The sequence below is a fragment of the Zea mays genome, chromosome 4 (assembly GCF_902167145.1).
Source record: "Zea mays cultivar B73 chromosome 4, Zm-B73-REFERENCE-NAM-5.0, whole genome shotgun sequence".
In the NCBI taxonomy this organism is placed as follows: domain Eukaryota; kingdom Viridiplantae; phylum Streptophyta; class Magnoliopsida; order Poales; family Poaceae; genus Zea; species Zea mays.
Window position 1 is genome coordinate 199,654,777 of NC_050099.1, and position 72,089 is coordinate 199,726,865.

General features: G+C 46.7%; 2 protein-coding genes across 13 annotated transcripts; one reads left to right on the forward strand and one right to left on the reverse strand.

Moving 5' to 3' along the window:
* The first annotated feature begins 16,041 nt into the window (after positions 1–16,041).
* Positions 16,042–35,393, forward strand: LOC100216604 (putative RING zinc finger domain superfamily protein). Of its 12 annotated transcripts, none has more exons than XM_035966695.1 (7): positions 16,042–16,330; positions 17,595–17,758; positions 19,034–19,092; positions 21,133–21,155; positions 21,233–21,599; positions 34,296–34,498; positions 34,690–35,389. In XM_035966695.1, the coding sequence occupies exons 1-7, from the start codon at positions 16,171–16,173 to the stop codon at positions 34,710–34,712; spliced, it is 999 nt and encodes a 332-aa protein (XP_035822588.1). In that variant the 5' UTR covers positions 16,042–16,170; the 3' UTR covers positions 34,713–35,389. The 12 variants fall into 12 exon arrangements, with proteins under 12 accessions (XP_035822588.1, XP_035822587.1, XP_035822584.1 ...); XM_035966694.1 differs by adding an exon at positions 16,488–16,598 and having other exon boundaries at positions 16,080–16,400; positions 34,296–35,393; XM_035966691.1 differs by adding an exon at positions 16,488–16,673 and having other exon boundaries at positions 16,083–16,400; positions 34,296–35,393.
* On the reverse strand, positions 29,892–34,279 carry LOC103654416 (uncharacterized). Its single transcript, XM_008681250.3, has 2 exons — positions 30,352–34,279; positions 29,892–30,187 (listed from the first exon to the last, which is right to left on the reverse strand). The coding sequence occupies exons 1-2, from the start codon at positions 31,304–31,306 to the stop codon at positions 30,144–30,146; spliced, it is 999 nt and encodes a 332-aa protein (XP_008679472.1). The 5' UTR covers positions 31,307–34,279; the 3' UTR covers positions 29,892–30,143.
* Positions 35,394–72,089: the final 36,696 nt, after the last annotated feature.

Here is a 72,089-nt window from a genome sequence, read left to right on the forward strand (position 1 = left end):
AGAGCTTAGGATCTATTTGCATTATTTTTGCAAAAAAATTCTAATCGAGAGTTGAACTCAATACTGTATATATTGGTACATACCTCGTAATATAATTTTACATTTCCGTCTATGTGCGAATTGCTTTGCTGTGGACGAAACCCGTGTGTAACTTTTGAGCCGAAGGCGAAAAACAACTTCCCTTTTTTGTACACATCGAAGCATTTCCTTGCATAAAATGATTGTGTTCATGTTTGAAACGAAGCTTCTTCGTTTTCAACGAAGCACTTTGTCGCCGAAGCCGGACAATTTTTGTTCATATTATCATTCGTGCTTCATGTCATGATGATGATGATCCTATGAATGTCTAATGAATGTTTGTATGAATGCAAAAAATAATGCGATGTAATATGCAAATGTATGACCCAAACGCACACGAAGCCATACCCAGACTCCGCATCCCCTTAGGAACGACTTTAGAGTCTCTTCACCTTCTATTTCGATGGCATTTAAGCTCTGCATTCCCTTAGGAACGACTTTGGAGCTTCTTCACCTTTTATTTCGGTGGCATTTAAGCTCTGCATCCCCTTAGGAACGACTTTGGAGCTTCTTCACCTTCTATTTCGGTGGCATTTAAGCTCTGCATCCTCTTAGGAACGACTTTGGAGCTTCTTCACCTTCTATTTCGGTGGCATTTAAGCTCTGCATCCCCTTAGGAACAACTTTGGAGCTTCTTCACCTTCTATTTCGGTGGCATTTAAGCTCTGCATCCCCTTAGGAACGGCTTTGGAGCTTCTTCACCTTTTATTTCGGTGGTATTTGGCTCTGCATTCCCTTAGGAACGACTTTTGAGCTTCGGGACTTACTCTGAGCTCCCTTAGGAACGACTTTTGTAGCTTCAGAACTTACTCTGTGCTCCCTTAGGAACAACTTTTGCAGCTTCGTCACCCTCGGAGTGATTAAGGCTCTACATCTCCTTAGGGACGTCTTTTGAGCTTTTCCCTGTTCCCTTTGCACTCGATGGTGCGGATTCTGATATTACATGTTACATTTTTTGGGGATCTTGGCCCTTGTATTGCATAGGGCTAATCAGGAATGAAAATTACAAACTATGGCCCCATTAAAAACCTTTCTCCCCTCCTGAAAGGAAAAGGGTGCCATAGGAAAAATAAAAAGGTTACATCAATTATACGTAATATCGCCGAAGCTCATCCGCATTCCAAGATCTGGGTATGTCATTGCCATCCATATCCTTCAATCTGTAAGAACCGGGTCTTGACGAAGATACTACCAGAAAAGAACCTTCCCATTTCATCTGCAGCTTCCCCACTGTATCTGAGTTGGCTATCCTTCGAAGCACCAAATGGCCTGGCTTGATATTTTTCAATCGAACTTTCCTATCATGCCATTTTATCGTTTCGGCCTGATACTTATTGATGTGCTCTATGGCCTGAAGTCTGGTCCCTTCTATGGTGTCTTTTGTTATTTGAGAAAATCAGTTTCGTTCTCTGCTAAAGTTGTGGTTCTTATTGATTCCGTTCTTGCTTCTTCTGGTGTTATTGCTTCGTCACCGAACAGGAGCTTGAAAGGAGTAAAACCTGTTGACCTTGAGACAGTAGTGTTGTGGCTCCACACCACTTTGAAAAACTCATCTGGACACTTTCCTCTAGGCTGATTGAAGATTAACTTTATTATTCCTGTCATTATAATTCCATTTGCTCTCTCTACTAACCCATTTGATTCTGGATGCCTTACTGATGCAAAATGTATTCTTGTACCGATCCGATCACAAAAACCTTGAACATTTCAGCATCAAATTGAGTTTCGTTGTCGACTGTAATAGCTTTCGGCACACCGAAGCGACAGACAATATTTTGCTAGAAGAATTTCTGGACTGTGGTCGAAGTTATGGTAGCCAGGGGCTTAGCTTCGATCCACTTTGAGAAATATTCCACTGCTACCACAACATATTTTAAATTTCTTTGTGCTGGTGGGAGCGGTCCTAACAAATCTAGGCCCCATCTTTGCAATGGTCAAGTAGGTTGGATCAGTTGTGTCAGAGACGAAGGTTGTTTCTGGTCCCTAGCACACTTCTGACAGTTTTTGCATTTCTGGACCAAATCCACTGCTTCCTTCGGCCAATAAAACCCTTGCCTAAAAACCTTTCCCAGTAAAGGCCTGGACCCAATGTGAGCTCCACACAGTCCTGCATGTATCTCCTTCATTAATTCATGTCCTTCATTTCTGGACAGGCATTTGAGCAATGGGGAGCAAACTCCATGCTTGTATAGCTCCCCTTCAATTATTACATATGGTCTTGTTCTTGCTTCCATTCTCTTATTATAAGCTTAGTCATCTGAAAGATGGTTGCCCTGGAGAAAGGATATTATTTCGGTCCTCCAGTCTTCACTATGTACAGGTGAGATTGTGAGCACTGCCCTTTCCATGAGCTTGACTGAGGGTGCTTTTATTATTTCAAAAAATACTTCTGAAGGCAAAGGAAGCCCCTATGTCGCTGATTTAGCTAATAAATCTGCATGCTCATTCTCTCCCCTTGGGATATTTTTCACAGAAAAGCCTTCAAAAGAAGCTTCCAACCTTCGGGCTGCATCCAAATATTTTTCAAGCTTCGGATCTCTTGCCTTGCTGCTCTTATCTACATGGCCTGAAATAACTTGTTAATCAGTTTTAAGGATTGCCCTTCTTATTCACATTGCCTTTAGCTTCCGAAGCCCCAAAAGAAGAGCTTCATACTCGGCAATGTTATTTGTACAGCTGAAGTCTAACTTTGTTGCAAAACATGTTCTGACTTTAGATGGTGCTACTAGGACAGCAGCTGCCCCTGCACCGAAGGTTCCCCAGGAGCCATCACAAAATATCGTCCAATCTTCGGCATCACTTATTCTTTCTTCATTTTGAGCCCCTGGCGTCCAATCGACAATAAAGTCTACTAGAGCTTGAGATTGAATCGAAGACCTATGCACATAATCAATGATGAATTCATTGAGTTCTGCGGCCCATTTTCCGACCCTTCCTGTAGCTTCTCTATTCCTCATTATATCCTTGAGGGGTTGTGATGATGGTACTATTATGTGATAAGCTTGGAAGTAATGCCGAAGCTTTCTGAAGGCCATCAAGACAGCATAAAGTACCTTCTCCAATTCTGTGTAATTCTTATTTGATGGGCTGAGTACTTCGGAGACGAAGTATATTGGTACTTGCTTTTTTATCTGACCAACTTGTTTCTCCTCTACAAGTGCCGCACTAACTGTAGCATGGGAAGCAGCCACATATAGAAGTAATGGAGCTCCTGATGAAGGTGGGGTTAGAGTTATCAAATCTATCAAATACTGCTTCAAATCTTTGAAGGCTTTCTGTTGAGCCAGTCCCCACAGGAAGACTTCGACTGACTTCAGTATTTCAAAGAATGGTAAATTCCTCTCTACTGATCTTGGTATAAATCTATTCAATGATGCCAGCCTTCCTGCTAACTGTTGAGCCCCCTTCTTTGAATTTGGTGGCTCCATCCGAAGGATAGCTTCGATTTTTCTTGGATTAGCTTTGATGCCTTTTGTTGATACCAGGAAACAAGAAACTTGCCCTTCTTCACTCTGAAAACACATTTCTCTAAATTTAACTTGAGACCAGCTTGCTTGAAATTGGCAAATGTTTCTTGCAAATCGGCTACATGATTTTCTTGCTTCGTGCTCTTTACTATGATGTCATCGACATAAGTCAGTATATTCCTGCCAATTTGAGAGTGAAGAACCTTGGCAGTCATTCTGCTGAAGCTTCCTCCAGCATTCTTGAGCCCCTCAGGCATCCGAAGGTAGAATAGGTGCCACTAGGAGTTATGAAGCTTGTCTTTGGCTCATCCTCTTTTTTCATCCAAATCTGATGATAACCCGAATAGCAATCCAATAGACTCATGAGTTCTGAAGAAGCTGCCGCATCTACAAGGGAATCAATTCTTAGTGGAGGGAATTCATCCTTCGGACATGCCTTGTTGAGATCTGTGAAATCAATGCACATTCTCCATTTCCCATTGACTTTTTTCACCATGACAGTGTTAGCCAGCCACTCTGGATATGTTACTTCTCTAATAACACCGGCACTGAGAAGTCTCTTTACTTCGTTTTGTGCACCTTCGGCTTTATCATCAGACATCTTCCGAAGCCTCTACTTTATTGGTCTGAAGGACAGGTCCACATTGAGCGAGTGCTCAATAACATCTCTATTGACACCACAGAGATCATTGGCTGTCCAAGCAAAAACATCTTTGTTGTTAAACAAGAATCTTAACGAAGTTTTTTCCTGATCATCAGATAACTGGGATCCCAACAAAACTTTTTGCTCTGCTATGTCTTCACACAAAAGCATAGGCTTCGGCTAATCCGCTGAAGCAGCCTTTTCTCTTTTGTGTTTATACTGATGATAAGCTTCGACTTCATCTATGTTGTAAATAGCCTTCGAATCTGTCCAGCTCCCTTCGGATCTCCTGGCAGCTTCTTGACTTCTGTGTACCGCAATGGGCCCTTGTTCCGAAGGTATCTTCATGCATAGATATGTTAGATGGAGTATTGCTTCGAAGGCATTGAGCGTCCCTCGACTAATGATTACATTATATGGATACTCCATATCAACAATGTCAAAGGCAACCTGTTATGTTCTTGTGTTATGGACATAGCCGAAGGTAACTAACATTGTTGTCTTGCCAAGTGCCACAATCTGTCTTCCTCCAAAGCCACAAAGAGAGTGTGTTGCATCGTGTATCTTGTCCTTTGGCTCTTGCATTTGCCTGAAAGCCTTTGCAAAGATGATGTCCGCTACACTGCTTGTGTCAACCAGAACATTGTGAACCAGAAATCCTTTGATGACACAAGATATGACCATTGCGTCATTGTGAGGATAATCCTTGAGCTTAAGGTCTTCCTGAGAGAAGGTGATTGGAATATGAGACCACTTGGATTTGATGAAGGGTCCTTGCACCCCAACATGTTGTACCCTTCTTTGTGTTTCCTTCTTCTGCTTCTTGTTGGCTGGTTCAGAACTTGAGCCGCCTATGATTGGTAGCACCAGCTTCGTGGCCGAAGGTGCTACAACTTGGTTGTTGTGCGAAGCCATCGTCACAACTGTGGAAGTGAGTTTACCGGAGGTGGGCGCCAATGTTGGTCCTTGTTCTCAAATGCTATACATCAAGAACAAAGCAACACAAATGTTAATGATTAAAGACCTTCGTCCTTTGATACATTATCTCCTTTCGGGCATAATGAACCTTAGACGAAGTTCATGAAGGATGTACCTTCATCATTTCAGTAAGGAGTTATAAACGGAAGTACATGAAATACAAAGGAGTATAAATAATGATAATGAATCAATGAATCATCTATATTCTCATTCCATAAATATGAATAATTGCTCATAATATTTATATGACATTGATACCATCGATTAGTTAGAAGGTAGAAATGCGAGAGTGACGCAAGAGAGATTACAAGTCGGCGTGAATAATACAGGGGCACTGTTCATCTATTTATAGGCACGGGACGCAACCCGGACAAAATTACATATGTGTCCTTGATAATTAGTTATAATCATAATACAGACTATTAGGGACTATACAGTCTTTTCCTCTTTAAGTCGGTATCGTCATTCGTCTTTAGCATGACACCAAGTCGAAGCTCTTTCAATCGTGGCTTCGGCTTATATCTTCGTGTCATGACTGCTTTTATACTATCCTACCGAAGGTGTTTTTGCTTAGAGGACCTTTGGCGGAGAAGAAGGCCCCCAACACTACCAAAGTTATTCGCATTGATGGAACAACTCATAGCAAGAAGAACTCTCTTCCGCACTCCGATTTCGTTATTACTCATTTCTAATCCTAACCCCTGGGTGAAGTTCGTGTTCAAAGTTTATAATTTTTTAGGTTTCACCTATTCACCACCCCTCTAGGCAACTTTCATCGGCAAGGCTAGACAAGGTCGCTCGAGGTCAGGCGATCATACCATCGCCCCATACCTACCTCCATTGTTGTCCCACTTGGCACAACGTGACAAAGGCGGGACCCGCCTTTTCTCTTCAGTCAAGCCCCATGCTCCTCCAAATTTGGGACGATTATAGCACCAACCACCCTTGTACAAGGAACAAAGGGAAACCTAACGAATGGGCTACGAGGTACAAGGGTCGACGGAAGTAGGGGGTACGAATGAAACTTCCATAGCATCGACCCATCCTAGAAACTTACAGGTGACACTATGCTACAAACTCTAGGGTGACCTCTTGGTGAAGATAGGGTACCCTTTAGGGTACGAAGCCGTGTACTCACGTAAGCAACACATAGTATTTCAATCTAAAAGTACGACGACAAGTACAACAACAAGTATGATGGCAAGTATGAGTCACGGTATCAGCGCACTACAAGATCTCATCAACGAAAGACCCCTTCTTTTTACCTTTTTACACATTCCTTGTAAGAGACTACCTCCTTGAGCTATAAAAGGAAGGGTCGACCTCAACCACAGAAAGACACGATGAGAAGGAACAGAGAGTCACATGGAGCCTCGAGGCACTCAAACCTAGAGGGCTCTAGCTCACAACACACGATCCCAACCCACAAACACTTTGATAAGAGACTTGAGAGCTCTTTCCCTCTCTCGCTTGCTTGTAACACGCTACTACAAGCAATCTGTTGTTGGTAGCGCAAGCCACCAAAGACTGGAGTAGGGTCATTTGGTCTGAACTAGTATAACTCTTGTGTCCACCTCGCACACCATCCAGGCCTAAAACGCGCATCACAAATTTACTTGCCGATGCTTAGTCAAAACATCGACATAACTCATGTTGAATAGCAAACAAGTAAGTGAATTATATATATTTCATATTTTCTTTGGTTGTGTTGGCATCAATCTTCAAAATGGGGAGATCGAAAGGGAACTATGCTATACTCCATTTCTATATTGGTTTTAGTGTTTGATGATCAACACAACATCATGATCTAACTAGTTTGCTAAGTGTATGAATGCAGGTTCATAAGAATCAAGTTGAAGTATTCAATGTAGTGATTGGCTTAAATCAAGGCTTGGAAGGGTATATTTTGAATGAAATGAACTTCAAGGGGTTCATAAGTTTCGATAAGTTCTAAATGCCACTAGGAACCTATTTGAGCACCTTAGAGGGGTTAGAAGTTCAGATTTTGGAAAAAGGTGTATTTGGAGCTAAGTTTGAGCCAAAATAGGAATCCGAATTGGATAAAAGCAAAGAAGTGAAGAACTATGACTTAGACTACTTGGACAAACTCTAGACATGTTTGTCTAAGTCATAGGAATGCTCTCAAGGACAACCAAATCAAATTGAAGAAAAGCCAATTTTGACTTCATTCTAGTAGGTCTATAGTGCACTGGACCAGTTCAATGATGCATTGGACTGAGTACATGTGAAGGCATACTCTAGGTTTCTATGGCTTGGTGCACCAGACTAGTATGGTGGTGCATCAGACCACTTACGCAAAGAGGGCTTCTATAGGGCTTCAGTGGCCTGGTGCACCGGACCAATCCGGTGGAGCATCGGATCACTTACGCAGAACGATATGTTCTTGAAGAGATGAAGCATATGGCGCACCAGACTAGTTCGGTGTGCACCAGACCCGTTGAGTTCAATGGCTAGTTCATGCTCCAACGACTACATGACGTGGCAACTGATGTTGTAGGGTCCAGTGGTGCACCAGACTAGTCTGGTGCCACTTGACATGGCAGTTTTCCATTGATTATGCAGGGTGAAAGGAAGTCTGGTGGTACATTGGACAGAGGCATGTGCATATTTTGGGATCTCACCTAATGCCTAATTGAGGGGTTGGGGGCTATAAATACCCCCTGACCAGCAATTGTAAGACACAAGAGTTGTGCCTTCATTCCTAAACACTAGTGCAACACATTCAAGTGAGCCGAGCGCCACATTTGATAAGAAGTGCCATGAGATAGTCTTTCTAGAGTGAAAGAAAACTAGTGTGATTGTGTGATCTGCTTTGTGGTGTTGTGTTGTGCTCTTGGAGTTGTGATCTTGCTCTTGTGTTGGCGTTCCTCTACTGTAGAGGCTAGCAAGAGGCTCCGAGTTTGTGGAGTGCCTCGTGAAAATTCTGTCTCTCATCATGAAGACCTGAGGGGTTCAAGTTTGATCGTGGGAATCATTTGAGAGGGTTAAAAGAGACTCCATCCTTAGGGACACCCTAACAGAGACGCAGGTTCTTTGGAATCAAACTTTAGTAAATCAAATCATCGTGTCTTTGTATGTTTTGCATTTGCTTGCGATTTGTTCTTCCCTCTCTCCCTATCTAAGTTCTTTTGCTTGGATTTTGATTCAAATCATTAAGTGTTGCTCTCAAGTTAATTCCACAATCATTTAAGCACACTTTGCAAGAACTTCTCTCTCCCTACCCCGATTCGATTCTCTATCACTTTAACCACTGATTTGGAATCTAGTTTTGTTTCAAGTGTTTAAATTTTAGGTGTTGCTTATTCACCCCCTCTAAGCGACTATCAAAGGGCTTGTTCGTTTAGGAGTTGATCGAAGGAGCTTAAATCCCTCTCTAATCAAAATTGAAAAGAAAATGTTTTAATTCCTCTATATCCACTCAAATATCCATGCAAACAAATAAAGCTTGATAGGAAAATTCCTTGCGGGGAGTTAAGAATCGACTCCATATTGCCATCCCTACTATTAACGCATACTAAAACATAATACTCCCTCCATCTAAGGATGGAAATTTTCCTCATGGAGTCAGGTCCCCACGGGGAACCGACCCAAACGGGGTGGGGATGGGGGTAAAATTTCCCCTATGGGGATGGCGGGGCAGGGACTCGAAACTTAACAGTGTGGGGCAGAGATGAATTTGTCCCGTGGGAATCCGACGGGGACCCAAAACTCTTCCTCGTAGTGCATATTCAATATAACCATGTATAAAGATGCAAAATCCTTAGACAATAACTCAAACCCTCATTTTCTTCACTTAATTGACGCTCACCCACACCACATGACAAGTGTGATTTATAAATTTATATCATAATGTTTATACTCAACAATTAATCACCATGGGTCCCAGTGGGAACGTGGAATAAATTCTCCCCGTTATGCATTTCGGGGCCGAGGTGGGGAATGAGTTTCGGGGATCGGGGCAGGGACGGGGATCACTCCCCCGACCTCGACCCATTGCCATACCTATCTTCGCCTAAAAATATAGTTGTTTCTGGTCCTTTTTTGTCCATATTCATTATAACGATAATGAATATAGACGTACATACAACTACATTTCATAGGTTAATAAATGAATGTATTTTTAACCTAAAATGAAATTCTTTTTTATTTATCGCGGTTAGTTCAAAAATAAACTAGCCAACAATAAATATTCGAAAACAGACGTGGTGTATTTTGGGACGGAGGAAGTAATAGATAAGAGGCAATGATAGTTTGTAGTAGTGTCCGAACAACATGATGAGACCTGTCACGTTACACACGCAAACAAAACATGCCAAATCATCTTCAAGGTAAACCAACATAAATAGGGGCAATTTTCTATATACAATCCAAAAATATACACATTCTTTGTGTACCATTAACCCCACATATTATATATATATAATTTATCACCAAATCAGCCCTAAAATTGCCAATAACCACCGACCTTTTTTTAACGATCACTGGTATACCATTTTCCGTCTTTGAGCCTCATATGGACTATAGTCCTATCCAGTTCGGACGAGAAATTTGCCATTATGAAAGACCACCGGTGCGGCTTCGACGAATTGGAGGCTTAGGAGAGGGATTCGCCGTTATGAAAAACCAGGGGATAGCCCACACTCCAAAACGGACAAGACGACTCCATTACACGGTTCGAACAACGATTAGTGCCATTGATACCGTCGTCGTCCCAGCACCGTGAGTTCTCCATCGCTCTCCCGTCTAGTTGTCCCTTCTCTCTCTTCTCTCCTTCTCCTCGCATCAGAGACGCACCAGAGAGCTCTGCTCTCTCCTCGCACCAGAGACCTCCCTCCTCGCACCATTGATACCGGTGCTGTCCCAGTGCCGTGAGTTCTCCATCGCTCTCCCGTCTAGTTGTCCCTTCTCTCTCTTCTCTCCTCCTCGCATCAGAGACGCACCAGAGAGCTCTGCTCTCTCCTCGCACCAGAGACCTCCCTCCTCGCACCAGTAGACTCTCGCGCCAGAGATCTCCCTACTCGCACCAGAGGTTTCCCCCATGGATGCTGTCTCGGACCTGATTGAAGGGCACCGCCCGTGAGTTTGTCATTGCTGTTCTTCATTCATTGAACTTCTCTCCCCCATTTGTCTCCTCCCCCAACCAGATCTAGCTCGTTGTCTGTGTGCAGTGGATCCACCATGGATGATTTGGAGTTGTTCAATGACGCAGACATTGACATTTCTTCCCCCAAGGTAGTTATTCTTGGTCGGCCGTGCTATGATTCGTGTACATTTAACCATTGGTTTTGTAAATTATCGGTTGAATTATTAGCAGGTCCCATAATGTCTTCATCGCCTAGTTCAAGTTCCTTACCACTAGTTCCCTTAGGTGGTCAGACTGCTAATAAGGTATGTCTCCCTTCAATTTTGTACACTATAGTGAGGTTAGGATGGTATGTGAGTTCACTTAGTCATGCAGGACAATGATTAGGAATCTTTTGTACTAAGTGATTTTTGGGATGAGGAAGGGAGACGTGATGTTCCAAGTGAGATGCAGATGTATTCTCAACTAGGTCTGAATAAAGAGGACAAGGCAAAAGAAAATAAAAGAGATGAAACCACTTTAGGTGGTACAAGTAATTTGGATCAAACGGAGCCTATTAATTTTGGAGACAATAGTATAGACCAACCATGTGAGGACTTCCTACCAAATGAGAAGAGGGTTATGTATGATAAAATGAATCCGTCAATGCAACCTCGTAGTTTGTTTCCCAACATAAAGGAATTTCGAATTGCTATGAGGCAGTATGCCATAAAGCATGAGTTCGAGCTTGGAATCGATGTAACTTTGACTACCAGATACGTCGGATATTGTAAAGGTGGTGATTGTCATTGGAGGATTTATGCACGAGAGGAAAAGAAAGGATTACCGACCATTGTGGTATGTTAAATCATACATTTGTACCAAAACTATGTTGTGAATTTAAGGTTTGTTTGTGTGCAAAGTTGTGATTCGACTATTTTTGCAGGTTGCTCTATTGCATGATTCACATACTTGCACATCTAGTGGAAGGAGGAAGATGACTACACCAAGTTGTGGATGGGTAGCTTTTCACGCTTTACCACTACTTATGAAGAAACCACAGATGGGTGCCAAGGAATTGCAAGATACACTTCAAGGAGTTCACAATGTCACTATTGGTTACGACACAGTTTGGAAGGGGAAGGAGAAGGCATTAAAAGAGTTGTTTGGCAGTTGGGAGGAGAGTTTCAAGCTACTATTCTCTTGGGGGGACGCAGTACTTGCTAAGGAGCCTGACAGCATTGTAGAGATTGATGTGGTGTTAGAGGATGGGAAGTACTATTTCAACCGTTTCTTTTGTGCCCTAGGGTCGTGCATTTTAGGTTTTAGGGATGGTTGTAGACCATACATAATTGTTGACTCGACCACACTTAACGGTAGATGGAATGGCCAGCTTGCTTTAGCAACCGGTGTGGATGGACATAATTGGATGTATCCTTTAGCATTTGGGTTTTTCCAATCTGAGACAGTTGAAAGTTGGATTTGGTTCATGTCACAATTGAAGAAGGCTGTTGGAGGACTTGGAGTACTCGCTGTTTGTTCGGACGCTCAAAAAGGCTTAATGCATGCAGTGACACATTGTTTCCTTTATGCTAAGAAGAGAGAGTGCTTCCGACATCTCATGGGCAACTATGTCAAAAGCTACTCAGGTTCCGAACACATGTATCCAGCTGCCAGGGCATATAGGAGGGAAGTGTTTGAGCACCATGTCAGCCAAGTAAGAAGTGTTCCTAAGATAGCTGAATATTTGGATCAACATCACAAATTCCTTTGGTACAGGAGTGGTTTCGACCCATCTATTAAATGTGATTACATAACAAACAACATGGCTGAGGTCTTTAACAACTGGGTGAAGGATCACAAGGACCTAACAGTTTGTGACTTAGCTAATAAGATTAGAGAGATGACCATGGAGTTGTTTCATAGGAGGAGAAGGATATGGGAAAGACTCCAGGGTTTGATCTTGCCATTTGTTATGGCTACATTGAAAGCTCAGACTAGAGGATTGGGCCATTTGACAATTGTAAAAAGTGACAATTACTTGGCAGAGGTGAGGGATAGTACTAATTGTTTGACAAAACATGTGGTGAAGGCAAAGTCGAGACAATGTTCATGTAAAGAGTGGCAGCACACAGGGAAACCTTGTCAACATGGATTGGCAGTGATTATTGCCCAAGATGTAAGGAATGTTGGTATGGAGAACTTTGTCGATGATTATTATTCTGTTGACAAGTTTAGAAAAGCTTACATGCGAAGGATTCCACCTATTGGTGATCGTTTTTTTTTTGGCCGAAGGTGGATTTTTCAAAGGAAGTATGTGCACCAATGGCTAAAAGAACGGTTGGGCGACAAAGGAAAAACATAATGAAGAGTTGTCTAGAGGGTGGTAGTGGAAAAAAGGAAAGGTCATAGAAAATGCTCAAGGCACAACTAAGATAAAAAGACAGTACACTTGTCCAAACTGTGGTCAACTAGGTCATCGGAAAACCAGTTATAAGTGCCCTTTAAATGGAACAAAGAAAAGGTTATAACTCCATTTTTTAATTGACCAATTTTTGAAGGTTTATTGATTGTCTTCAGTAGTTATATTTTTTGGTTACTTTGTAGGAAGAGGAAGCCAATGAAGAATACTACGAAAAATTGGATCCCGAAAGAGTTGCGGACTTCTACATCACAACCTAGTGCTCCAAATGAAGATGTAGAAACATTTGGTGTTCCAAATGACTATACCGAAGATGCAGAAAACTGTAATTGACAATGGTGGCCATGAAGACATCACTACTGATGTAGCACTAGTGCGTGTGGAAACCCCTCCTAGTTCTCCACCTAGAAGTGTAAAGTGGCTTGTTAAGAAAATTACTCCGAGGAAGAAACTGAAGCGTGATGCGCAAAGCGAGTAGAACTACTGTTGCCAGTCATTGTTGCCAGTCAGTTTGTGAACAACATAAATTTCTGTCGTCAGTTTGTGAACAAAAATTCATCAGTTGTTGCCAGTCAGTACTGTGTGTGTATTAGGGAACAATGTATCAGTCGTTTGTGAACTCTGTTTGTATCAGTTTGTGACCTCTGTTTGTATCGGTTTGTGAACTCTGTTTGTATCAGTTTGTGAACTATGTTTATATATGTTTGTCCCAAAACCTTGTGTGCTTCAGAACTGTGCAATACGCATATGCATTAGTTCTTCTGCTCTTCTATTTTCTGAATCAGGTCTTCTGCTCGTGCTCTTGCAAAACAGAGGTCACAAACAGATTGGTCTAGATGGGTTCAGAAAAACAGATTGGTCTAGAAGGAAAAGTATCCAGCTCTTCTGCTCTTCTATTTTTTGAATTAGCAATCTTACAATATGTTTTCATTCTGTTTCCAGAAACACCAATTTTTCAGTTAATACAGTCAGACACACCACTTTTTCAGTTTGTTCAGAGTCTTTTTTCAGTGACAAACAAAGAATACAATCAGAAAAAAAATAAAATGCAGTCACAGAAACATAGAATGCAGTCACTGAAAACAGAGAATCGCTAGTGCAGTCTGTTTTCAGTCACTGGAAACAGAGAATCACTAAAAACAGAGAATTCAGTCTGTTTTGAGTCACAAACATAGAATGCAGTCACAGAAATCACTGATGTTCCCATTTAGTAGCAGATGGATAGTCTTACATGAAGACAACCACATCAAGATGTTACAAGTACATAGTCTTGACATCACAAAAGTCTGACTTACTGGTTACAAGTTCATCTCATGACCACAAAAGAAACAGACTATCTGCTTATAGGACCACATAAGAAACATACTAATACTGTTGACAACTCAAACAGTACGATCAAAAATCTCGTCGTAGTCGTAGCCCATAATACGACAATGCTCGGACAAAGAGACAACCACTTTATTCTCCTCCCACTTCATGTCTTCAAAAACCATTTCCCATAGCTCCGGATCTTCTGACACGTATCCATCCTCTTGGTCCTCAACATCAGAAAGGTTAGGGTGGTCTTCAACATCTGAAGGGGGATGATAAAGGTCCCAACTAGGACATTTGTTCTCTAGATCTTCTTCACACACAATTGAAGTCTTCTCGAGACTCTTGCACACTTCCTTCAAATGGCCAGCGAGCTTTCCAACCTTACCCCCTTCAACTTCTGGGATACTGCAACACATCCTATCAATGGTATGTAACAGTGAAGATTGCCTCCTCATCTCTTGAATGGCATATCAGAGTGAGTTCTTGATGCTAACGTGATACTTCAAATCAACATGTTCCTGTACAAATTAAACTAGTTGTTGAACAAGTGGATGACTAAGCAACCATGCTTGTGAAGAACTAACCCTAATTTGAATGAACAACAACAAAGTAAGGCTAGCTCCAGCAAGGGACCCTAAAGGGTTCTGTACCCTAAATATAGAGGATCAAATGGTCCTCTACGCTTTCCAGCAGCGTCCTCTAAACGGTCCTCTAAATTTAGAGGACGCTGCTGGATTATCTATATATAGAGTTTCTCTAAACGGTCCTCTATCCATTTGAATACTTTAAATAACCGATTTAGCAAAACTAAAATATGTACAATACATTTGAGAGTATGACAAATACGTATGTACAAAAAATAAAAATAAAAATGTCTCTAATATAGATATTTGAGTATAGAGGACGTGATTTAGAGGACGTTGTTGGAGAGGAAAGAGATATAGAGGATGAAATCTTTTAGAGGAGACTGTAAAGGACGGATATAGAGGATGAATATAGAGAACGTTGCTGGAGACAACCTAAGAGAGAAAGTAAATCAGTCACCAAGGAATCCACCATGGAGTTATCTTCAACAAATCTTCGATACTTCACAACATCGACGACAATAGTCGCAGATTGAACCGCCGCACACGCCTCCTTCTCAGCAACCGACGCCGCACATTTGGCCTCCGCAGCTGCAACAGCCGCAACACGAGCAGCATCAACAGCTTCTGCAACAACGACGACCGGAGCAGTTCGATCCATCTCTCGGGCTTGAGTGAGGCGGCTTGGGTGCGGCGGCTAGGGTTGCGCAGCAAGAGGAAAGAACGGTGGCTAGGGTGCGGGTCTCGCGGGTGCCTGGTAGGGGAGAATAGAGGGTAACAGATGTATAAGAGACGACGTGAGTATCACTGGATTAATCATCGACGTTACCTGGTAATGGAGTCGTCTTGTCCGTTTTGGAGTGTGGGCTATCTCTTGGTTTTTCATAACGATGAATCCCTCTCCGAAGCCTCCAATTCCTCGAAGCCACACCGAATTTCTCGGTTCGGACACAGTAGGGGTGGACGTTCGGGTTACCTGAAAATTTCGGGTCGGGTAATTCGGGTTTTTAAAATTTCGGATTTTGAGAATCGATACCCGAAATTACAACGGGTTTTGCAATACCCGAAAATTCGGGTACCCGAAATTTTGGGTTCGGGTATTCCCGAACTACCCAAACTATTGTGTCGGCTTCATAAAAATACATACACCCTATTAAATTAGTATAAAAATATAGTTTGAATAATGATATACATGGACATATAAAACACAAGCAATCTACAATCACAAGTTATGCACACATACACATATTTATAAATGTACAAATTAATAATTAAGCATGATATGAGTACATGACACATGAAAGTTCGGGTAATTCAGGTATTTCGGGTACTCTATTGTGATACCCAAATTACCTGAACTAAATTTGGGTTTTGCAAGTTGCTACCCGAAATTCCTGAACAAAATTCGAGTTTCGGGTATTCCGGGTTCAGGTATTCCAGGTTCGGGTTTCGGGTTACGGGTTTTTTGCCCAGGGCTCACAGCGTCCCTACCCTCTCCTGTCCTGTCGTTCTCGTGCAAGCTCACGGTCCCCCACGCCCACGAGCGCCTCCGCTGCGACGAAGAGAATCATCAGGCAGAGCGGGGGTGGGGCGGGGCGCAGATGGATCTAGAGAGGTCACCGCCAGCGTCGTCGGCGGAGGCGCCCGGGGACGGCGGCGGGGGCGGGGCCGCGGCCTGCTCAATCTGCCTGGATGCGGTGCTCGCCCGCAGCGCTGGTCGCTCCGTCGCCAAGCTACAATGCGGACACGAGTTCCACCTAGGTCGGATCCCCCGCGCCGCTGCTGGGCTACGTTTTTTCGTCATCCGGATCTGCCTGTGATGGCCGCCTTGGTCGGGTAGCGTGCGTCACCGGCGTAATTTGCCGTAAAAGAGGCTGAATTTGGCGTAGAAGAGGAATTCTGATGTGTCGTTTTCCAGGATTTCATAGCGTCGTCGACGTGGTTCAGACTTAATAACGGAGATGCTCTGACACATGTTCGGATGGTGAGCCTGATGATGCTGATGCTGATGGGAGTGAAAACTGCACGTGTAAGAGCAAGTAGTGCTGTTCCTGCATAATTGGAGCTCCAGGTTGACTTGCGAATCCGAGGCTTGGATTTAGCGGTAATTTAGGTTGCTTCACTAGCGGTTGGCCTGTTGCCTTGAGGGTTGTCGTGATTTAGCTTAGTTGTTATTAGGCCTATAACGGCTTTTGAAAGCAGGGACAACATCAAAGGTTCGGACCTTTGGGTCTTGTTCTTCCCATTCAGGTCACACCTTGTGTTAAGTACTGAGTACTTCCCTAGAGCAAATTTAGAAAAAAATGGGAGCTTCATCTCGTGTGATGCAAATTTAAAATTCCTATGACCCAACTTCTCAAATTTCTTCTATCTGATCTGTTAGTTGCTTCTAATGCTGCCCATCCTTTAAGTTTATGCTTGTTTTAACCGACTTAGGTTGTTTGCAAAACTGAACTGATGTCTTGTGATACCTAACTTTGCTAAATGATGGATTGGTTCCCTGTGCAAGTCATTTGATTGACATTTACAGCGCGAAATACATTCTGAGTTTATTGGAAAATTTGATCGAACAACGAAATAACATATTGTGATTAGGGATTTGAGGACTTAGGTTTTAATTCTCCATTGAAATTTATATGCACTGAATTTAATATTTTCTCACACGCCTGTACATAATTGATTAATCTTATACAGGTCAAATTGCTACATATGTAATTGAATGAAAATGAACCTGATTATCCTCAGTTATCAACCACAACTTCTCATCATGTAGTTATGCAAGTGAATATTTTTAACTGATGCCCAAACAAACCTTTAAATCATGCCTTAGCAATTTTGTCAAGCACCAATTTTAGTTCAACTTGAACACCAACAGCACAGTTCTATTGTCACATCAGTTTTTTTCCACTTATCTCCAAGAATGTCTCTGTCCCCTCACCCTTGTGTGTTTATGCGATAATGTGCATGAAAAATACATTATGATACCTTACGCAGATTGCTGAACTAATCAAGATTTTGTTGCCAGATTGTATTGGGTCTGCATTCAATGCAAAAGGAGCGATGCAATGCCCTAACTGTCGGAAGATTGAGAAAGGTCGCTGGCTTTATGCAAGCGGACATCGCGCCTCTGTTGATATTGATATGGGTGGCTGGGTGACCAGTGACAACTATGATATCACCTCCGAGCTTGTAAGTGCACATCTTTGAGTAGATACACATTTAGGTCATGAAAGTACTAACTTACATTTCTGTTGATTCTGTTTCATGAGTACTCATCTTTTTAGTCTGTTATTTGTATATTATAGGCACTAACTAGAACATGTGTTGTAGTGCCGCTGGCTTACAATGTTTTGGTAGCTTGTTCTCCCTCTTTTTAGGGAGTAGTTTAACTGTGCAAATCGTGTTTGATGGTAACATTTCCCTATAATATTTTATTGGTACTAGTTTAAAATATCATAAATTCATAATCATCACCAAGAGATTTTGAATATGAACCTAAGGCTTTTTTCTCGAAAAGCGCAAGAGAACTATGCCCCATTATATTAAGAAGAGAGAGAAAAAGGTCTAAAGAAGACCAGGTACAAGGACTTCCTTACGGAGGTCGAAAACTCAGAAACCAGAAAAGATCCATCTAGCAAACTACACTACACAGCTGACCAAAAAACCTTCCCCTTAGAACTAAGCATCAAGGGAGGAGACCACCAATAAGAGAGGCCCTTGGCCCCAGCCATCTCCCACATCAATCTCTCTTCCCTACCTAATCTAAGAGCTAGAGAAACAGTGGGGGTCCAACCATCAAAGATACATTTGTTTCGATGATTCCAGATGATCCAAGCTCCTAGGGCAATGAGAGATTTAGCCCCTTCTTAATAGGTCCATTGACAGACCCTGCAGCTTCTTCCCACCATATCATGAAGGAGGGCAAACCTGGCTATGGGGCGAGCACTTGCAGCCCTACTTGTCTTAGCAGCTTGAACCAGATATCCCTTGAGAAAACACAAGACACTAAGAGATGGTCCAAGGTTTCAGCTTCTTGATCGCATAATGGGCACTTGGAAGGATAATCAAGACCTCTTTTAGCAAGTCTGTCAGCAGTCCAACACCTCTTGTGAACCTAAGGTTGTCTCCAGCAGATTGTGCATATGGACGTGCAAAACACTGTTTTGCACTGTAGATTGCACTATTGTCAGAGTAAAGTTTGAAATAGGAGATGAGATGTGGGATAGGATGGGTAAGCCGTTGGAGACAACTTAACACTATCTTTGTGGCACATGACTGATGTCATTGGTATAATTGTTGGTCAAAGCATGAAGTTCAACATTCAAACTACATGTTATAAAAAATGAAAGGAGGGTATATTGAAAATGCCGCTAGAAGACACATTTTGCAGTCTTGGTACATCATTACCACCTGTCATGATTTGATGTTTCCTATTTCTCATTATCCCATTGTCTTTATTCACAGCCTTTTGGATTTCAATGGTGCCCCTTTAGTGGATTCACCCGGCTAGCATCCATGTTTGAGTAAGTACTCCTTATCTTTGATTGGATGGGGTTTTGCATCATGTTTTTAATGATTGAGAAGCAAGAATGAGGATGCCATCTTCCTTATATTCAGAAGAGAGTGCCTATTTTGCCATAGGCAAGTTTTGATGTGGGACACTGAGATTAGGTGGTACTCCCTCCGGTCTGTTTTATTAGGTGACACAGCAAAAACTGTGAGTTCATTTTATTAGGTGTGTTGCTTACTTGCTTTGATCTCTGTGTGCATTAACTCAGCTGGAGAAGCTGAAGCATCCAGCGCTGCATGCATGCGTGTGCCACCACCCATGCATGCAGAAGTTGTATTGTGGCACCTGATATTAGTCACTGAATATGTCTTGGTAATTGGTATCATTTTTTGCCTTCGTCTATTACACCGTTTTGGTCTATATTGGCCGATTGCGATTATGAAATCGTGATTCTTAACTAGCAAATTGCAAAGACCGTTATACTCATGCATCTGATTTGACGAGAGGTGGGGATAATTGACATTTTTCTCTCTCTTGTCGTTATCTTCTCACACCAGCTAAGATAGTGTCCATCTTCCTTCCCTCTTTTTCCTTGTTCATCTGCCGCAGCGTTGTTGCCTCCTGGTCCTGGAAGCGAAGGTTGAGCCACATAGTTGCTGCTAAGGTCGATCCACACAGGTCCGCGGTCCCAGAAGTGCTCATTTGTTACCTGTTGCGGTGGGGTGAGTGGTTGCTGCCATGTTGGGCATCTCCGGCGGCAGCGGTGGAGGCAGATGCACAGCGGTGGTTGCGAGCAGTGGTAACATGAGCTTCTCTGCTGGTGTCGACATGCGGCACATGACCTTGACACTAGCCTGCCTGAGTTGCTCTGGTTCTACTCAGCGCCACTCGTGTCTGCACTTGTGCTAGTGATTGCTCCACGTTGCTGGTGGCTTCACTGATCAAAGCGGTGCATACCCCTCCACCTCTTCACCCTTCTTGAATCTGCCAATGCAAGCTGCATGTGCGTAGGGAGGTTGTGGCTGCGCGTGAGGCAGTGTCTAAAAGGTGACTAGGTGTCCAGGCGAGTGCTGGTTCCGCTGCTGGGGGACGAATGCAGAGCAGAGCGAACGCGTTCGGCAGCCACGTCGCGCTCCTGAGCCGTGGTGTCCGCCTCCTGCTCTGCCTGAAGAGCTTGGGTGAGTGTTGCATCGCGCCGGGCGGCAGCCTGGAGGCATGCTTCATGCTCAACGACTGTCTATGCCGCAGCGTCGTCGACGATAGGTGGTGGCGGCGGTTCCAGACCAGCCATGGCTAGGGGAGGGCGCTGCCTAGGTGGCGCACAGAGGGGAGGGAAGAGGAGGCGCAGCCTAGAGGTGGCACTCAGAGGGGGAGGAGGTGCGCAGCCTGAGGTTTGCGCCTAGGGCAGCGGAAGGAGGATAGGAACTTGAGCTCGTGATACCATGATAGCAATATGGCTGCTATCTGTATTGATAATCAGAGGAGTACAGGTGCGCATATATATAGAGATAGAGAGGAGCAGGAGATCTCAGGTTTATGGAAACAATACCCTGAGATCTCCTTGATTAGAGGGATCCTATCTCTACCCCTGAATAGAGGGATTGCGTCTATAGCCTCCTATATGTGGCAGCAATAATAAGGCAAGTTTGTCTGTGCCTATATGGCAGGAGTGCCCGCGTCTGTATGGTAGGGAAGCCTGTGCCTGTATGGCAGGAGAGCCCATGGCAGATATATCTGCTAACAACCCGGAGGAGAGTGGTATCGATGTTCTATAGGCCAGAAATGGATCCCGCCATGGTCTGTTACAGCCCAACCCAACCAAACGTGAATTATCGGTAACAGATTGCGGTGCAAGTCAATTACGGGCCAAAAACACCCAACCAAACAGCACCTTAGTTCATGTGTGACAATTAGTTGCTAAATCCGGATTACTATGCTTTTGCTAAAAACAGCTCTTGCTTTTTTATGGTAATTTCATATATGGAAACTCATGTTCTTAAAATAATGTTTCCTTCTTTCAAGTTCTTAATTTAACCTATATTTTGTTTTGTAGGGAGCGTGAAGCTGAGCTTACTTGTAAGCGTTTTGACCTAAACCCTAAACCTCTTAAAGTTCTTTCTTTTGTACTGCATTGATATTTCCCTTTTATGAAGATCACACAACTGGAGATCGCTCAAGTGCTGCAAGCAGTTCACTTGTTTGCCCATATCTTGCCCTGCGTGGTTTTCTGCATCCTGTTCATGTGCCTTCTACATCTAATCCTGGTGCTGAAAGCACTTCATTTCGTCGGCATGCAACTGGCTTGGAAGGCCATGCCACTCTTGATTTGAATAATGCTCAACTTTTCCATGCGATTGAGTCAATAAATCATGACAGTGAGCACAGACATTTGAGTAATCTTCCTGTATCAGGAATTCCTGAGTATTCTATGACTCCATTTGGTATAGGACTACCAAGATATGACAGTGGCAGCCAACAGAGATTCAGATCATATGCACATCATCATCCCCTAATCCATAGGTATGCCCAATTCATGAATCTGATTTTAAGTAGGTTGTATCATTTAAATATATGGTCTTGTGTTTAACTATGTCTGTATCATTTAAATATAGTGGTCTCGCATTTATATATTTTCTAAACATTCTCCATTTTACAGTCAAAACTATGCTCCACCTCAATTCATGGTGAAGCTAGAGCAAAACTAAGGAGCATGTTACTTTTGCACAATCTATATAGAAAATATGTTGTCTAAACAATAATAAAAACAACAGTTTCAAACAGTTCAACATAAATGACAGCAACTACAACTAGAATGAAATAATAATACAATGTTTCCATATTGAAGAAACACAATAGCAATATTGGTTAGCGTACATAGTGAAGGTACGAACAGTAAAATCACAGACAAAAGATAGTTGACACAGGCAAAACAAGTTTCTCAACAGCCTAAAGAAAAGATAACATATCATTAAATTTTCAACAAAAAAGTTTATATGGTGACCCAACAAAAATAGGCATATTGACCTTTTATTCTCATATGTGTGTGTGCGTGCGCGCATGTGTATTCTGTCTCGGAACAAGTGTTGGGGAGTGGGGACATGAATGACTTCCCGATTAGAATAGGACTACATCAAGATCAAGGATCAGCTTTGAGCCCTTACCTTTTTTGCCTTGGTGATGGATTGTTATAACTGGAAAGGTTTATGGGCGCCGGCCTAAGCAGCCAGGGGAAGATAAGCTAGGCTGAGCAGATAAGTACTCAGATAAGATAGCTAGAGTTGTGTAGATTTCCTTAAATAAAGGTAGTTTGTTTAGATCCCCTTAAAAGGAGGAAGTCCTGTTAGGCCGGACAATATTATAAGCCCTCTATGCTTCTAGTCTGTAATTAGGAAAGACCAATCAAAGAAGGATTGAGTCTTGCCTCCCATTGTGTTCTTCCTCGTCTCATCTGTGTTCCACCACACTCCGGGCGCTAGCACGACGTCCTTCCAGTCTCGCCTCTCCAAGCCTTCTTCCAGTAGCCACTCTTACAACCTGCGCAGCCGGACCAAGTCTACCAATTTGGTATCAGAGATGCCGGGGTCCAACGCCGACGACAGTGCTGCGTCCACTGCCCAGCCGTCAGAGTTGGCAACGATCACCACCGCCCTTGCCGAAGTCCAGCGCCAACTGGGGCTCTTCGCCACGCAGATGTCCTCCTGCATTGCCGCGGTTGAATCCACCCCCGGAACATCGGGCATGGCGCCGCCACCAGACTGCCCCTACGGCATGCCTGGATATGGCGGACTGCCACCGTCCATGACAGCGGCCGATGGCTCCCTCCCACCACCACCCACCACCATATCCGCACCAGCACACACCACCACCTCACTTCCACTGCATGTGCTGCCGTTACCACATTCACCATCACCCATTCCATCATTACCACCATCCCACACACCACTTCGCCCACCCCATCCTTTCCCCTATTACCGCACACCATACCAGTGCTCTCTCCACCGTCATATGCTGGTGTTCTTCGTTTCCACCGCTTGGAGTTTGCAACCTTTGATGGCAAGGAAGACCCCATGCACTGGTTAACTCGGTGTGAACAATTCTTCGAGGGACATCGCACGTTGGAAGAGGAGAAAGTCTGGTTAGCTTCATATCACATGCTCGACGTCGCCCATACTTGGTACAACCAGCTCCTGCGTGACGAACTACTCAACTACCCCTATCATGGGGGCGTTTCAAGCAGCTATGCCAACTCCGATTTGGACCACCGCTTCACAGCAACCTACTCGGAGAATTGGCAAGGCTTCCATTCCGGACAACAGTTGAGGATCATAGGCCATAGACATAGTTCACTAATCATTAGTTTAAATCATAGGCCATAGACACCTCACATACATAGAACACGTTCATCAATTATTCCATAAATGATATGCATATAGTTTCGTTTTGCTGGAATGTGGTAGCTCGTTTAGCTCGCGAGCTGGCTCGTTAACGAACCGAGCTAGGATGTCAGCTCAGCTCGTGAAAAATTTCAAACGAGCCGATCCGAGCCGAGCATCAATCGAGCGAGCCAACGAGCCACGAGCATTTCGTCTAGCCCTAGCCATGGGGTTGTACGGACCCCATACACCTCTACCAAAGAAGCGAGGCAGGGTAGCAATACGAGGCCTTTCCAAAGTTCCACTAGTTCGAGAAAACCCGCTACGGATTCAGGACGAAGGAAGCATAGGAGTCCCTCGTCCGAAAAGTTTTATAGACAGTTCGACCCGAGGACCTCCCTATACTCTAGCAGCGACGCTTCACTGCTTGCCCCTACCTGGGTAATGTAATCCCTCCCTAGCTTTACTAATTACTTGGCCTAGGGCGTCCCATTCTACCCTTGTGGTAGCACTGTTTTCCCGGGTGGTTCTCCATGTTCCAATTAACAATATGATCTTATCATGAACAATAATTAAACAACAACATAATTGGAACATGATCATAATAAAACATTAGTTTCCCAAAACCAGTTAGAGCAATAGCAAATCTACCCAATAGTTCATCTGTTTGCAAGGTGGGGGATAAACAATGCTAGGAAAACCTATTAGGTCCCATCAAATTAACCTGAGCATGCCACAATGATTAACAACGAACATTATTAGGTAAAAAGGAGTGATCAAGGGCACAACTTGCCTTAGACTCGAGATCACATGTACCAACTTGTTCTTGAAGTGACTCGCAACCTCGCTGCTAGGCGTAGCAATACAAGCAAACATGGTATAGACAAAATTAACATCACACTAAACATAAGCACAAACTGCATAATAATATTCTACGCCTCGTAACTAGATCCTAGGTTCGAGAACCACTAAATTCGGAGATACGGTTAAAGAGTTATGATTTTCCGAAGATTTAAGTGTTAGATAATAAACAAGTTAAGTGCAAAATTTTATCCTATGTTTCATAACAAAATAAAGTTACTAGATGATGAACAATATTATTTTGAATTTAATGCAACTGGAATGGATCAAAAAGGAGTTAAAATGAATCACTTATGAATTAAACAAGTTTCTTGAATTATTTTTATACTAAAAATCATTTTCTATATTAATTTTACTCATTTTATTTAACCTTTGGGCTGCAGCTACTATTTCAGAAGAGTTCATGGGTCGTTTCATAAGAAACCAGGGCACTATGGTAAATACTTTACACTCAGAATGGACGACGGGTTGGTTCTTTGAAAACCGAGGGGCTCATTTGCACTTTAGCGCGGTCGAAGGGGTATGACACATTAGGAGCCGTTGGATCGGAAACACACAGCCCAGATTATATCCGCCTATAAACGAACCGATACACTATATTGATCGTGCGATCAGAGATCCACGATCAGGAGTTCTCCATGACGCGAGTTAGCCCTAGCCCTTCGATAACCGATCTATGGCATAGATTTAATGTACACAAAGAGGTATCTGGCGCCTAATCTCCACTGTTGAAGATCAATCCGACGCCACACACGTGTCTTCCACACCCGATAACCCAGAGTGGCGGCGCAGGTTCACCCGCGGCGGCGCCATGCCCGGAGGGCACCAACGCAGCGCACCAGAGCTCCAAACTGACGACGAACGTGCTCTATACCGTGAAGAGAACAAAGCAGACCCACATGGGAGGGAGCTTACCGGAGTTGACGCTATAGTGGTTGTTGGTCACGACGTAGAGTGGCTCAGCCGCGCCCTCCAAGCACCGACAAGAAATTTGCTTTACCCGGATCCCCAATCGCGCTAATTCACGGCGGCGGCGCTTACTTCCCCCTCTCCTTATCCTCTCTCTACTCTTGGTTCCCGGCGATCCCACAGAGTTTTGGCTTGGCTTGGGAGGGTCCAGGGGGGTGCGGTCCGGTTGGGTTTTATACCTTGGACACAAGATCCCAACAACCAGCGCAAGACCACAGGCGACATCGGCGGATTCGACTGAGCACGCAACAACCTCCAGCATGAGCTAGAGAGGAGGACGACCCCGACAACACGGTCCCACTCGCCAGCGAACGGCAACCGTGCACGTGCTGACAGGGCGGGCCCACCTGTCGGCGCGTGTTCTCAGGTGTGATAGACTGACATGCAGGCCACCCAACGGTGCAGTGGCGCGGTCAGCGGAGGATGCTAGCCGGCTGACCGGTGGGGACCGTAGGTCGGCGCCCATCCACGCATCTGGGCAAGCTAGGCCGCACACCAGGGAATTCGGCCCACACGGCAGGGAGGGGGTCTTTCTCTTTTTTCTTCTTCTTTTATCCTTTGTTTTCCAAATTCAAAACTTCCATTCAAATTTAAAATTTCTGTTTGAACTTCAGCTTCAAATATCAAACACAAATCTAATATGAATAATACTTCTACAACCCGCAATAATATTATTTCTTTCTTATTATTATCTTATTTAGGTAATGAAATTCACACCACATTTATTACATGGGATATTATTTTGGGTGTGTACTCAATTTAAAGGTATCCCAAAGTTCATATTCCTTTGTTTTGATCGAATTTTTTTCCAATGTCTAATCTTTGTTAGGATATGGTTTAGCTAATATTATTCTATTATGATCATTTACTTTAGAAAGGGTGAATTCTAAAGTTCAATTATTTATCAAGGGTACTTATTTTGATTATTATTATTTTTTTCTCCAAAGGATTTCCTTAAATCACAAGTTAAGATTTTGGGTGTTACATAAAAGTAGGGTGGATTAAGTGGTGTCAAGCATTTGGTGTTCTATATGACAAGATGGTACAATATAAGCTAAAAGGCAAGTTTTATAGGAATATGTTGTATCGTGCATAATGTTGGCCTACATGAAGACAATATGTTAAATAGATGAGTGTTGCAGAAATGCGTATGCTGCGTTGGTTTTGTGGCCATACCATAGTGGCATAGTCACAAAGTTCCCGGGTCGAGGAACGGGGTCGAGGGACGTGGTACGCTACCTGTGAGAGGTTTTTACATGGTGGTAACAAAAATGACCCCGCATTTTTGGGTCGGGGACGACGTTTCTGGGTCGAGGGTCGCTACCACCGTACCCGTTTCTTATGACTATGGGCCATACAAGAAGTGTTTGAGTCCGGAATGATGATATACATGATAGCCTATGAGTAGTACCAATTGAAGAAAAGCTTGCCCAACATCAGTTGAGATGGTTTGGACATGTTCAACAAAGACTTCTAAAGGCACCAATGTGTAGTGGGATCCTAAGACGCGATAGCAATGGGAAGAAAGGAAGACCGAAGTAGACATGAGAAGAGATGTTAAAAGGAAACTTAAAAGGATGGAATGTACACAAAGATTTAGCCTTGAATATGAGTGCATGGAAAACAATTATTCATGTGCCCGAACCTTGATTGGGTTCTATTGGGTTCTAACTCTAGCCTACCCTAACTTGTTTGGGACTAAAAGGCTTTGTTGTTCCTATCCATGAAGTGTAGGATTAACCATGGCCTTATTTGTTCCTTTCATTTCTTTTTCTAACAAAAAATAAGGCAAGATTTGAACCTGACCAACCAATTTCAGACATAAATATCAAGAAATCCCACTTTTAAACCCTGCCCTACGATCTGGTCAAGCAACAAGAATCATATGATTGAGACGCAATCTAGTCTCTACTTGCTGCGAATCAAAACAATAGACAAAATTGGAGCATTAGAAGAGAGATTAATGAGGTTTTCTGAGTAACAAGGATTACAGAAACAGAAAGTGATGACTCCACAACAATCTTTACTGCCGCAGCTGGCGACAGACAACCTTGGGTGCAGCTAGGCATTCTTCTCCAACCTCCACTACTCAGGCCACTAGCACCAGGAATTGAGGGGTACAAAGCCACACGGATCTGGCTGAGGGGGCCATCTTTGTTGGAGAGTCCTGTATGGGCAAAGCTAGCCCTATTGGGATCACATTTATGTTGGTTTTTCCATTTTGGGCAAGGCTTCTGCTAGGCTGATGATGTTGGCATGGCTGTTGGGCTTTCCATTTCAGGCTGCATCCTTGGTGGTTGCTTCACCACCTTTTTGGTGTCACACCCCGTGGCTACCGGTGATGAGGAGGAATATGAAGATGCCCTCACGAAAGTCACGATAGATTTATGATGGTTGCCAATGTTGCTTGTCCCCATGACATGTCTGTCACTCACCTTGATTAGGCGAGATAATGGCCCTCTCGGGTACTGTAGCATATATATAGGCAGATAAGAATATATGGGCTTTATGGGCCTTAACAACCCCTGTCAAACTCAAGGCGGAAGTGGAGGATTTGAAGCATTGAGTTTGATTAGATGAAACTGATGTTGTGCCCTAGTTTGTGCTTTTGTGAAGAAATCTGCAAGCTGTAATTCTGAGGGCACATATTTAAGATCAATGGTCTTCTGATGACAATGAGATCTAGTGAATGATACATCAACACCAATGTGTTTTGTGAGTTCACGCTTCATTGGATCATGACAAATTTGTATAGTTCCAGTGTTGTCACAGTGAAGAGGCGTAAGCGAGTCACAAGAAACGCCACCATTTTGAGTCTGCAAAACCTCAATGCCCAAGAAATAATTGAGTGCCCCCAAGTCAGACATTTGAAATTCCTTACTCAGATATGCCTTCACATGAGCAATATGGTCTGGATCATCGCCTGTAATCAACATGTCATCAACATATAGTAATAGCAACGTGCGTCCTCGTGAAGAAACATGAATGAACAATGCAGGATCATGATCACTAGAATAGAAACCACAAGCCTTGGTGATAGAAACAAATCGCTCAAACCAAGCACGAGGAGCTTGTTTAAGACCATACAAGGCTCGACGGAGACGACATACATGACCTGATGGAACCTCTATCCCAGGAGGTGGATGCATATAGACTTCCTCATGTAGATCACCATGAAGAAAATCATTTTTGACATCCATCTGAGAGATAGTCCAAGAAGATGAGGCTGCAACAGCAAGTAAAGCTCAAACAGTAGTTAGATGGGCCACAGGTGCAAAAGTCTCATCATAGTCAATACCCTGAGTCTGTTGAAAACCTCTGGCCACAAGACGAGCTTTATATCGCTCAATAGACCCATCAGATTTGGTTTTAACCTTGAAGACCCATTTGCACGTGATAGGTACAGCACCAGTAGGTAACGGAACATCCCATGTACATGTGCGATGAAGGGCATTCAATTCATCAGTCATAGCAAGCTGCCACTCAGGTATACCAGAAGCCTCTTTATAAGATAATGGTTCAGCAATGACTGCACCAGCATGGGGAAACCCATAACGTTCTGGAGCTGCAATAGTGACACGATCACGAAGATGATACCCCTGATTAAAAACAACATAAGAGTCATCATTGTTAGCACAAGTATTAGCAACAGGATCATCATCAGGACTGGTCGTGGGAGTAGAGCGAGGACGACGAATGTAAGTCTGAGTGACAGGTAATTTGGAAGAGTAAGACTGAGATGGTGTGGAAGTGGAAGGTGGTGTGATGGGAATAAGAACATCTGGGGTAGAAACAGTAGGTGGTGATACTGATGAAGTTTCAGAAATGGGAGGAAGGCTCATGAAGGAGGTAGACTCTGTGGAATAAAAAGAAGAATGAGTGGAAGAGTTGTAAAAGAAGGGTTGGTTTTCATTAAAGCTCACATCTCGAGAAATACACATGCGACGAGAAGATGAATCATAACACCGATAGCCTTTATGTTCAGGGATGTATCCAAGAAAAACACACTCAACAGATTAAACAACCAATTTAGTACGTTCACGAGGTGATAATAGTACATAACACGTACATCCAAAAACTCGAAGGTGGTCATATCGTGGAGGAGTTCCGAAAAGAACTTCACCAGGTGTTTTGCCAGAGAGTTTGGATGACGGTTGTCTATTGATGAGGTAAACCGTAGTAGAAACTGCTTCACCCCAAAAATGTGAAGGGACAAAAGAAGATATCAACAAAGTGCGAGCAGTTTCTATAATGTGACGGTGTTTGCGTTCAGACACACCGTTCTGTGCATGAGACCAGGGCAAGAAAGCTGAGCAAGAGTACCCTATGAAGTCAAAAACTGGCGGAAAGTATCAGATAAATATTCACCACCAGAATCAGAACGAAAGGTTTTAATATGAGTGGAAAATTGAGTGTGAATCATGCGAGCAAAGGTTTTATAAATAGAAATCAGCTCAGAGCGGTGTTTCATGAAATAAATCCAAGTGTAGCGAGAATGATCATCAATAAAAATGACATAGTATCTATATCCACCTTTTGACACAAAAGGTGCAGGACCCCAAATATCAGAGTGAACCAAATCAAAGGGTTCAACAGAATGAGAATCACTAGTAAAATATGGAAGTTGTATTGTTTTCCAAGATGACAACCCTTACAATGAAAATCAGACTCAACCGAAGTATGACCTAAGCAACCTGACTTTATTAGAGTAGACAATCTAGATCCACACAAATGACCTAGACGATGATGCCACTGGGCAAAAGACGCAACAGAAGCAAGGGTAGCTGAAAGCACATGAGCTGGAGATGTAGCCAAGGAAGGAAGCCGCAAAGAGTCCAAGATGTAGAGGCGAGGAGCAGCTCTACGGCGACGGCCAGTCCCAATCACTTCCCCTGTGCGAAGGTCCTGTACAAAACAAGATGAGTCATCAAATCCAACAAAGTAATTATGATCCGTAATTTGACCTACTGAAAGAAGGTTCATAGATAGCTCAGGAACAAAGAAAATATTAGGTACTGTAAAGTGTGGATCACAAAGAGAACCCTTATGAGTTATGTGGCATATAGTACCATCAGCTGTCTGCACTGAAGCACCATCTGTGACAGGTGTAGTAGAAGCCAACTTTGACTGATCAGATGTGACATGAAAGGAGGCTCCTGAATCAAGTACCCAGACCGACTCTGAAGTACAAGCGGACGAAGTGGCAGCAACAACAACTGAGCCTCTAGTAGATGGTCCTGGACCACGGCCACGAGCACCACGTCGTGCACGGAAATCAGTCAACTTCTTAGGGAACTTGACAAAGCAAAGCTCAGATCGATGATTGGTCTTGCCACAATGATCACAAGGCTTAAACACATTCTTAGGTTTCTGGGCAGCAGCCAATACACTGTGAGTATTAGTACCAGTAGAAGACAGAGAATTAAGACGAGTCTCTTCAGCAAGTAAATCAGACAACGCCTTAGCCATTGTGAGAGTGTCAGAACCCTGAAGTAAACGAGCACGAAGAGAATCAAACTTGGCCCGAACGCCCATAACAAATCTGTAAGTGAAGAACTTCTCAATAAACTTATGAGCCAGACACGGATCAACAGTACAAGCAGGCACCATAGATGTCAAAGCACTCATCAGACGATCAAAGGCTAAGTAGTACTCATCAATACTCATATCATTTTGCTCAATAACATGTGTCTGTTGCATGAGAGTGTGTAATAGAGCACCACTGTCCTGAACAAAACGCTCCTTCAAATGAGACCAGATGGCTTTAGCAGTTTTAAATTTAGACAAACTCATAATCATAGACGGTTTGACACTGTTCACCATAGCAGCCATCACTTTACCATCATTAAGCTGCCATGTTTTGATATCAACAGCATTGCGACGATCATCCGCAAGTACGGGTGCCGCATCAGTCAAATGAAAGAGTAATCCATGTCCCCTGAGTGCAGTCTCAACACAGAAAGCCCACTCCGGATAATTTTGGCCATCAAGAGTGATATTGACCACAATAGCATTTGTCGCCATATTGAATTCAATGAAAATCAGGAAGAACAGGAGACCGGAAACCAAACAAACCAGAGGAACCGCAGCTGAAAGCAGCTCGAGTTGGACGAGTTGACGGAGGTCCTGGTCGCGGAAGCCGAGTTGGACAGTCTGCCCGCAATGGCAGCCACCGGCGCACGGCGCAGATGGCGACGAGGCAGGGCACAGCAGATGGCAGCGCAGATCCGGATCCACAGACTGTTTGCGGCGTGATTATCGGGTCGATGGCAGTTGCACAAATCTTCTCCTCTGCAATGACTGTTTGTGCGTGCAGCAGGCGGACGACGGCTGAGGACGGCAGCCGGGCGTAGCAGGCAGGTGCGGACGACAGACGACGGCTGCCGGGGATGGAAGAAATCGCGGCTGGGCGCAGCAGGCAGGTGTGGACGGCGGAGAGCGGCGGCCGGGAAGCCCAGATCCGCCCGCGGCAAAGGCGGGAAGGGGCGGGATCCGCCCAGATCCGCACGCTACAGAGGCGGGAAGGGGCGGGATCCGCCTAGATCCGCCCGCGGCAGAGGCGGGAAGGGGCGGGATCCGCAACGGCGGACGGGCAGCAGCCGGGATCCGCGAGGACGGCCGCGGATCTGGACGGTTTCCGCGACGGCGGACGGGCAGCGGCCGGATCTGCGCGACGGCGGACGGGATCCGCAATGGCGGATGTGGACAGGGGCGGCACAGATGAGCCCGCAGGCGGGAGGAAGGTGGAGGGAGGGCCGCGACGGCGGCGGAGGAAGACCGCGACGGCAGCCGGGAGGAGACGATGGTGGCTTAAAAAAAATCTAAGAAACACTAATCGTGACCTGCTCTGTTACCATGTCACTAACCTTGATTAGGCGAGATAATGGCCCTCTTGGGTACTGTAGCATATATATAGGCAGATAAGAATATATGGGCTTTAACAATGTCCATGAATTGCATCTCAATGACTAGCCACCCAGATTCCAGGATCCCATTGTCTCGCCATGTATGGCTTGAGCTGTAGCTCACATTTGCTTGGGTTGACACCACTGTATCTCCATCACGCCGTTCGGCTGCACCGCTGCACTTATTTTCACTGTGCCGTGGCTCATCAGCCCAAACGGCTGCAGCCAACCAGCAGCCAAACGGAGTGATGACAAAATCACTTCAAACAATAGATCAGTGTCACATCATGGTCTACCTGGCTTCTTGTCTGCATGACCCACTCTGTACTCTGGGAGCAGCAATATTTCACCCACTTGGTCAAGAATGTTGTATACCTCCTCAGCACTAAAACCCTGGGCCTTAGAACGGAAGAGTTGACCAAGTATTTTGATTTCCACAAACATTTGTTCTGTTACATCCATGCCATGTTCTAGGAAGACGGAGGAGCCATCACAATTGGTGCACCAACTTTGTACACTTTGTCTAGACCAAGCTGCAGGAAGACAGAACAAGCACTGTTATTTTGCAACAGCCTTTGTCTCTGAGGCGTTTGCCGTTTCATGACTTTGGTCCTCTGTGCTACACATGGCATTTATTGTAGTAAGTTGTCCTGTGTCTCATTGTTAAATGGCATGCCCTCATTCCACACATCCGCATGAGGCGCCTCATTCAACAGTTCCCATGCAGCAACCTTTGTTTCCATATGAGCCCTGAACATGTTCAGTTCAGCCTGAGCTGCCGCATTGGCTTCAAGAGGTCTTTAATCAAGCAAATTATCCTCAAGATCTGTGACATCATCCAATGGGAATGAGTTGCTGCTATCATGAGCGAGCACAGCCATGATGACAGGCTTGAAACTTGATTTGTTCTCACCACTCCAGTGCAATCCATAGTGAATTAATTGCCACAGTAACCCATCGTTTGGGTCCATGTCAGATACTCAGATGACCTGCCATCCCATAGGACCACTCTGATGCATTTAGCAAGTGCGTACGAGGAAGCGATACCAGGAATTGTGGCTGTCATTAGCATAACATGTTCTTTATGAGTTGTTTCTACTTGAGAGGCATCTCCTCGAACATTTGGCCTGCATCAATGACTCCAAGCTCTAAATGTGGTCATGAGTAATCAACATCAGTGAGTTCGCTTTTGGCAACCTGCACAGTGATCAAGTTGATTCCTTCACATCCTACTCACCCTGATGTGGTATGTGCTACCGACAACTCTTGATTAAGCCGTGCTGCCTCATCGTTCCAAAGAGGCATATCATCAACAACCACCCAAGGCCTCACCGGAGGGACATATAAGCCATGAGCAACCTTGTCTGTCTCCTTGGATGTTAGACCAAGCGGCTGCACCGCCACCCACTGCATGTCAGGAGCCCACCTTGTTTACTGAGTTGAGCTGCAGTCATCTGTTGATACGTGGTGCCAATTGATCCCAAGTGGACGTACTGGCGATCCATGTGCTCTAGGATCCGATCCAACCTGTCCTTTATTTTCTGCGTGCTACCACTATTGCCTCCAACTTTGTAGTCCTGAGTTTTTCCATTTGATATATTTAAGATGATAAACAACAATATAAAGTTTTAGCAATATATTAATTGTGTACTAGAGCTTATCGTCTCACAAAAACCATATCTTGTGCGTGCGTGCGGCACATGCTTATCCTCTAGTAAAAAAGAAAAGCCCTGGTTTCGATGCACAAGAAAATACGACAATACGTCGAGAGAGTATAGTTGCACTAGGCGATAAGAGGAATATGTTAAGAATTATACAAGATTCATCGAGTACCTCTTTTCCTTTTTCTTGTAGGCACCTTAAAATTAGAATTTTGCTTCGTTTTTTTACAGGATGTTTTCTATAGTTCCAACTCCCAATGGATTCTTTTAGTGCCCTTGCTTTGTTTGTCGAGAAAAAAGATCTCTAAGAACAGCATAGGGCCTTGCAGTTTTCTGTTAACCTACTACGTTTCCTCAATCTTTGAACAAATGTTTGCCTGATTTTCTTTTCGCTTTGTTAAACCACGAATTCCCCTTACCCTCTTATACGATGTGTAAAAACTGCAGGCCAGCACCTCGCAGTGGGAGCAATTTGGTGGCACCACCATTGGGGTCGGTTCCAGCTGTGGTGGCGGCGGCGGAGACCGCAAGAGGCAGCCACATGTACCAACGCTCGTCCGTGCATGGCAGCCCGTTCCCTCCTACCACCACTAGAAGGGTGAGGCCGAGAGCCTTGACGATCACATCGTTCATCGCAGCGACGTCCTCAGGTGAGATCGGAGGCCCCCATGGATTCTCCGCTCCTGGAGCCGCCATGAACAGGAGCGTCTCTGACGCTGAGGGCATCTCTAGACCCATTGACCGGCCGTACAATGCATGGGGCCGGGAGGGCTTCGCTCCGTTCCCCTGGATCCCCGCTGAAGGCGAGTCTCACTGGTGGGGCACCTTCAACCCTGTGCAGAACCATGCGCATGGAGGCTTTAGCAGAAGGCCTGCTGGGGAGCGGATGCCGCCGCAGAGCCAAAGCCACCCGGAGAACAGCTATCAGGCTGTGCCGCCGTCACAGAGGATGCCGCCGTTCTTGTGATTCGACAAGGCTGTTCCTACGTCCGATCGCTGTGTATAAAATGAAGTATTCGGTTCGGGGCCTGAGAGAGCACATTGAGCGAAGATCGACTGCACTGCAGTCTCCAGCGTTGGGACCTGTGTGATGTTTATGCCGCTGGTATTTCAGCGCTTTTCTTTTTCCCTCCGGTCCAGCAGCACTCTGGTTTCATTGAGCGCTGTAGACTGTCTGTCCTAACTGATGTTGTGTTGCGTTGAGGAGGACGATTTGGAAACGTGAGCCGAAGCTGAACTGCATCTCTGGTCTCCGGGACTAAAAAATGCCGTTTGCTGCTATGAAAGTTGTATCGATTTGCGACCGCAGGTCGCCTGCAAATTTGTTAGAACAGGTGAAATTTAGTGAACACAAATGTTGGAGACCTGCGGCGTTTACATTTTTTTTGTTGGTTACCGAGATTGTATTTAAAGGTCGTGATGCGCCATCAAGCGATTGTGATGGATCAATTTATCTCCCTATTGTAGCAATGGGTTTTTTTTGAAACCGATGGATGTATATGTCACTAGAAGTAAATACCAGACAAATATAGTTGTATCCATGCTAATTTGACCAGGTCCCATATGTCATAGACACGGCCGATGTTAGTTTGTAGATATCACACGTTTGGCTGGTATTCGCAGGGCCTGTTTGGTTCAGCTTTTTTCTGATCAGCTTTTCCGAGAATCTAGCTGCGGGGAGAATCTGGTCGTGTAGAGAATCTGAGTATCATTAGGATTACGTGCGGAGGAAGATAAAGTTGTCCATGTGGCTCAGGAAGTGATGGATTACTACTATTGCGATGACTCAATCGATTTAGGCATAATGATTTTCAAAACCAACGTTTATCGAATATTATGGTACAACCATGGTATATTTTACATCAATCTAATCCAATGTCTGTTTGGAGACATAGTATTTTGGTTGCAGCATAGGAGGGAAGGAGAAAAGGCAAGACAGTAGCCATGTGCCAGCGAAAAACTTTGGTCTAGACCAAAGTTTTTTAGACCACAAAAACTGTGGTATTGGTGAAACCATGATTTAAAATAAAGAATTTCTAGATGTGCCCCCTTGAAATGAACACACACACCTAAGAGGGGGGATGAGAGGGTGAATTAGGACTTCTGGAAATCTCGCTCAAAATTAGGTCACAAATAAATCGTAGAACAAAAATCTATGCAAATGAGTAAATTAGATTGTGGAAACTAAGTTTTACCTAAGTATTGCTATCTCTCCTGCAAAAGGAGTTTTGCAACCCAAGATTCACTTAAATAATCTAACTAGAATGGAGATATTAAAATTTAAGTACTTAATGTAAATACGGAAGATAAAGAGCAAATGTAGAGATGCAAACTACCGTGGACGACGTCGGTATTTTTATCGAGGTATCAGGAACCGCGCAAGGTCCCGACTAATCCTCTTTGGTACTCCTATGCAATGGATAGCCCACACGAGGGGCAAGCACCATAGACGAGTAGCTCTGTAGAGAGCCGCAGACCTTCTTCACGCGCAAGTGGTGCTCCGCTTCTGGCTCCTCTCGTACGCTCCCTGCCGTCTTAATTATCGAGCTTGTAGCCAAAACGTCGTGGGCCTCATTCTCTCCAGTACACGGTGGCGGACACACCACAAACTCGGATGGTGTGGTCTTGTAAGACTCTCGCCTCACTCTACAATATTACAATGGCTCGCGCAAGATCCGAGGGGTTTTAAGGGTTTTTCTAAACTCACTCAACTCATTAGGAATAACATATAGCAAGCGCAATAGCGATCTAACTAACCTAAGCACTTCACAAAGCACCTACGCTAATCACCGAGTGATTCTATCAAGCACTTGGGTGTTTGGAGCTATAGAAATGTGTATGACTTCACTTGGTATGTTGCTTAGGCTCCCACATCTTCAAATGACTGGTTGGGTGAAGTATATATAGGTCCCAACTCAAACATAGTCGTTGGAGGGCTGCTGCTGTTTTCTGCGACACACTGGACCATCCGTTCCTAGCACCGGACCGTCCGATGATACTAGTCGTTGGATATAGCCATCAGCGCGCTGTCAGCGTTCTCACCGGACTATCCAGTCCTAGCATCGAACTGTCCGGTCCTAGCCATTGGTGCACCAGACAGTCTGCGGTGTCACACCGGACCGTCCTGTGAGCCACCGGTGCACTAGCTGATAGCCCATCTTTGGATTTCTTCATACTTTGCTTGGGCTTCTTTTGATCTTGTGTCTTGAACTTGTGCTGAGTATTTGTTCATCTTCCTTGAGTATTTTAGGTCTTCTTTTAAGGTGTTGCATCCTCAGAGCCTTAGTCCAATCCACTTCGCATCCTATGAACTTCAAAAGACAAACACTTAGAAAACATTAGTTCACAAGGTTATGTTGATCATCAAACACCAAAATCCTTAATCAAATGGGTCGAGGTCCATTTTCCTTACAATCCCCCTTTTGGTGATTGATGACAACGCAATCAAAGCAAGCAAATATCAAATATTGAATTGAAATATGCACTCTACTTGCTATGGATGCATATGCATAGGCAAGATGAAAGAGATACCAAATTGAAAGTTGTGTGGTCAAATCGAGATTAAGCACATTCTTGCATATGCAATTAGTCCACATGTGTGATTATGAACTTAAGCCTCCCCCTAATTCCATAATCTACATATTTCCTATTTAGGACCGAAACCAATATAGATAACCAATTGAAAGAATCAAAAATTAAAATTGGTGGTTTTTGGTATTTGATAACTTTGATTTGCTTTGGTCCACAAATTTCTCCCCCTTTGGAATCAAAAACTGAAAGGAAGACATGATATATCATATAGGAAGAAATTAAATACTTGCCCTCTAAAAAGAATTACTCCCCCCTAAAAGAAAGCTCTCCTCCTTGGGAAAAGTATTCTCCCCTTTATACGGAAAAGGACATACTCCCCCTGTCGAAAACCCTCTATTTAGGAAAAACACATGAATATAAGAGGATACAAGACATGACAGAATAGACTAACTCCCCCTAAAACTATGCATATGTAAAAGATAGAATATATTCTAGTGATATCAAATGAAACATTTAACAACATATGCATACATTGCAACATGGGGGGGACTAAGATGTGAAATTTAACATAGCCTATTCAAAGATGGAGAAGACATGTAAAAGATACCAATTGAAAGATTATGCCAATCAAAAGGTTTGGATGATAGCATTCTTGTAGTGGAAGCATGTTGTCTTTCTCCGGGGACTCCATTTTCCTTCAATGAGACTACTACACACATAATAGGCTTGAAAAGCGTTGTTAGTCTCAAAGACTTAGATTATAGAGTAAGCTCCCCCTAAAGGTGCGCATACAAGTTTTGAATACTTGTAGGAGACATGCACTTTGATTTTGAGATCAAGAGAGGTAAATTATCTATAATCCAGACTTCAGCACATATAATTCAAAATGACACCAATTGAAAGATATTACTTTAGAAACAAACAATAGTGCCATATATCTAGGAATTTTAATTAAGCTATGTGCCTTGCTTTACTACACATTTTAAACCATGTAGGTTTGCTCCACAAGAATAAATTTAAACCGAGCATTCCTACCATATTATATACCTAGCATGTATGCATTCAATTGAAAGACATGAATAATACCAATTAAAACAAAGATATCAATTGAAAAATATTCTAAATGAAAGAAATACTTGACATGAAAGGTAAGCTAGATACTAACAAAAATTAGATACGCATATCTAAAAGCAAGGAAATGCAATGAACTCTAGTTACCTTAATCATGGGTGAGGAATTTGGGTCCATAATGTTCACTAACCCACTTGACAATAGTCTTGATCCAATATGATGTATCACATGATATACATCCCAATTTGCCAAGTCTCCAAATTCCCCCAAAGTCCTTCAGACTTCTCACTTCCCTCTCGGGACCCAAACCTTCTTGGTGCTTCTCATGGTTGAGATAATCTCTTTTGGCACTCAGATGCGTTTGGCCCCCTTTTCCTTGTTGGCTTGCTTGTTGGCCTTGATCTCTATCACCTTTCCATTCTTCTTCTTGATTAAGTATGGTGTAGCGGCCATCTTATCCACCTTGTTGATGTAGGTGTTGGAGATTTTTCTTGTTGGATTTTTCTTTTGCTTTTCCCCGGTATTCGCCTTGAATCGGTAAGACTTGTGGCCTTCCTTATGACACAGCCAACAAACCATGGTTTCTCCCTCCACAAGCTTGTTCACTACCACAATGGTGTTATTCTAAGGAGGCTAGGTTTGTTTGGCTTTGCCTTTCTTGTCATACAAGGCCTTACCAAGGCGAGCCACCTTTTGCTTTAATAACTCATTCTCCATTGCAATCTCATCAGAACAAGTTTCTACAATAACATTCTTAACCAAAACTTGATTGCAAGGATTAGAATAATCAATTAAATCTAAGCAATCAGTAGAATCATTCTTTTTAATGATTTCAGGAATTTCAACTAAAGATGCTTCTGTGATGCTACCGATGTTTTCTAGCTTAGTAGTTAACTCATTATTATGAATGCTAAGAATTTCCATTTTCTCTAGCGGATTCTCAATAGCATTTTGAGAGCCAGCTAACTGAGATTTAAGTTTTTCATTCTTTTTAATCATGTTATCATTAGTGGATGAGGATGGAGCTTTAGATTCTAATTGCTCAATTTTAGTTGTTAGCTCACAATTCAAGTTTGCAAAAGTTTCAAATTTTTCTAGCAAACATTTATAATCATTTTAAGATCTAAGCAACTTATTTTTCAAAGTTTTTAATTGGGCATTTTGTTTTGTACATACATCCTCAAAAAAATTGACGGCATGAGCAAGTTCATCTAAGGAAGGCTTTCCCTCACCATCACATTCATCATCACTAGAAGATGGATCTTGAGATTTACCTTTAGCCATAAGGCATTTGTGTGATGATCATGAAGAGTGTGATGAAGAGCGACGGTCGCGATTCCTTGAAAAATCATCTTCACTTGAAGAATCATCCAAGTTTTTATTGTTGTTAGCGCTTTGCCTTTGCTCCTTTTCATGGGCTCGACCGAATTTAGGCAATTATCCTCGAAGTGGCCCATCTCCCCACATGCGAAGCTTCTTTGCTTTTTCCTATCAATGTTAAAGAGAAGATCCTCGACCTACAGGGACACACCCAATAGATTGATCTTACGAATCATCCTCATTACCTTTCCGATGCGTTTGACTATTTCTTCGTTCTCAGAGGACAATGTAGAGGCTTGATCATCATCATCATCATCATCATCTTCTTCTTCTTCTTCTTCTTTTTCTTCTTCTTCCTCCTCTTCACTTGAAGAAGTCGGATCCTCCTTCTTCTTGCCTTTCATCTTTTTGTCTTCATCACTTGCAAAAGTATATGGCCTTGAAGAAGTCGGATCCTCCTCTTGACCCATTTTACGTGACATCTCAAATGCCACTATTTTCTCGATCATGAGCACCAGGGTCATTTGACTCAAGTCCTCCAAGTTATGAAGGATGTTGAAAGTCTGACGGCCGATGAGCAACAACAATACGAGGACTACATGCGTCAAGCAAAGGAGAAATTTTTGTCACAATACACAGTGATCGCCACCAGAAAGTTGTCAAACATGGAGAGACCAACATCGCATCTCTTCTATCTTCGCTTTAAGTCCCCAACGTAATTAAACCCGATGACATCCAGTCTGTTAAACAGTATGTAGATCACCAGCAGAATCAAATGAAACAACATATTGGAGGGTTAGAAGAATCAATTAGAAAATTAACGCGTACGTTGGAGAAGTTTGTTGCTCCTAGTTTTCCATCATATGAAATTAGTAACAGGATATCTATGTCTAATACATCGGCGATAAATGGGGATTCACAGCCCCAGCCACTATATGGGATGCCAATGAACTCATATCCAGGGCAAAATACCACCACCGTCGTCCCTGCTTGGCAGATCGGCGCCCCTGGACACGGCCGGACCGTCCAAGATTTTGCCCAGACAGTGACCGCTTTCCCTGACGGACAGTCCGGGACCGCATCAGGGCTACCATGTGGCGCCCCAATAACAGCTAACACAACCAGGCAATTCCGATGTACCACCGGATAGACCGGATACACATACGCAGAACCTACTGTCGCATGTTATGCACCAAATTATTACACACCACAGCAGCAGTACGTTCCACCTCCTACATATTTAAACCACAGCACGCCATACGATCACAGGCCGATCAACATTATCGATCAGTCATAGCAACAAGGTCGGCATAACAATGCCCGACCGAATCAGCCCTACAGCCTAGGGTTCGGTGGTCTGCCGCCGGACGCAATGGAGAAAATTAGGGAAGAGTTGGGTGAACTATTTCGAGATAGGCTCGGAGTTAGTGTAGCTAGAGTGGGGCAATCATATCAGAAGCCATATGATCACCGGTTTGACATTGTCCCATATCCACAAGGGGCAAGGATACCGGAGTTTTCTAAGTTTTCTGGTGAAAATGGGAGAAGCACACACTAACATATAGGCCAGTTCCTAGCACACCTAGGTGAATTGGCCGATGGGGAAGCATTTCGTGTTCGGTCCCTTACTGGTACCGCTTTTTTGCATGGTATGCCGCCCTACCTCCTAATTCCATTAATTTCTGGAATGATTTAGAGAGTAAATTTCATGAACATTTATTTTCTGAGGAATATGAATTAGGGCTAGCTGATTTAGCTTCAGTTCGACAGGGATGCGAAGAATCGGTTAATGATTATATCTGGAGGTTCTAGGACACTAGAAAACGATGCTTTCGGATCCATGTCACAGACAAAGAGCTAGCAGGACTGGCTTTTAATGGGTTGCTATCCTACTTAAGAGACAAATTAGTTGGGACCCAGTTCTTTTCAATAGCTCAGCTACATCAGCGGGCTTTAGCTTGTGAAAGCCGATTTAAAGAGACATCAAAATCTGCTGCCCGTAGTATACATCTAGTAGAGCGTCATAGTTCAGATGATGAATCCACAGATGTATATACCGCTGAGTTTGTTTGGCCAACAAAGGCCAAATCTTCTGCATGTTCTTCCTTACAGCCGGTTCAAAAGAATCGATAAAAAGAGATTAAATTTACCTTTAATGTTGCCAAATGCGATAGGATATTTGATGAGCTATTAAAAAATGGCAACATTAAATTAACTCATAATATTCCTCCTATAGATGAATTAAAGAGACGTGCTTATTGTAAGTGGCATAATTCTTTTTCCCATACCACCAATGATTGTAATGTTTTTCGTTGACAGATACAATCGGCCATAAATGAGGTCCGGTTGGCTTTTCAGGAGATGCAAGTGGACACACAACCATTTCCTGTCAATACAATAGAATCCACATGCAAAAAGTTCTTGGTTCGACCCGAAGTGGCCGATAAAGGCAAAGACAAAAACACAATCATTGGCGATCTTCGCACATCAAATAAATCACAAGAAGGGATTGCTCAGAAAGCTCCGAACAGAAAGACTAACAAGTTCGGAGGCACCGGGGGCAGGCTCAACTAAGAAACTAAGCAAAACTCCTTGACTTGAGCATCGCAGACTGTCCGGCACCTGGGTGCGGACGGTCTGGTGCTCATGTGGACGGTCCGGTGCTCATGCGAACAGTCCCGTTGATTCAGCCGGACAACCCACCCATGGCCATAAGCCTCAGCCTCCACACAAAGCAAGGAAAGAGACGCAAGGGCAAAGCCATCATGATGCACATGGTCGACTGGTAAAAGTCGGCCCTACTTTTGATCAATTGCTAGACATATATGCTGGCAAGAAGGGCATTCTACGCGATCGGCCAACAAAGAAACCTCGTTCACCCGCTAAAACAAAATGGTCGAACAAAACGGCCCGAAAGGCGACGCAACAAGCATCGCCTATTCATCCTATGATGCCAGGATACTTTCCACCCGTCTACTCATCGTTGATATATTGTCCTGTTCAAATATGGGACGGTACGACAATGAACCCATGGTATATGCATAGTCACTTTGTTTATTTAAGCTGGGGGCACCTCCATTCTATTCCTTTTGATCCATTGATCAAATGGTCATGGCCGAGAAAGATGCAATCCGAAATGGCCTTTATGCATTGGGGCTCGATTGAATGATCACCATATTGGATTGAAAAGCCGGTGACGTGCATCAGGCTTAGTTCATATGCTTTTGGTTCATCAACCTCCACCAAGAGGCAGCTGCGCAGAATCAGTTAGGGTTCCAAGTTTCTCGCGGGATTTATTAGCTAAAACCGCGATATTAGCTTGGGAAACGACTTGTGACGGGTCCAGACCTCCCCCTTTATATAGATGAAGGGCTACGGCCGATTGAACCCCCCATAATCGATCAAATCAAGTCCACTTCTCGTTTTTACCTTATGCATTAGGAGTAGTTCTAGTTTAGCCTCCCTCTACCTCAAATATTCACATCTCTTCGGCTCTACGTCAACTATAGGCGTCTTGGGTGGCCTACCGACGCCAGGACACACCCTATGATCTCTCCTCCCCGACGAGGTCCCTCCCGGGAGGCGAGATCTAGGTCTGCTGCGAAGAAGAAGACCCTCTGCCCCATCGCAGACCGTTTGAGCCCCAGGCGCGGACCGTCTGGACGTACACAGAGGAGGAGTCGCTTTTGCGCTAGGTCGCAGACCGCCCCACCCTGTGTCGCGGACCGTCCGCGCCTTCGCAGAGAGCACCGCCAGGCGGTCCTTTCTAGTGTTTGGCGCTCGGATCGGCGCCAACAATCATGTGTTCTTTCTGGTAGTCTTCATGCCACTTCTTGCAGTTGCAGGGGAGGGATCATGGCTTTCTTTTATTTTCCGTGTGCAATGCTTAATTTAGGTTATGAACTCCAAAGTTTCTCCCATTGTTTTCTAGCAAGAGCTAAGAAATACTAGATGGAGAACATTTATCTTTTTACTAACGATTAAAAGCATTTTGGCATGCTTGTGTTTAATTCTCTATTTGTTGGCCAATCACTATATTTTATCTTGAATTTTTTATCTGTAACTTGAATTTCAAAGATTCAATATTTGTTATTCAAACATTTTTCTCTTCTCTAGATATTCTTTTATGCAAATAATGCGGTTACACTAGATTAGCCAACATTCTGGGAAATAAGCTATATGGTCAGAGTAAGAGGTTCAAGAGTTGATAGTTTAACAACATTAACTAAGAGCAAATCTATCAAGAAAAAAGAAACAAGCAACCTGAAACCTACAACTGCAGGAGCTTGCTTGAAAGTGAACAATCAAGGTTGTGTGTATATATTATGCCCGACATTTTGAAGGATATTGCGAGGGTCATTGTATCTGCTAGAAAATCATTTCAACTTGTCGAACAATGTATTAGGATACGAATTGGAGTGGTCAACAGAAATTCTGGCCAAATATGTCAAATTTTAGAATCCACGATGGTCCTCCAAAAAATAAAGATGCTCTTGATCATCCATTGAGCAGTGGAATCCTAATTTTCTGTTGTAGCGTGATGGATAAAGGTTTTTGTGTATTCTTGGGTTTTTGTCCTTTCCTTTTTGGCTACACACAACTCTTTTTCAATACATAGTCAGTAGGTTGCAATGCCTCCTATTTTCTTAAAAATATGGGGCCAAAGAGTTTAAAATTGAATTCTCATAACCTGCTATTAGGAAAAAGAGGTCAACTTCTATATTTTTTACCTCAGGTAATTTGGCTATAATACAACGACATGCTGAGGTCAACTTATGTATTTTTTCCTCAAGTAACTTGGCTACAATACAACGGCATATGCTAAATTCTAAAGCTGGTCAAGAAAATATAACACTTGCAATATTTTCGAGTAGTCAAACCTCTCTGTTACTTCAATTCCCATTCTCATTTTTTGACTATGTTCTTCATGTTAGTTCAACATAATAATTAAGAGGTTGCTTGCCCCTGCGATGGCTTCATAGTATTTTATTTGTTTTTACAAAGTATTTATTTAAGCGCTAAAATTAATTTTGCACTTTCTCTATTCGTTTTGGTGCTGCTTACAAGTCTTTTGTGGCGCTTAATCTCGAGAGCTAGGGAGATGAAATGAATTTTGTCCATGATGGAAGGAAGCAAATTACGTACATGTGTATGTGGATCGAATTGACCGTTGCATTCTGCATGTATTTAAGCAACGTTTGCACCCAAAACGTCTGTAATTTGGTCCTACCTAGATGTGTCAAATGTGTTTACTGCACTGCGTTTGCTTTTGTGGCAGCGCCCTAACAGTTGTTTGTGAAGTCTGATATTAACAACCAATTGTCATGCTATGTAATATATAGTCTTAACATATTGGTTTGTTGACTGTTCGAATATCAACTTTATATTATTATGCCAGGTGTTATTAGTGTTCAAATTTTTATGTTCTTGTTGTACATCCTATCATTACATGAGACAATGTTGTGATGTTTACAATCTTGTGTTATGTATGTTATACCATATTCGTATTGTAGTATAATTTAATTTGTATCAGTTTAGTTCTGTATTGGTGTTGCCAAAAAATTGTGAGATATTAAGTCGATAGTAATGTTCGTTTTTATATAATCGTTTTGCACTACTATTTTGTTAAATATTTTGTATGCCATTTTAACGCATGGGCACTGTTGGGGCCTTCGTCTTCCGAAGGTCCTCAAAAACACGGACTAACCATTGGTCATCAGTATATTTGTCAAGCATTACAGGAGCTTCGGAATCATACCACCTTCAGTAGTAGAACGATGGAAGAGTAACGAAGGTATATTCTTCATAATAACAATGGGAAGGTGGTGCAAGAAGAAGGTGTTATCACAAATATTGAAGCCAGAAGACAATGTTTTCCCTGTACCATTTGTAAATCTTGTATGTAATTCTTAAGGGCATAAGTGTAATTTCGTATGAAGTTGTACGATTCCTTATAAATAGATGAACAGTGCCCCGCGTAAAGTACCTTTTGGCGGATTGGGCAATCGTTGTGTAATTCTCTCTCTACAACACCTTCATTTGTAATTCTCCCTGAAGAACCGAAGGTACAATTGTAAAGATAATTTATAGAAGGAAGAAATATGTTATTGATATATCTCAATTGAGCTATCATGTTTAAACTCTTATATACTCCATACATATTTATTTATTCATATTGGTAAATCATGATTTATTTTACCCAATAGTTAACCTTCGTCTCCGAAGGAATCATCCCGAAGGGATGACTTCCTCGTGACGAAGGTTGTCTATCTTTTTTAATATTGTGTTGCCTTTGTTTTTGATTGTGTATAGCAATCGAGAACGAGTAACCAACATTGACGCCCATCTCCAGTGAACTCTACAACCACCTTCATCATGCCGCCGAAGAAGACAACGGCGCCAGGGGCTGTTCTTGCTCCCCTGGACACCAATCAAGACAGAATCCTTCTAAGGGAGGCCCGAAGCCAAAAGAGGAAGGCCACTAGCCCAACTCTACAAGATGAAGAGCTAGATCAAGAGATCAGCAACCTAGAGGCCATACATCCACAGGTGAAAACGAGAAGGGAGAAGATGCGTTGGCTCTCAGAGCTACAAAAGAAGACTGACGAAGCAGCCGAGGAAATGCGTCAAATTGCACAAGATAATGAGCAAGGCCATAGACCACAACAAAGAGACCTTCGTCAGGAGGGCCTAGCCACGATGATATGTGGTATGATGATTTTCAACATGACAATATCGCTTTTGATGGTGCTTCTCCCCTAGCCATAGAACTGCAGGCTATGCCATGTCCACCTTCGTACAAGCCACCCCGGCTACCCATGTACGATGGCCACTCAGACCCGAAGCAATTTCTGATGAGCTACAAAGTGATCATATCATTTTATGGTGGCAACACGGCTGTCATGGCAAAATTCTTTGTCATGGCGGTGAGGAGTGTTGCTCAAACCTGGTATTCCTCTCTCAGACCAGGAATAATTACATCATGGCAGAAACTGAAAGACCTATTGGTCACTAGCTTTCAAAGATTTTAGATGAAGCCGATGACTGCTCAAGCTTTGTTCCAGTGCACATAGGATCATGAAGAATATCTACATGCATATGTCGGAAGGTTCTTGCGCCTCAGAGCCCAGGCACCAATGGTGCCAAATGAAATCGTCATTGAGGCAATGATCAAGGGACTTCGCCCAGGTCCAACGACACAATATTTTGCCAGGAAACCTCCTCAAACCCTGGAGAACCTTCTCCAAAAAATGGATGAGTATATCAGAGTTGACAATGATTTTCGACAAAAAGGGAGGAAGCCTACAGGTACTCTGAGATGACCAGGGGCTTCGAGGGAAGGCTTCATCCAAGGCATGTTAGAACAATTTACAACCCTAGTCAAAGCGAAGACAAAAGCAATTACAATCAAGGGCAACAGCGCAGCTCCCAGTCAACAGGGGCACAACAGAACTCCTTTAGTCCGCCAGCCCCAAGGGGTAGAGGAGGACAAAGCATTGGAGGGAGATACAACTCCCAACCAAGAAGACTATTCTGCCTATTCTGCAGAGAGGACAAAAGGCATACAACAAGAACATGCCATGAACAGAAGGAGATAGCTAAGGCTGAAGCACGCCGAAACTAGCCGAAGCAAGTTCTTCACCCTGCTTCATGCTACTCCCCGTACATCCCGGAGTATGTGTGTAACCAACAACCATTTCCACAACCTACAGCTTCGGTTGCTTTGGCAAGTCACTCTCCAACTAGGTGGGTTCTACCCCAGCCACCTGCATCAGTACCAACTTCATCTCATAATCAGCAGCCTCAAGGGCAATGTCAAATTCAGCAGTAGCGCGATGCAAGAGAAGAGTTCGAAGCTCGAACAGTTAACAACACTGTTACAGAATCCAGGCATATTTACTGAAGCAATAGAGGGGCTAGATCAAGAACTTGATACACACTTATTGTAATTTTCGTTTCTTTTGCTTTACATTCTTGCCTTAAAAACAATTTGAGAAGGTGCAACCTTCGACACTTTGTAATAAATCTACGATTACACCATCGAGTGTAACAAAAACAGGTGAAGAAGCTCCAAAATCATCCCTAAGGTGATGCATAGGTAAAATGTCACCTAGTAAAGGTGAAGAAGCTCCAAAGTCATTCCTAAGGGGATGCAGAGCTAGAATGCCACCTAGTAAAGGTGAAGAAGCTCCAAAGTCGTTCCTAAGGGGATGCAAAGCTAAAATACCACTTAATAAAGGTGAAGAGACTTCATAGTCATTCCTAAGGGAATGCAGAGTCTTATTATAATATGTTTTACATCATCATTTTTACCCAAGCATTTTTTGCATCATATCATTGCATCATTTAGCATCATACCATCATACATCATTTTGCATCATCCATGAAGTGCAAAAAAGGGGAATGGTTCCCTCGTTTGAAGATGTGACTTAGCTACAAAGCTAAATTTGAGATTTTTTTGAGAAATTATGGATTAAAAGCAGGGAGAGAAATAAAAGAAAAATATGCTACAATTATCGTCATCAACAGCATGCAGAAAGGTACAATGCCTTGGCTTCGGTGACAGACATTTTACAACATTTTGAGACCTTCGGATAATAAGGGGATTTTGTTTACGAAGCGTGAAAAGAAGGGAATGTGTTTTTTTGCCTTCGGCTCAAAAACGGTATGTACTATTATTTCATGTTGCATAAAGAAATATAGTACACGATGCAATTGAACAGAACATATAATTGTCTTTACATAAAGCAAGATGCTTTAGAATATATCTACATATTTTCCACATACAAAATTCTAAGTTTTTACAATAGTTCCATCTTCTTTCAAAACTTTTTTAGCAGCTTCGTTTAACAAAGTTGTCGGCGTTTCGGACCCGGGGGGTCCCTGGACCGACGAGTAAATTTGTCGCTGCGTGCCCCTGCCTAGATGGGTTGGCGCGAGATGGAACACAAGGGGGAAAACACGGCTCGTATTATCTCGGACCAGGGGTGTGTGCTCGTAGTAGGGGTTACAAGCGTTCGCGAGGGAGAGAGAGTGAGTCTGTTCGTTTGCTCGTCCCTCCGCGTGACCCCCTTCCCGACCTTTCCACAGGAAGGGCCTGGACCTCCCTTTTATAGATGCAAGGAGAGGGTCCAGGTGTACAATGGGGGGTGTAGCTTATGCGCTAACGTGTCTGGCAGAGAGCTGCCTGAGCCCTGTGTACATGCCAACGTGGCTGTCGGAGAGGTGTTATAGCCCTACGTATGCGGTAACGTGGTCGTCGGAGAAGTGCCTGAGCCCTGTAGAAGCACAACTGACGGTGCTGCTGGGATCCTGCTGACGTCTCCTTGCTTCCGTAGGGGGCTGAGAACCACCGTCGTCATGGACGCACGCGGGGAGCCATCATTGCCTGTTACCGAGATGATCCAGATGGGACGCCGGTCTTGTTCCCTCGTAGCCTGAGCTAGCTAGGGGTAGGGTAATGATGTATCCCCTGTGGCGCGGTCGGTCCGAGCCCAAGGTCGGGCGAGGCGGAGACTCCTCCTGAGGCCGAGGCCGGGATCGGGCGAGGACGTGATTCCTCCCGAGTGAGAGCACCTAGAGGGGGGGTGAATAGGTGATCCTGTGAAACTTAAACTTATAGCCACAAAAACTTGTTAAGTGTTAGCACAATAATCACCAAGTGGCTAGAGAGGAGTCTCAACAAAACACAATACCACAAGAGATCAAACACAGAGATGACACAGTGGTTTATCCCGTGGTTCGGCCAAGACCAACGCTTGCCTACTCCACGTTGTGGCGTCCCAACGGACGAGGGTTGCAATCAACCCCTCTCAAGCGGTCCAAAGACCAACTTGAATACCACGGTGTTTTGCTTTGCCTTTCAATATCCCGTTTGCGAGGAATCTCCACAACTTGGAGCCTCTCGCCCTTACACTTGAGATTCACAAAGAAATACGGAGTAAGGGAGGAACTAGCAACCCACACAAGACTCAAAATCAGAGCAACAGCACGCACACAAGTCGCAACAAGAGCTCGCAACACCACTCAATGAGTTCACAACTCAACAAGAGCTCTAGATGCTATCACAATGAACCAAATGCGCGGAATCGATGTCTTGGTGCTTAGGAATGTTGTAGGAATGCTTGGTGTACTCATCCATGCGCCTAGGGGTCCCTTTTATAGCCCCAAGGCAGCTAGGAGCCGTTGAGAGCAAATCTGGAAGGCTGATCTTGCCTTCTGTCGACTGGTGCACCGGACAGTCCGGTGCACACCGGACACTGTCCGGTGCCCGATTTCTTTCCTTAAACGGCACAGCCGACCGTTGGCCGCCAGAGAGCCGTTGGCGCACCGGACATGTCCGGTGCACACCGGACAGTCCGGTGCCCCCTTCTAGTCGTTGGCTCGACCACGTGTCCCGCGCAGATCGCGCGGCCGACCGTTGGCCCGGCCGACAGTTGGCTCACCGGACAGTCCGGTGCACACCGGACAGTCTGGTGAATTATAGCCGTACGTCGCCGGTAAATTCCCGAGAGCGGCCAGTTCGCCCGAGTCAGTCTGGCGCACCGGACACTGTCCGGTGCACCACCGGACAGTCCGGTGCTCCAGACCGAACAGCCTTTTGGCTGTACACAGCCAACTTTTCTCTGACTCGATTTCTCCTGTTTCAAGCACTTAGACACAATACATTAGTCTTCAAAACAATGTACTAAGGCTTAGAAACATACCTTTACTCTTGATTTGCACTTTGTCCATCCATGGGTATAGATTCACATTTAAGCACTTGTGTTGGCACTCAATCACCAAAATACTTAGAAATGGCCCAAGGGCACATTTCCCTTTCAATCTCCCCCTTTTTGGTGATTTATGCCAACACAACATAAAGCAACTAGAACAAGTGCAATATCACTTCAAATAAAACTCAAATTTATTTTGATTCAATTTTGGCATATATGGATCATCCTTTGCCACCACTTGGTTTGTTTTTGCAAATCAAAACTCAAATTTCTATCTCTAAGTCAAACACACATGTTAAGTCATAAAGAGAGTCATTTCAGGAGTATTTGATTCAGGATTCCAAAAACTCCCCCTTTTTCCCATAATCAACATTTCTCCCCACAAGAAGCCAACTTTTGACAAGAGAGACAATAAAAGAGTTTTGACAAAACAAAAAACTCTATTCTACTATTTTCAAAATCCCTCAAGTGGTAGCTGATCCATTTATCACTTTGGCCTTTATTTTCTCCCCCTTTGGCATCAAGCACCAAAACGGGATCAATCTTGGCCCTTTAACCCCATTGCCTCACCAAAATCTTCAATTAAGAGCAAAATAGGCAATAAGAGTTAAAAGATGAACTTGGAAAAGTTACTCTTTTCATCGGAGTGCAGTGGAAGTCTTGCATGGTCCAAGTCCACCTTTTCCCTTTTAATTCTCCTTCGAGACTAAAACAAGCAAACTCAAGCATATGGTTAGTCTCAAAGGGTCAAGTTGTAACACATCTCCCCCTAAAACTGTGCATCACTTTGCAACGGACTTGTGAGGTCCAGGGAGTGTTTGTACAACTTGAGTACCATACTAAACAACAAAATGCAAGAAGGAACATGATCAAAAGCATAAATACATGTATGCTACAATTCAATCCAAGTTCCGCGAATCTAAGACATTTAGCTCACTACGCAGCCTGCAAAAGGTCTTCTCATCTAGAGGCTTGGTAAAGATATCGGCTAGCTGGTTCTCGGTGCTAACATGAAACACTTCGATATCTCCCTTTTGCTGGTGGTCTCTCAAAAAGTGATGCCGGATGTCAATGTGCTTTGTGCGGCTGTGTTCAACAGGATTTTCCGCCATGCGGATAGCACTCTCATTGTCACATAGGAGTGGGACTTTGCTCAGATTGTAGCCAAAGTCCCGAAGGGTTTGCCTCATCCAAAGTAGTTGCGCGCAACACTGCCCTGCGGCAACATACTCGGCCTCAGCGGTGGATAGGGCAACGGAGGTTTGTTTCTTAGAGTTCCACGACACCAGGGACCTTCCTAAGAATTGGCACGTCCCTGATGTACTCTTTCTATCGACCTTACATCCAGCATAGTCGGAATCTGAGTATCCAACCAAGTCAAAGGTAGACCCCTTTGGATACCAGAGCCCGAAGCAAGGCGTAGCAACCAAATATCTAAGAATTCGCTTCACCGCCACTAAGTGACACTCCTTAGGATCGGATTGAAATCTAGCACACATGCATACACTAAGCATAATATCCGGTCTACTAGCACATAAATAAAGTAAAGACCCTATCATTGACCGGTATGCTTTTTGATCAACGGACTTACCTCCTTTGTTGAGGTCGGTGTGTCCGTCGGTCCCCATCGGAGTCTTTGCGGGCTTGGCGTCCTTCATCCCAAACCGCTTCAGCAAGTCTTGCGTGTACTTTGTTTGGGAGATGAAGGTGCCGTCCTTGAGTTGCTTCACTTGAAACCCAAGGAAGTAGTTCAACTCGCCCATCATCGACATCTCGAATTTCTGCATCATAACCCTGCTAAACTCTTCACAAGACTTTTGGTTAGTAGAACCAAATATTATGTCATCGACATAAATTTGGCACACAAAAAGATCACCGTCGCAAGTCTTAGTAAAAAGAGTTGGATCGGCTTTCCCAACCTTGAAAGCATTAGCAATTAAGAAGTCTCTAAGGCATTCATACCATGCTCTTGGGGCTTGCTTAAGTCCATAGAGCGCCTTAGAGAGCTTACACACGTGGTCGGGGTACCGTTCATCCTCGAAGCCAGGGGGTTGCTCCACGTACACCTCCTCCTTGATTGGCCCATTGAGGAAAGCGCTCTTCACATCCATTTGGTACAACCTGAAAGAATGGTGAGCGGCATATGCTAGCAAGATACGAATTGATTCTAGCCTAGCCACAGGAGCAAACGTCTCCTCAAAGTCCAAACCTGCGACTTGGGCATAACCTTTTGCCACAAGTCGAGCCTTGTTCCTCGTCACCACCCCGTGCTCGTCCTGTTTGTTGCGGAACACCCACTTGGTTCCCACAACATTTTGCTTGGGACGAGGCACCAGTGTCCAAACTTCATTGCGCTTGAAGTTGTTGAGTTCCTCCTGCATGGCCAATACCCAATCCGGATCTAGCAAGACCTCCTCTACCCTGAAAGGCTCAATAGAAGAGACAAAGGAGTAATGCTCACAAAAATTAACTAATCGAGATCGAGTAGTTACTCCCTTGCTAATGTCACCCAAAATTTGGTCGACGGGATGATCCCTTTGAATCACCGCTCGAACTTGGGTTGGAGGTGCCGGTTGCGCTTCTTCCTCCATTACGTGATCATCTTGTGCTCCCCCTTGATCACACGCCTCCTTTTGATGAACCTGTTCATCGTCTTGAGTTGGGGGATGCACCGTTGTTGAGGAAGAAGGTTGATCTCGTTCATCTTGTTCCTGTGGCCGCACTTCTCCAATCGCCATGGTTCGTATAGCGGCCGTCGGAACATCTTCTTCATCTACATCATCACAATCAACAACTTGCTCTCTTGGAGAGCCATTAGTCTCATCAAATACAACGTCGCTAGAGACTTCAACCAAACCCGATGATTTGTTGAAGACTCTATACGCCTTTGTATTTGAGTCATAACCTAACAAAAACCCTTCTACAGCTTTGGGAGCAAATTTAGAATTTCTACCCTTCTTCACTAGAATGTAGCACCTGCTCCCAAATACACGAAAGTAAGATACATTGGGTTTGTTACCGGTTAGTAGCTCATACGAAGTCTTCTTAAGGAGGCGATGAAGGTAGACCCTGTTGATGGCGTGGCAAGCCGTGTTCACGGCTTTCGACCAAAAACGCTCGGGGGTCTTGAATTTTCCAAGCATCGTCCTCGCCATATCGATTAGCGTCCTGTTCTTCCTCTCTACCACACCATTTTGCTGTGGTGTGTAGGGAGTGGAGAACTCGTGCTTGATCCCTTCCTCCTCAAGGAACTCCTCCACTTGAAGGTCCTTGAACTCGGACCCGTTGTCGCTCCTTATCTTCTTCACCTTGAGCTCAAACTCATTTTGAGCTCTCCTGAGGAAGCGCTTGAGGGTCCCTTGGGTTTCAGACTTATCCTGCAAAAAGAACACCCAAGTGAAGCGGGAAAAGTCATCAACAATAACTAAACCATACTTACTTCCTCCTATGCTTAGATAGGCGACGGGTCCGAAGAGGTCCATATGTAGCAGCTCGAGGGGTCTTGATGTGGTCATAACATTCTTGCTGTGATGCGCTCCTCCCACCTGTTTACCTGTCTGACAAGCTGCACAAGGTCTATCTTTTTCGAATTGTACGTTAGTCAAACCTATCACGTGTTCTCCCTTTAGAAGCTTGTGAAGGTTCTTCATCCCCACATGTGCTAAGCGGCGATGCCACAACCAGCCCATGCTAGTCTTAGCAATTAAGCATGCATCTAGACCAGCCTCTTCTTTTGCAAAATCAACTAAGTAAAGCTTGTCGTCTAATACACCCTTAAAGGCTAGTGAACCATCACTTCTTCTAAAGACAGACACATCTACATTTGTAAAAAGACAATTATATCCCATATTGCATAGTTGACTAACAGATAGCAAATTGTAACCAAGAGACTCAACTAAAAACACATTGGAGATAGAGTGCTCATTAGAAATTGCAATTTTACCTAACCCTTTTACCTTGCCTTGATTCCCATCACCGAATATAATTGAATCTTGGGAATCCTTATTCTTGACGTAGGAGGTGAACATCTTCTCCAGCTTGAACCCCCGGATGCATAAACCTGCAAGGCAAATTTAGGCTTGGGTCTTAGGTACCCAACTTATGTTGGGTCCTACAAGGTTAGTGCAAATATCCTTAGGGACCCAAATGCAAGTTTTGTCTCCCTTGCATTTTGCCCCTAACTTCCTAGCAACTATTTTCCTATCCTTTCTACAAATAGCAAAGGAAGCATTTAAAGCATGATAAATTGTAGAGGGTTCATTCATTACTTTCCTAGGAACATTAACAACATTTCTCCTAGGCATTTTATGAACAACATTTCTCCTACCAACATTTCTATCATGCACATAAGAAGAACTAGAAGCAAACATGTCATGAGAATCAAAAGCATCATATGCGTTACATCTCCTATAAGCATTTCTAGATTGTCTCCTATCATGGTACATAAAGGCATGGTTCTTTTGCACACTACTAGCCATAGGGGCCTTCCCTTTCTCCTTGGCGGAGATGGGAGCCTTATGGCTTGTCAAGTTCTTGGCTTCCTTCTTGTAGCCAAGTCCATCCTTAATTGAGGGGTGTCTACCAATTGTGTAGGCATCCCTTGCAAATTTTAGCTTATCAAAATTACTCTTGCTAGTCTTAAGTTGAGCATTAAGACTAGCCAATTCATCATTAAGTTTGGAAATTGAAACTAGGTGTTCACTACAAGCATCAATGTCAAAATCTTTACACCTATTGCAAGTTTCAACAATTTCTACACAAGATGTTGATTTACTAGCTATTTCTAACTTAGCATTCAAATCATCATTAACACTTTTTAATTTAGAGATGGATTCATGACAAGTAGATAATTCACTAGAGAGCATTTCATTCCTTTTAATTTCTAGAGCAAGAGAATTTTGTGCACTAACAAATTTATCATGCTCCTCATATAAAAGATCCTCTTGTTTTTCTAGTAATCTATTCTTGTCATTCAAAGCATCAATCAACTCATTAATCTTATTAATTTTAGATCTATCTAATCCCTTGAATAAGCATGAGTAATCTATCTCATCATCATCACTAGACTCATCCTCACTTGAAGAAGCATAAGTACTAGTATCATGAGTGCTTACTTTCTTCTCCCTTGCCATGAGGCAAGTGTGATGCTCGTTGGGGAAGAGGGATGACTTGTTGAAGGCGGTGGCGGCGAGTCCTTCATTGTCGGAGTCGGAGGAGGAGCAATCCGAATCCCACTCCTTTCCGATATGTGCCTCGCCCTTGGCCTTCTTGTAATGCTTCTTCTTCTCCCTTTTGTTCCCCTTTTCCTGGTCACTTTCATTATCGGGACAGTTAGCAATGAAATGACCAATCTTACCACATTTGAAGCACGAGCGCTTCTCCTTTGTCTTGGTCTTGCTTGGCTGTCCCTTGCGACCTTTAAGCGCCGTCTTGAAGCGCTTAATGATGAGGGCCATCTCCTCATTATTTAGCCCGGCCGCCTCAACTTGTGCCACCTTGCTCGGTAGCGCCTCCTTGCTCCTCGTTGCCTTGAGAGCAATGGGTTGAGGCTCATGAATAGGACCGTTCAACGCGTCGTCCACATATCTTGCCTCCTTGATCATCATTTGCCCGCTTACGAACTTCCCCGGAACTTCTTCGGGCGACATCTTGGTGTACCTAGGATTTTCACGAATATTGTTCACCAAATGAGGATCAAGAACGGTAAAGGACCTTAGCATTAGGCGGACGACGTCGTGATCCGTCCATCGCGTGCTTCCGTAGCTCCTTATTTTGTTGATAAGGGTCTTGAGCCGGTTGTATGTTTGAGTTGGCTCCTCGCCCCTTATCATTGCGAACCGTCCAAGCTCGCCCTCCACCAACTCCATCTTGGTAAGCAAGGTGACATCATTCCCCTCATGAGAGATCTTGAGGGTGTCCCAGATCTGCTTGGCATTGTCCAAGCCGCTCACCTTATGGTACTCGTCCCTGCACAAAGAGGCTAGCAACACAGTAGTAGCTTGTGCATTTTTATGAATCTGTTCATTAATACACATGGGACTATTCGTACTATCAAAGTGCATTCCACTTTCTACAATCTCCCATATGCTAGGATGGAGAGAGAACAAGTGACTACGCATTTTGTGACTCCAAAATCCGTAGTCCTCTCCATCAAAATGAGGAGGTTTACCAAGTGGAATAGATAATAAATGAGCATTAGTACTTTGAGGAATACGAGAGTAATCAAAAGAAAAGTTCGAATTGACCGGTTTCTTTCTCTCGTATTCGTTGTGGTCGTCGTCCTTTTGGGAGGAAGTAGACTCATCGCTGTCGTAGTAGACGATCTCCTTGATGCGTCTTGTCTTCTTCTTCTTCCCATCTTTGCGTCTGTGGCCCGAGCCCGAGTCGTTGGACTTGTCATCCCTTGGCTCGTTGACGAAGGACTCCTCCTTGTCGTTGATCACGATTCCCTTCCCTTTAGGATCCATCTCTTCGGGCGGTTAGTCCCTTTGTGAAGAGAACGACTCCGATACCAATTGAGAGCACCTAGAGGGGGGGGTGAATAGGTGATCCTGTGAAACTTAAACTTATAGCCACAAAAACTTGTTAAGTGTTAGCACAATAATCACCAAGTGGCTAGAGAGGAGTCTCAACAAAACACAATACCACAAGAGATCAAACACAGAGATGACACAGTGGTTTATCCCGTGGTTCGGCCAAGACCAACGCTTGCCTACTCCACGTTGTGGCATCCCAACGGACGAGGGTTGCAATCAACCCCTCTCAAGCGGTCCAAAGACCAACTTGAATACCACGGTGTTTTGCTTTGCCTTTCAATATCCCGTTTGCGAGGAATCTCCACAACTTGGAGCCTCTCGCCCTTACACTTGAGATTCACAAAGAAATACGGAGTAAGGGAGGAACTAGCAACGCACACAAGACTCAAAATCAGAGCAACAGCACGCACACAAGTCGCAACAAGAGCTCGCAACACCACTCAATGAGTTCACAACTCAACAAGAGCTCTAGATGCTATCACAATGAACCAAATGCGCTGAATCGATGTCTTGGTGCTTAGGAATGTTGTAGGAATGCTTGGTGTACTCCTCCATGCGCCTAGGGGTCCCTTTTATAGCCCCAAGGCAGCTAGGAGCCGTTGAGAGCAAATCTGGAAGGCTGATCTTGCCTTCTGTCGACTGGTGCACCGGACAGTCCGGTGCACACCGGACACTGTCCGGTGCCCGATTTCTTTCCTTAAACGGCACAGCCAACCGTTGGCCGCCAGAGAGCCGTTGGCGCACCGGACATGTCCGGTGCACACCGGACAGTCCGGTGCCCCCCTTCTAGCCGTTGGCTCGACCACGTGTCCCGCGCAGATCGCGCGGCCGACCGTTGGCCCGGCCGACAGTTGGCTCACCGGACAGTCCGGTGCACACCGGGCAGTCCGGTGAATTATAGCCGTACGTCGCCGGTAAATTCCCGAGAGCGGCCAGTTCGCCCGAGTCAGTCTGGCGCACCGGACACTGTCCGGTGCACCACCGGACAGTCCGGTGCTCCAGACCGAACAGCCTTTTTGCTGTACACGGCCAACTTTTCTCTGACTCAATTTCTCCTGTTTCAAGCACTTAGACACAATACATTAGTCTTCAAAACAATGTACTAAGGCTTAGAAACATACCTTTACTCTTGATTTGCACTTTGTCCATCCATGGGTATAGATTCACATTTAAGCACTTGTGTTGGCACTCAATCACCAAAATACTTAGAAATGGCCCAAGGGCACATTTCCCTTTCACCGAGGCCGAGGCCGAGGCCGAGTCTTGGGGTCGGGCGAGGCGGAGACCTCCTCCCGAGGCCGAGGCCCAAGGTTGGGCGAGGCGGAGCTTCCTGTCGCGCCCGAGGCTGAACTTGCTGTTGTCAGCCTTGCCTGGGTGGCTGGCACAGCAGTCGGAGCGGGGTGAGCGGCGCTGTTTTCCTGTCAGATCGGTCAGTGGAAGGGCGAAGTGACTGCGGTCACTTCGACCTTGCCGACTGAGGCGCGCGTGTCAGGATAAGGTGTCAGGCGTTCCTTGCATTGAATGTGCCTGCGATACGGTCAGTTGGTTAGGTGATTTGGCCAAGGTTGCTTCTCGACAAAGCCTGCCCGAGCTGGGCCTTGGGCGAGTCGAGGGTGCGCCCGCTACCTGAGGAGACCCTCGGGTGAGGCGTGAATTCGTCTGGGACTACTGTTCCCGCCCGAGGCTGGGGTCGGGCGAGGCGAGATTGCGTCCCTTGGTTGGCGAGGTCTTGACCTGAACCGTGCCCATCAGTCTCTGCAGCTTGTGCTGATGGTGGTTACCATCCATGATTAGGAGTGTTGGGGGTACCCCTAATTACGGTACCCGACAGTAGCCCCCGAGCCTCAAAGGGAGTGTTGGTACTCGCTTGGAGGGTTTGCTGCACTTTTTTGCAAGGGGAACGACCTTCCTCGGTTATACTTTGTTTCGGTGGGTGCGCGCGAGCGCACCCGCCGGGTGTAGCCCCCGAGGCCTCGGAGGAGTGGTTTGACTCTTCTGAGGTCTTAATGCTTTTCGTGATGCCTCGGCCGGCCTAGTTGTTCCCTCATGCGGCCTGGCCGTAGCCCGGGTGCATGGTCAGGTTCCGAGTTTTTAGGCTGGTTTGTTGACGCTGTCAACGGTTTGGCCATAGTCGGGTTTGCGAGAGCAGCCCTCGAGCCTCTGCGTGGAGCGAGAGGACGATCAAGGACTGTCTCGACTTTTATTATACACCCCTTCGTCGCCTTTCCGCAAGGAGGAAGGGGGGAAAGCCATGTTGCCCTCGGAGGGCGCAGAACATGGTGTCTCCAGTGAGTTGCTAACGGGTGATCCGAGTGGACGCCTGTGCCCCGTTTGATAAGGGTCGGCTAGTGGCCCAGAGGCGCGCTCCAAAAGTACCTGCAGGTGATTTGCCGGACCCGGACCCATTCAATAGGGTCCGAGGGCTCGATGCCTCCCTCTGGTGGGATTCCGTTACAAAATCGCTCCTGCTGGTCTCGGAAATGTCCTAGGGTACCTCGGGAGCGTAGCCCGAGCCTCGGCCATGTAACGGACGTACCCAGAGTCATCCCTCACTCTACATGCTCTGGGGCGGCTATCGAATCCTTCCGAGGGGCCAGCCTTCGAACCCCTGATCAGTAGTGGGTGCGGAGCCCGAGTGCTCTGGGGCGGCTGTCGAACCCTTTCGAGGGACCAGCCTTCGAACCCCTGATCAGTAATGAGCTTGGAGCCCGAGTGCTCTGGGCGGCTGTCGAACCCTTCCGAGGGGCCAGCCTTCGAACCCCTGATCAGTAGGAGGGCTCGGGGCCCGCTTCCTTTGCGGAGAAGGATCCCTTTCGAAGTATCCCCTTTCCCGGTCCCTGTTGGCAAGAGAGAGAAAGGGGAAGAGGAAAAGGATATGAATTTAAATAGTGTGGTGCACCTTATTTGACGCGATCATCATGGCGGAGGAAACGACGCCCGCTTCGCCTGTAAAAGGTGTCGCTTGCCCCGCCGAGGAGTTAATGCGACGGGACAGGCGATTCGTGGGGCGGCCGTTGCGCGTGCGCGAGTCGTTCGAGGAACGGGCGTTTCGCCTTCGAGTTTGAATTTTGCGGCGGGTTCGGGCGAAGTTTTGAATGGATCTCACCCAGGCCTTTATATACCCAGAAGAGGGGCCGGCGTTGGTTCTTTACTCTGCCATTTGCGCTTGCCTTCTGCTTTGGTTTCCGCAACCTAAGAGAATAGCCAGAGAAAAGAAAACCGCGCACCTTGTCCCCTCCGCCTCCACCCCCTTCGTTCAGCGATGGCTGACAAGGTGACCGTCGTTCCGCCGTGCGACCCGTGGCCTTTCTCCACCGTCGCGGTGGACGATCTGGAGGCCCTCGTTGCCGATGGTTTGCTCCGTCCCCTCTCCGGTGACCCGCAGCCGGAGTGGATGGCCCCTACGAGCGAGGCCGACCCGACTACGCCGCCGGGGTATGTGGTGAGTTTCGTCTCCTTCCACGAGCGGGGGTTTGGAGTGCTAGCGAGCCGTTTCATGCGGGCGCTCCTGCCCTACTATGGGGTGGAGCTGCACAACTTCAACCCCAACTCCATTGTGCAAGCGGCCATCTTCGTGGCGGTTTGCGAGGGTTTTTTGGGGATTGACCCCCACTGGGATCTGTGGACCCATCTCTTCTCCGCGGAGCTCTTCGCCTTGACGATGGGGGAAAAGAAGGTCCGCATGGCGGTGCGGGCCAGTGGCTGCACCCTCCAGTTGAGGCAGGGGGCGCGCAGCAGTACATCCCCGCCACCCTTGTGTCTTCGAACAAGGGGTGGCAGCGCCGGTGATTTTACCTCTTGAACGACGACGGGAGGCTCCCGTCGTTTTCTCAACGAGTGGTGACCGCCGCCGGCAGCAACTGGTGCTGGGGGGCCACGCGCGAGAAACGGGAGAAGCTCCAGCCTCTTCTGGAGGCCTTGCAGAGGTTACGAGATGGGGGTCTTACCGCCGCGGGGGTCATCGCCGCTACCCATCACCGGAGGGTGCTTCCTTTGGCGGAGCGGCGGTTGCCGCTTTCGGAGATGAAGCCGGGGGTCGATTTGGAGGGCTCGTAGATGTCCTTGGCTTCCCTCCCCATCGACGACCTCCAGAGGCGGGTAGCGGGTACGGTAGGGAGGCTGGATGCCGGCGCCCCCGACCACGGGTACGTTTCTCTGGTAAGTGCCCGATCCTTCTTCTGTTTTGCACCAAGTCGCCTTTTATTCTTACTGGTTGGGCTTTTGTTTGTCCTCAGGGGTTGAGGTTTTACAAACCCTCCTTGCCACTGGTCCCGGAGGACGCGGTGGATCAAGCCGCGTGGAGGACCGCTGTGGAGAATAAAAAGGAGAAGAAGGACACGGAAAAGGCATGGGCCCACAAGCGGATGCGGGCTCGGGCAGCCTTGGAGAAGCGTCGTCGGAGGCAAGAGAGGGACGGGCTCCCGAGGGAGCCGTCGCCGGAGACGCCTGACGATGATGACAATGATGATGGTGATGATGATGATGATGACGACATGGCGTCCCGCCTTGGTCTCAGCCCGGATCTGAGGCTGGGCCAGGGGTCGCCGAGCCAGCCAAGTGGGCTGGCGCCATCAGCATCTGGGGCTGGAACATCAAGGTCCCGGTCCGAGGAGCGGAGGCAGGCCGGGGGGTACTTGACCCCTTGGTCGAGGTAATTGAGGTGACTCCGAGGAGTCAGGTCGGTCCGCTCGTTCCCTAAGAGCAAGCGCCCGCGCCAGCTATACAAGAGGTTGATCCTCGGGCCGTCGTGACGACGCCTGGGCAGGCCGTCTCTTCGGCGCCTCGGGCGCCCAAGGCGGGAGCGGCGCCGAAGCCGGCAGCGGGGCAATCTTCGGCAGCGCCTGCGGGGACCGAGGCCCGAGGGGCCTCCCTGCAGGCACGATTGGCCTTGGTCTGGAGCGGGTAAGTATCTGAGAATACCTCTGTTTTGGCTCTTTCTTCGTGTGCCCTGATCTAGCTTTATCTCTTCCTTTCAGCAAACGGAGGCAGGGCTCGGCCGGTCTGGCCCCTCGGGAGGCCCTTAAGACAGTGCCGGCTTCTACAGCCAGTGTCGCGGCGCACCATGCCAGTTGGCTAGCCCCCGCACAAGACGCCCTCGCGCGGGGGGCCCAGGTGGCACGAGTTGCCATGGGGCAAGCCTCCCAGGCTGACCCCTCCATCGAGGTAGCCATCGTGCTGGGGGAGGCTGCTGACGTGGCCGCGGCCCCGAGCCCGCCTGACGTGTTGCCGGCGCCGGCATAAACTCCTGCCGAGGTCGTCGCTGATTTGCTCGTGGAGCCGCCCGTCGCCGCTGATGTTGGGATGGCTGAGGCGCCACTGCTCGAGGTCATCCCCGACCTCCCCAGTCTTGGCCATAAGGAGAGGGCGGTCGTCGTTGCCAAGGTCGGTGATCGGAGGCCCACCTCCTTAGCCGAGGGGAGGCCCAGCACGTCGATAGCGATGGTACCCGAAGCGTCAACTGCAGGGGGACCCGATGCCTTGGAGGAGGGGCGCGTAGAACCGTGGCCCGTTTTGGGGAGCAGCGACCTTATCCTCGCGCGGCGCAACCCCAATGAGTGGTGTGGGCAGGCGCTCCGGTTCTGGAGCCGCGGCGCCTCGGAACCCCTCTTCCTCCTCAACGATGAGCGGTAGGAGCAGTCTCAGGATGAGCTCCGTGAGTATGCCGTGGCGGCGATGGGGTCGCTTCGGTCGACCATGGAGATCCTTTTCAGGGACGTTCCCAGGGTCCTCCAGGTAAGGATTTTAGGCATACACCTTGCGTGACCAGGGCATTCTTTGTAATACCCTGTTTTCCTTCCTCAGGAACTGGCGGATGTGAGCACCGCCAAGTCGTTGTTCATCCACCGCGAGAGGGGCGTCTGGGGTTCGCTGCGGTCCCAGAGGGCCGCGCTTGCCGAGGCTAATGAACGCCTCGCCCAACGGAGCACCGAGGTGGCGGACCTTCGGCTGCTCCGTGATGAGCTGAAGGCGAATGCGGCGGCGGCGCGGGCAGAGGCGGCGTTGGCACGGACGGAGGCGCAGCAGTGGCAGCTGGAGCTTGGCCAGGTCATTGGCGAGCGGGACCAATCTCGGAGCCAGGCTGCCGAGGCTGTGGGTCGGGCTGAGGCCCTTGGGGGTAAGCTGGCCGAGGTGTCCGCTCGAGCCGGGGCCCTTGAGGAGGACCTGGCCGTGGGCGTTGGGTCTGCTCAGTCCGCCCAAGCCATAGCCTCGGAGCAGCGTGCCCGGGCCGAAGGTACGTTTCGACCGCTTTATGACTTTGATTCAACTTCATTCTTCAACTCGTGTCTGAAGAATTTTGTTCGGCTGTCTACAGAGTTCGAGACGGCTCTTAACGAGTCCGTCAAGACGCTTGCCCAGGCGGCTGAGCAGAAGGAGGCCGACCGCGTGGCCATGTCCGAGGCTATCTCGGCCTTTTGCCAGGCCTTTGACCTTGATGACGTCCCCTCGGGTAGCTCCCCCCAGAGTCGCCTGCGGGCCTTGGGCGGCCATGTGCGCAGCAAACTCCGCGGGGCGCTGCACCACGGCGTTAGGCGGGCCTTCGCCGTGCTCGCTTCCCACTACGATGTGGATCTGGAGCGGGTCAGCGAGGGGTACTGCCTACCCGACGAAGACGAGGCTGCCTTAGCCGAGGTCCAGAGGCTTGACGCGGCCATCGCGGGCCCAAGCGCGGTGCTGGCGTTGTCCTTCGAGGTGGAGATCCTTCCGCTCGCGTCGCCGTCTTGGGCCGGGCCAGATCTTGCCGAGGGTGGAGACGACGCCGAGGGTGCCGCTCCTCCCCCTGACGATGTCTGATTCTGCCGGAGCAGTTTGTTTGGAGTATGCATGTGTTTTTCGCGGCCGCCGAGGCCTAAACATCTTATTGTTGTGTTATAAAGCTGCATTTCCTTTCCTCTCGTTTCGAGTATTAGGACTTGTTCGTCGGTAGCAGAATCGCTTATCCGGGCGAGAGTTACTTTTCGCGGAAGGTGATGAGTGAGGTATCCATATCCCGGAGGCGTAGGAGTCCCTCGACTCGGTCGGCCTTGCCGCTTACGTGCACTCTTACTCGTTTGCAGGATTCTGTTATCGATATAGTCGAGAAGGCACGAAAGTCGTTTTGGTAGAAAACCTTTCTTGGTAGAAAACTTTTCCGAGGAAAATTTTGACGCAGAGGGGGTTCCCCCCTTCTAGCCCCCGAGGGAGGGTTGGGCTTTGCCGAGGCAAGGCTGATCCTTCCTTGACGGTTAGACTTTATTTATGCATGTAAAGAAAACAAGGTATATGAACGACTTGAAACATCTTAAGGGTAGAAGCGACGTAGCTGTTGGATGTTCCAAGCGTTGCTGTAGACCTCGCCTCGATCGTTGGCCAGCTTGTATGTTCCGGGCTTCAAAATCTTGGCGATGATGAATGACCCTTCCCAGGGAGGGGTAAGCTTGTGGCGCCCTCGGGCGTCTTACCGCTGTCGAAGTACCAAGTCTCCCACCTGGAAGCCTCGGGGCCAAACCCTTCGGGCGTGGTAGCGTCGCAGAGACTGCTGATACCGTGCTGAGTGTAGTAAGGCCACGTCCTGAGCTTCTTCGAGCTGGTCCAATGAATCTTCTCGGCTGGTCTGGTTGCTTCGGTCGTTGTACGCCTTTGTCCTCGGGGAACCGTATTCTAAGTCTGTGGGTAAGATAGCCTCAGCCCCATAGACTAGAAAGAACGGCGAGAAACCCGTGGCTCGGCTCGGTGTCGTCCTCAGACTCTAGACCACCGAGGGTAGCTCTTTCATCCACCGTTTGCCGAACTTGTTGAGGTCGTTGTAGATTCTCGGTTTAAGTCCCTGTAGAATCATATCGTTGGCACGCTCCACCTACCCATTCGTCATGGGGTGAGCTACGGCGGCCCAGTCCACACGGATGTGGTGGTCCTCGCAGAAGTCCAGGAACTTCTTCCCAGTGAATTGTGTGCCATTGTCGGTGATGATGGAGTTCGGGACCCCAAAGCGATGGATGATGTTTGTGAAGAACGCCACCGCCTGCTCGGACCTGATGCTGGTTAAGGGTCGGACCTCGATCCACTTGGAGAATTTGTCGATGGCGACCAGCAGGTGTGAGAAGCCCCCGGGTGCCTTCTGCAAGGGACCGACGAGGTCCAGACCCCACACAGCAAATGGCCAGGTGATGGGTATTGTCTGCAGGGCCTGAGCGGGTAGGTGCGTCTGCCTTGCGTAGAATTGACACCCTTGGCAAGAGCGTACAATCCTAGTGGCGTCGGCCACCGCGGTCGGCCAGTAGAAACCTTGTCGGAAAGCATTTCCCACGAGGGCTCGAGGTGCTGCGTGGTGACTGCAAGCCCCCGAGTGTATCTCTTGCAACAGCTCTTGTCCTTCGGCGACGGATATGCATCGTTGGAGAATGCCCGAGGGGCTGCGGTGGTAGAGCTCCTTTTCATCCCCTAGTAAGATGAACGACTTGGCGCATCGCGCCAGTTGCCGAGCTTCGGCCTTGTCGAGGGGTAGCTCTCCTCGGTGGAGATATTGCAGGTACGGGGTCTGCCAGTTCGTGTTTGGCGTGACCCCATTCCGCTCCCCCTCGACACGCAGGGCCTCACCTTCGGCGGCCGAGGGTACCTCGGGCTGGGCCAAGGCCTCCTCGGGCTCGGGCGTGTCGTCGATCTTGACGGAGGGTTGATGTATGTCTCTGGAGAAGACGTCCGGGGGGACCGTTGTCCACCTCGAGGCTATTTTCGCCAGCTCGTCCGCAGTCTCGTTGTACCGTCGAGCGATGTGGTTGAGCTCTAGTCCGTAGAACTTGTCTTCCGGGCGCCGAGCTTCGTCACAGTAGGCCTCCATCTTCGGGTCGCGGCAGTGGGAGTTCTTCATGACTTGGTCGATGACAAGCTGCGAGTCGCCACGAGCGTCGAGGCGCCGAACCCCTAGCTCGATGGCGATGCGCAGCCCGTTAACCAAAGCCTCGTACTCGGCCATGTTGTTTGATGCCGGAAAATGGAGGCGCAGCACGTAGCGCACATGTTTCCCGAGGGGTGAGATGAAGAGCAGGCCTGCACCGGCTCCTGTTTTCATCAGCGACCCATCGAAGTACATGGTCCAAAGCTCGGGTTGGATCAGAGCTGTAGGCAATTGGGTGTCGACCCATTCAGCCACGAAGTCTGCCAAGACTTGGGATTTTATGGCCTTCAGAGGAGCGAACGAGATTGTCTCGCCCATGAGTTCCACCACCCACTTTGCTATCCTACCCGAGGCCTCTCGGCACTGGATGATCTCCCCCAGGGGGAAGGATGACACCACAGTCACCGAATGAGACTCGAAGTAGTGTCGCAGTTTTCGCCACGTCAGAATTACTGCATATAGCAGCTTCTGGATTTGTGGGTAGCGGATCTTGGTCTCGGATAGCACCTCACTGATGAAGTAGACCGGCCTCTGGACGAGCAGTGCATGCCCTTCTTCTCGTCTCTCGACTACGATCGCGGCGCTGACCACCTGAGTGGTTGCGGCTACGTAGATCAAGAGGGCTTCTCCCGCAGCGGGGGGCACCAAGATGGGCACGTTTGTAAGGAGCGCCTTTAAGTTTTCGAGGGCTTCCTCGGCCTCGGGGGTCCAAATGAAGCGCTCAGCCTTCCTTAAAAGGCGGTACAAGGGTAGGCCTTTTTCGCCGAGGCGCGAGATGAAGCGGCTCAGAGCCACAAGGCATCCCATGACCCTTTGTACTCCTTTCAAATCTTTGATAGGCCCCATGTTGGTGATGGCCGCGATTTTCTCCGGGTTGGCCTCGATGCCCCGCTCGAAGACGATGAACCCCAGGAGCATGCCTCGGGGGACTCCGAAGACACACTTCTCAGGATTGAGTTTCACGCCTTTCGCTCTCAGACACTTGAATGTCGTTTCAAGGTCGGAGAGGAGGTCGGAGGCTTTCCTCGTCTTGACAACGATGTCATCGACGTAAGCCTCGACCGTTCGGCCGATGTGCTCTCCGAACACATGGTTCATGCACCTTTGGTATGTCGCGCCTAGAGATGGCAATGGGGACCCGATCCCCGATTCCCCGCGGGAAATTCCCCTATTAGGGGACGGGTATGAGACTAATCTAGTCCCCGCGGGGATCTAAATGGGGGAAATTTAATCCCCGCCGAGTTCGCGGGGACGGGGACGGGGACGGGGAACCATCCCCCATCCCCGTTCCCCGTGTACCTGCCCCATGAAACTTTTTTATTCAAGTTAGTCAATTTATTTGCTAGAATTATAGTAAAAACTCAATGTATGACATGTTATAAAATAGCAAACTAAACTCTAAAGTAGATGTCTCTTGTAATTTTCAATCTTGTTTGTTAAATTTGTATTAATTTGATACAATTAATTTAAATTTATCTTTAAATATTGTACTTGTAGTGGGGAAAGATTCCCTGCGGGGTTCCCCACGGGGATAAATTCCCCGACGGGGACGGGGATGGGAGAAAAATCTCCCCCGTGTACGTTCGCGGGGACGGGGACGGGGACGGGAATATTCCTCCCCGCGGGGACGAGGATGGGGAGCCATTCCCCGACGGGGGAATCCCCGTTGCCATCCCTATCGCGCTTGCATTCCTCAAGACAAATGGCATAGTAGCATATCAATACATGCCAAAAGGTGTGATGAAAGAAGTCGCGAGCTGGTCGGACTCTTTCATCTTGATTTGATGATAACCTGAATAGGTGTCGAGGAATGACAGGGTTTCGCACCCAGCAGTGGAGTCCACAATTTGATCGATGCGAGGCAGAGGGTAGGGAACCTTCGGACATGCTTTATTCAACCCAGTGTAGTCGACACACATCCTCCATTTCCCACCTTTCTTCTTTACAAGCACAGGGTTAGCTAACCATTCGGGATGGAATACCTCTTTGATGAACCCTGCGGCCATTAGCTTGTGGATCTCCTCGCCTATGGCTCTGCGCCTTTCTTCGTCAAAATGGCGCAGGTGCTGCTTCACGGGTCGGGCACCGGCTTGGATATCTAGTGAGTGCTCGGTGACATCCTTCGGTATGTCGGGCATGTCCGAGGGACTCCACACAAAAACTTTGGCGTTTGCGCGGAGAAAGTCGACGAGCACTGCTTCCTATTTGGGGTCGAGCTCGGAGCCGATCCGACTTGCTTGCAGGCGTCGTTGCTGGGGTCGAGGACAACGGACTTAACAGCCTCAGCCGGTTCGAAGTTGCCGGCGTGGCGCTTCACATCAGGCACCTCCTTGGAGAGGCACTCCAGGTCGGCGATGAGGGCCTCAGACTCGGCGAGGGCCTCAGCGTACTCCACGCACTCCACGTCGCATTTGTACGCGTGTCGGTACGTGGATCCGACGGTGATGACCCCGTTGGGGCCTGGCATCTTGAGCTTGAGGTATGTGTAGTTGGGGACGACCATGAACTTGGCATAGCACGGTCTCACCAGCACCGCGTGGTAGGTCCCTCGGAACCCGACCACCTCGAACGTGAGGGTTTCTCTGCGGAAGTTGGAGGGAGTTCCGAAACAGACGGGCAAATCGAGCTGCTCAAGGGGCAGGACGCGCTTTCCGGGGACGATCCCGTGAAAGGGCGTCGCACCGGCCCGGATCGTGGACACGTCGATCTCCAAGAGCCCGAGGGTCTCGGTGTAGATGATGTTGAGGCTGCTGCCTCCGTCCATGATGACCTTGCTGAGCTTGGTGTTGCCGATGACAGGATCGACAACGAGCGGGTACCTTCCTGGGCTCGACACGCAGTCGGGGTGGTCACCTCGGTCGAAGGTGATGGGCTTGTCGGACCAGTCTAGGTAGACTGGTGCCGCCACCTTCACCGAGCAGACTTCCCGGCTCTCCTGCTTGCGGTGCCGAGCCGAGGCGTTCGCCACTTGCCCAACGTAGATCATGAAGCAGCCGTGGACCTCGGGGAACTCCTCTTCCTTGTCGCCCTCTTTCTTGTTGTCGTCTCAGCCTTTGCCATCTCCCGCCGGGGGCCCGGCCTTATGGAAGTAGCGCCGGAGCATGACACACTCCTCAAGGGTGTGCTTGATGGGACCCTCTTGGTCGATGGACGATGAGGAAGTCGCGTCGGGGACGGACTGCGCCGTCATCTCAGGTACAAGGCTAACGCCCAGCAAGTCCTTCGCGAGAGTGCTGGCGTCATCAGTCCGCTTGGGGTTGGCACGTTGCGGGGAAACGACATCCGTCGTTGTCTCAGGTGCGAGGACAACGCACGACACGTCCCCCGTTGGGGTGCCGGCGTCGTCGACTCGCTCGACAGACGACGAGGCGCCGCCTCCTGCATGGCCACGATTGCCCCGTCTCCTCCTTCTGCGGCGAGGAGGGTGGCGAGGCAAACTCGGATGCTGCTCTTCCGCCATGGGGGGAAGACGTCGTCGAGTTCGCCGCCGCCGGGCGAGCTAACGGTCGTCGTTGTCGCTGTCGCGCTGCGGGGGGAGGAGTACCATGTCGTAGCTGCCGTCGAGGGACATGAACTCGAGACTCCTGAAGCGGAGCAGCGTCCCGGGCTGAAGAGGTTGCTGAAGACTACCCATCTGGAACTCAACGGGAAGTTGTTCGTTAACACACAGCAGGCCCCTACCTGGCGCGCCAACTGTCGGTGTTTCGGACCCGGGGGGTCCCTGGACCGACGAGTAAATTTATCGCTGTGTGCCCCTGCCCAGATGGGTTGGCGCGAGATGGAACACAAGGGGGAAAACGTGGCTCGTATTATCTCGCACCAGGGGGGTGTGCTCGTAGTAGGGGTTAGAAGCGTTCGCGAGGGAGAGAGAGTGAGCCTGTTCGTTTGCTCGTCCCTCCGCGCGACCCCCTTCCCGACCTTTCCGCAGGAAGGGCCTGGACCTCCCTTTTATAGATGCAAGGAGAGGGTCTAGGTGTACAATGGGGGGTGTAGCTTATGCGCTAACGTGCCTGGCAGAGAGGTGCCTGAGCCCTATGTACATGCCAACGTGGCTATCAGAGAGGTGTTAGAGCCCTACGTATGCGGTAACGTGGCCGTCGGAGAAGTGCCTGAGCCCTGTAGAAGCGCAGCTGACGGTGCTGCTGGGATCCTGCTGACGTCTCCTTGCTTCCGTAGGGGGCTGAGAACCACCGTCGTCATGGACGCACGCGGGGAGCCATCATTGCCTGTTACCAGGACGAGCCAGATGGGACGCCGGTCTTGTTCCCTCATAGCCTGAGCTAGCTAGGATTAGGGTAATGATGTATCCCCTGTGGCGCGGTCGGTCCGAGCCCAAGGTCGGGCGAGGCGGAGACTTCTCGTGAGGCCGAGGCCGGGATCGGGCGAGGACGTGATTCCTCCCGAGGCCGAGGCCGAGTCTTGGGGTCGGGCGAGGCGGAGACCTCATCCCGAGGCTGAGGCCCAAGGTTGGGTGAGGCGGAGCTTCCTGTCGCGCCAGAGGCTGAACTTGTTGTTGTCAGCCTTGCCCGGGTGGCTGGCATAGCAGTCGGAGCGGGGTGAGCGGCGTTGTTTTCCTGTTAGATCGGTCAGTGGAAGGGTGAAGTAACTGCGGTCACTTCGACCTTGCCGACTGAGGCGCGCGTGTCAGGATAAGGTGTCAGGCGATCTTCGCATTGAATGCGCCTGCGATACGGTCGGTTGGTGAGGCGATTTGGCCAAGGTTGCTTCTCGACGAAGCCTGCCCGAGCTGGGCCTCGGGCGAGCCGAGGGTGCGCTCGCTGCCTGAGGAGACCCTCGGGCGAGGCGTGAATTCGTCTGGGACTACTGTTCCCGCCCGAGGCCGGGGTCGGGTGAGGCGAGATTGCGTCCCTTGGTTGGCGAGGTCTTGACCTGAACCTTGCCCATCAGTCTCTGCATCTTGTGCTGATGGTGGTTACCAGCCATGATTAGGAGTGTTGGGGGTACCCCTAATTACGGTACCCGACAAAAGTATTAACAACTTCTTCTATTGTTGCATTAAACACCTTGAATTCATCAAGGATTCCCTGCAGTGCTGGATCAGCGTTAGGATCATACGTTCCGAGGGGAGAAAGTTTCGCTACATAAAAACGTAGTTTTGTTAAATACAAAGCTAAAACATTTACGAAGCCAGAGTGTAACAGAAACATATACATATATGCCTCTCTCCCTCTATAACTTCTTCAGCTCTCCTCGTTTCTTCTAAAGCTCGATGGGTCTCTTCTTCATTTTTTCTGATAGCTTCGTCTGCTATCTCCCTTCCACCGCTCATCCAGACTTCAGAGTAAAATTTTCCACTGAAGGCGATAACTTCAGTTGAAGGTTCCTTGATGTTATATGCTGAAACTAAAAATTCTGGCTGAATTACAGTCTTTGCGTGTTCACATCCAGCTTTTTCAAGTAACGACACGGCCACTCGGGCACCTACACAGGCACATAAATCCCCTCTGTCAGTGAGGACTTCGTCAAAGGCTTCAACTTCACCTTCAATCCATTTAACCACACCTTCCGGATCACCCCAAATAAAATTTTGTTCAGCTGAGAACGCACCAAAACTTTAGCAAATGTGCTTTTCAACTTATTGCAACGTTGCATGCAAACATTAAAACATTCTTCCTTCGATTGACGAAGCTCGTCAATATTTCTTTGAACTCTGACCTGCTCAATATTAGATATTTCTCGTTTCTCTTTTTCAACTTCAAAATTCTCGTTAACTTTGTCGAGCTTCTTTTCTAGCTTTAACACTTCAGATTTGTGGAGCTCCACTTGAGCGGATAAAGCATATTCCAAGTCTGCTATGCGTTTTGCGCCAGCTTCTTTTTCTTTTTCAAGCTTCAAGATTTTTTGGTCTTCCTCAGACAATGCGGCCAAATCAGCCTGGCTTTTCTTCAACTTTTCGATTAAAGAAAGTAAGATCTTATCTTTCTCAACAGCCTGATGTCGTAGGTCTATAACTTCCAAGCGTAGATTGCTGAAGGCTATTCAAGTACTTTCTTCCTCGGCATCCTTCTGCGCTTTTAAAGCTTTACTCAAAATGTGTCCCTGGTAGCAGCAAAGCAAAACGATTAAATAACACGATAAGCAAAAATATTCAAGTGATCGGTAAAGTAAAGGAGAAAAGCATAAACAAACCTTCAAGTTATTATATGCTAGACAATCAGCGAGATGATCCTTCGGC

Excerpts from the sequence above, each read along its gene's own strand:
- LOC100216604 (NM_001143017.1), top strand. The coding sequence starts at position 16,171 with ATGGATCTAGAGAGGTCACCGCCAGCGTCGTCGGCGGAGGCGCCCGGG. Across the intron at positions 17,759-19,033 it reads ATGATATCACCTCCGAGCTT|CCTTTTGGATTTCAATGGTG; the intron begins GTAAGTGCACAT and ends CTTTATTCACAG. Across the intron at positions 21,156-21,232 it reads GCGTGAAGCTGAGCTTACTT|ATCACACAACTGGAGATCGC; the intron begins GTAAGCGTTTTG and ends CCTTTTATGAAG.
- LOC103654416 (XM_008681250.3), bottom strand. The coding sequence starts at position 31,306 with ATGGCGACAAATGCTATTGTGGTCAATATCACTCTTGATGGCCAAAAT. Across the intron at positions 30,188-30,351 it reads TTCAGTGCAGACAGCTGATG|GACCTTCGCACAGGGGAAGT; the intron begins GTACTATATGCC and ends TGTTTTGTACAG.